The 72089-nt window shown below is 40.2% G+C and overlaps 5 protein-coding genes across 54 annotated transcripts; 2 read left to right on the top strand and 3 right to left on the bottom strand.

Moving 5' to 3' along the window:
* Positions 1-20485: 20485 nt before the first annotated feature.
* Positions 20486-21667, bottom strand: LOC147867079 (uncharacterized). 50 transcript variants are annotated; one of them, XM_087314821.1, is made up of 4 exons: positions 21389-21667; positions 21335-21355; positions 21224-21247; positions 20486-21160 (listed from the first exon to the last, which is right to left on the bottom strand). In XM_087314821.1, the coding sequence occupies exons 1-4, from the start codon at positions 21657-21659 to the stop codon at positions 20682-20684; spliced, it is 795 nt and encodes a 264-aa protein (XP_087170947.1). In that variant the 5' UTR covers positions 21660-21667; the 3' UTR covers positions 20486-20681. The 50 variants fall into 50 exon arrangements, with proteins under 50 accessions (XP_087170947.1, XP_087170948.1, XP_087170946.1 ...); XM_087314822.1 differs by lacking the exon at positions 21335-21355 and having other exon boundaries at positions 20486-21085; positions 21119-21139; positions 21182-21244; positions 21356-21667; XM_087314820.1 differs by having other exon boundaries at positions 20486-21085; positions 21119-21139; positions 21182-21244; positions 21335-21667.
* A 3088-nt stretch (positions 21668-24755) lies between these two features.
* Positions 24756-30800, bottom strand: LOC147867080 (uncharacterized). The gene is made up of 7 exons (XM_087314824.1): positions 30678-30800; positions 29463-30524; positions 27707-28528; positions 26791-27088; positions 26141-26385; positions 25825-26000; positions 24756-25194 (listed from the first exon to the last, which is right to left on the bottom strand). The coding sequence occupies exons 2-7, from the start codon at positions 30327-30329 to the stop codon at positions 24957-24959; spliced, it is 2646 nt and encodes an 881-aa protein (XP_087170950.1). The 5' UTR covers positions 30330-30524; positions 30678-30800; the 3' UTR covers positions 24756-24956.
* A 4349-nt stretch (positions 30801-35149) lies between these two features.
* LOC147867081 (serine/arginine-rich splicing factor) lies at positions 35150-38426 on the top strand. The gene is made up of 6 exons (XM_087314825.1): positions 35150-35954; positions 36068-36119; positions 36321-36422; positions 36507-36580; positions 36674-36859; positions 38078-38426. Exons 1-6 carry the CDS (start codon positions 35205-35207, stop codon positions 38156-38158), a joined length of 1245 nt encoding a protein of 414 aa, XP_087170951.1. The 5' UTR covers positions 35150-35204; the 3' UTR covers positions 38159-38426.
* A 3183-nt stretch (positions 38427-41609) lies between these two features.
* Positions 41610-45623, bottom strand: LOC147867082 (cyclin-dependent kinase C-2-like). The gene is made up of 14 exons (XM_087314827.1): positions 45475-45623; positions 45079-45160; positions 44611-44701; positions 44497-44526; positions 44302-44411; positions 44129-44201; positions 43781-43901; positions 43561-43678; positions 43331-43470; positions 43154-43211; positions 42972-43042; positions 42311-42844; positions 42167-42236; positions 41610-42089 (listed from the first exon to the last, which is right to left on the bottom strand). Exons 1-14 carry the CDS (start codon positions 45582-45584, stop codon positions 41979-41981), a joined length of 1719 nt encoding a protein of 572 aa, XP_087170953.1. The 5' UTR covers positions 45585-45623; the 3' UTR covers positions 41610-41978.
* Positions 45624-49596: 3973 nt separating this feature from the next.
* LOC147867083 (DUF2921 family protein, putative (DUF2921)) lies at positions 49597-52578 on the top strand. The gene has a single exon (XM_087339660.1). The coding sequence runs from the start codon at positions 49597-49599 to the stop codon at positions 52435-52437; it is 2841 nt and encodes a 946-aa protein (XP_087195786.1). The 3' UTR covers positions 52438-52578.
* The last annotated feature ends 19511 nt before the right edge of the window (positions 52579-72089 follow it).

Genomic DNA, 72089 nt, shown 5'->3' on the forward strand with positions numbered 1-72089 from the left:
TTAGAGACGAGTATTCGACACTCCCCCATAATGGGCGTATACAACAGAGAATCTATAATAAATAAAAAAGAATACACATTTATACAAGGTTGTCGAACAAGTCGGCTTTGTTCGGGTCAACGAAATCCGAGAGCAGAAGGACGAATCGTCTAGAGTCAGAAAAACTAAAGCCGAACCTCGAAATGTCAATAATGATTGTCTGATACTAGTTTAAGTGTCCGACTCAATTGGACCGATTCTTCTCTACACCCATCTGGTGCTGAAGGGATCGGAATCGATCCGCCAAAAGGCACTTGGTCATCCCATCTGCAACATTATTGTTGTAGGTATTTTCTCGAGGCCGATTTTCCTTGAAATGACGCAGTCCCGAACAAAGTGATATCGAATGTCGATATGCTTGGAGGCATTGTGATGAACCGGATTTTTCGATAGAGCAACAACACCCTAATTGTCGTTGTAGACAACTGGCGCCAAACCGAATTTGGCTTGTCGAAACATGCAAGCTAGCCGGCCGAGCCATAATGCATCTTTTTGTCACGTCAAACGCGACCATGTATTCGGCTTCGGTCGTTGATGTAGTAGTGCACTCCTGAAGTTTCAATTTACACGAGATTGCTCCATTCCCAAACTTGAAGCGGTATCCGGTTGTCGACTTTCGATTGTCCACACAAATGGCGAAGTCCGAGTCGATACAACCGACTACACCTAAAGTATCGTTCGGACCAAACAGGATGCCATAGTCTTTTGTGCCCAATAGATATCTGAACACATGCATTACTACATTCCAATGTGATCGACCGAGATTGTGCATGAATCTGCTAACGACTCTGACAACGTGAGCAATAGCAGGTTGTGTCACGACCATCGCATACATCAAGGAGCCGATTGTTGGTGCATACGGTACCGACTCCATAATTTCCCCCTCCAGACCGGATGTTAGGCAGTCTCGTCGAGATAGCCAAAGACTAATTAGGAGCGCGGTCGAAGCAGATTTGGAGCGGGAGTGGGAGTCGGGAGACCCAACTCGAGTTGTTTTGGTGAAGAGGCAGTGGTCCTCATCGCTCTTGGAGAAGCTGACTGATTGGATGAAGTCGTCGAACTTCTTATACCATTGTCTCAGTGCCTGCTTTAGGCCGTATAGACTCTTCCTAAGTCAACAAACTAGATGTTCCTAGCCGGATGCCACAAAGCCTTTCAGTTGCTCCATATAAATTTCCTCCTCTAAGTCACCATGGAGGAATCTCGTTTTTACATCTAATTGGATCAGCTCTAGGTCCTCATCTCCCACGATGCCAAGCATGAAACGAAGAGTCATCATTTTCACCACTTGTGAAAAGATCTCGTTGAAGTCGACGCCATATTCCTGTCGGAAACCCTTTGCTACTAATATGGCCTTGACTTTGGGGTGGCCGAATCAAACATCTCTTTTAATCTATAGACCCATGTAAAGAATCAAGAGATGGATTCTTGTGAAACGGAAGAGATGTGAGTTATGTGTGTGTGTAAGAGAGAGAGAGTGTGTGTGAGTGAGTGAAACACAGAGAATACGCAAGGTAAAAGTATATTGACAAAGGAGAAAGACTCAACATTATACAAGGTGGGAGGAGGGTGCTTTATGTAGTCACCCTCTCTCTTCATTAACTACAAGACTCATGGAGCATGGGGAATGTGAAAGCTCATAAGTTATGTGTCATAGAATATGATTCTATGACTCATACTAAATGCTAGAATACAAAGTGGTGACATAATGGTGACTCTTGACCGTTGGAGTGTCTCTTCACTCTCAAGGTGAGTTCACACACTAGACCAAGTTGAGCTTGATTCTCAACACGCCCCCTCAAGCTCAAGTCGGGTCGGTTTCAGACGGTATCCGAAATCCGCTTCAACTCACGTTCCAGATTTCGCATTGATTCGCTTTATGCGGAGTTGCGGAATCCGTGCTCCAGCTTGCGTTGTGCGTAGTTACGAAGTTTGTGCTTCGGCTTGCGTCTTTCTTTGCGGCTTTGCGCGGTAGATCGGCTCTTCGCTGCTTCGTTGCGTGGTTGCGGAATCCACGCGTTACTGTGTAATGTCTTCAGTACTCCCCCTCAAGCTTGGTAGGTCAGGGATTGTCAATCCGAGATTGGTCATGAATTGCCATAGCTTGTCGGCTCCTAAGGCTTTAGTGAAGATGTCGGCCGTTTGAAGATTGGTGCTAATGTGTTGTAGGTCGACATCGCCAGCCATAACGCGCTCTTGGATGAAGTGATAGTGCACTTCGATGTGCTTTGTCCGCGCGTGGAACATCGGGTTCCGAGCCAGATAGATACTACTCATGTTGTCGCAGTACAGGGAAGTTGGATCCTTGATGGGTACACCCCGACCCTTCAAAATCCTCTTGAGCCATATGGCTTCACACGCAGCTACGGTTGCGCCCCTGTATTCCGCCTCCGTACTCGAAAGAGCGACGGTAGGCTGCTTCTTGCTACTCCAAGATATTGCTCCGTTGCCGAGGGAGAAAACAAATCCGGAGGTTGATCTTCTATCGGCTTTGTAGCCGGCCCAATCGGCGTCTGTGTACCCCTCGAGTCGTATTGGCATCGCGGTCTTGTAGAGGATGCCGCAATCCATTGTGCCGCTCACGAAGCGTAGAACTCGCTTAGCGCAATCCAAGTGAGTATCACGCGGTGTTTGCATGAATTGGCTTAGGAGACCGACCGGATAACTGAGATCGGGTCGTGTGATCGTGAGGTAGATGAGACTCCCGATGAGTTGTCGATACTGAGTCAGCTCACACGCTTTGGTGCCGGAGTTCGCATCTAGTTTGAGATTGCGATCGAGCGGGGTTGCCACAGATTTGCACTCAGCCATCCCGAACTTGTATAACAAGTTGAGGATGTAGTGCCGTTGAGAGATCATGATTCCGGCCGGAGTCCGAATTACCTCGATGCCGAGGAAGTAGTGGAGCTCCTTCATGTTCGTCATCTCGAACTTGTCGGAAAGGAGGGATTTGACCTTATTGATTTCGACGAGATGCTCACCTCCAATGATTAGGTCATCCACATATAAGATGATGACGATCGGACTTGCGGAATCGCTTCATATGTAGAGGGAGTTGTCCGATTTTAACATACGGAAGCCGATTTGATGAAGATATTGCGTTATCTTCAAATGCCAAGCACGCGGTGCTTGCTTGAGGCCGTACAGTGGCTTCTTGAGTCGGCATACGGCTTTTGGATGAGTGCTCGAGTTGAAGCCAGGTGGTTGGTGTCGAATACAAGTGTATAATGGACGTATTCACACTATCCCTTTGTATAGCCCAAGTTTGGGGCATTTGTGTAATTAGCATAAAGGGTAGTTGCCCTAAGTCGGTCACTATATATAGTGACCTTGTAACCTTTTTGTAAGGTTGGGTGTTGTATTCTTTTTCTATTGAATAAAGAGTCTTTTGTGTGTCTCTCTCTCTCTCTCCCTCTCTCCATCTCTGTGCAACGACCTAGAATCTGTTATACGCAGGTACAGAAGAGAAAAGAACGCTTCTTGATCTTCCGCATAGACGACCTCGTCCCCAACATCTGGTATCAGAGCCTGCACAGTAGTCGGTCCTTCAATCCGCTGTCGGCCGTCGTCTCAGCCTGCACAACATTCGGTTTCCTGCGTCATTCGAAGAAGAGAGAAGAAGAAGAGAAACGAGGTTTGCATCTCATCGCGTTAGATCATCTTCGCTTGGAGTAAGCCAGCAGGTTGTACTCTGTCCCTTGTGATCGTAACCGCTCGAGGTGAAATCCCCTTGTGCAACATTGACACGATCGTGCTCCATTCGGTTAAACGGCATCCGAAGAGGTAATCAAACGCCGCTCACTGTAACCACTCGGTGCAGATCGGTCTCAAGACAACAACCCCAAATTCGTGCTTCATCCGGCTGATCGACATTCGAGAGGATCAGTTGGATCTGTCTCTCTCGTCGCTGCAGCCACCCGAAGCAGAATCGGTCCAGACAATCGGTTTCAATAATCGGTATTCGGCATATATATCCGAAGCGAACCGGGCTCACTCCGACTCGGCAACATTCGGGAAGACCAGTCGGTTCTGTCCCTCAAGTTACCGGAGTCAATTCGAGCAAGTTCAACAATACATATATCCGAAGCCGAACCGACTCGGGTTCAAATCCGACTAGAACGATATCGGGTGAGCCAACCGGCTGCACCTCAACAAGGTTCGTAGTCAACTCCGAACCGAGCTCCGTCAACCGAAACCAAATTTGATGGCATCAACATCCGGCTCGTCAGAAATGAGTCTACGAAAGTTCGATGGATCGAACTTCAACTTCTGGAAGGAGCAAATGCAGGACTATCTCATAGTCAAGGGGCAAATCGATCCCATCGAAAATGAAGAACCTCCAGAAGGATACAAACCAATTGAGTGGCAGAAGCTGGACAGAATCGTCCGCGCCACGATTCGGATGCACCTATCGGAATCGGTATATTTTACGGTGCAATCGTGTACGACAGCATTCGAACTGTGGAAAACACTGTCGGACACTTACGAAAAGAAGGTCGCCGCAACGAAGATGTTTCTGATCCGGCGCCTCTACAACTTGCGGATGAAAGAATCCGATTCGGTTCAAGCACACCTTAATGAGTACGAAAGCATAAGCTCCCAAATCTCATCTCAGGGGACGGCAATCGAGGATGAACTCAGAGCAATGATACTCATGAGTAGCCTTCCCTCATCATGGGAAACTTTCGTCACAACCGTGTGCAACGCGTCAACCACAGCTGTTAAATACTCCGAAGTCACGAGCGCAATCCTGACCGAAGCAGCTCGGAGAAAGTCTTTCGCCAAAGACTCAACAGACGACGCTTACGTAGTACAAGGTTCGACAGACCGATCGAACATACGAGGAAGAGATTCCTCACGGCCGCCGAACAATCAGCGAAGACGGAGCCAGTCACGGGATAACCGAACCTGCAACTATTGCAAGAAACCCGGACACATCAAAGCCGACTGCCGCGCACTCAAGAACAAGAACAACAAGAAGAGTGGCCGGCATGAGGAGATCAATTATGTCAGCTTCTCAGCTGATGTGCTCCCAGACGACCCGAATATACTATCAATCGAAAATCCAGTCGGATCAGAAGTCCTACTCACGACTGAAGAGTCGAGCACATGGCTCTTAGATTCGGGCGCGTCATTTCACGTGACTCCTCATCGATCCCAATTTCGGCAATATACGATCCGTCACTCCGACTCAGTTCGAGTCGGCAACTCACAACACTGTGACATCATCGGAATCGGCACAGTAGAGCTCAACCTTGCAGGTGGCTCTACACTTGTACTCCACAATGTCCGACATGTACCCGAGCTCTCAAGACCATTGATCTCAGTCGGACAACTAGATGAAGACGGCATTCGTGCCGGTTTTTCTTCGGGAGGGTGGACACTCCACAGGGGGAACCTCCTGCTTGCTAGAGGACCCAAGATACACTCACTGTATCCGTTACATGTTACGCTCAGAGAGGGTAACCTGTTTTTGGTGGATATTCCTGTGTCATCACTATGGCACAGAAGACTAGGACACCTCAGCAAGGCCGGCATCACGCATCTATCTAGAGCTGGATACATCCCCAAACTCTCCTTTTCCGACCATCAATTCTGCGAGCATTGCCAGTATGGCAAACAAGCAGCCGCATCACACCCGACATCAGCACCAAGAGAAACGAGACCTCTCGATTTAGTCCATTCGGACGTCTGTGGCCCAATGCCGCATCAGTCTCTAGGCGGTGCCTCTTACTTCGTCACTTTTATTGACGATTCGACTCGAAAGGTGTGGGCTTATCCGATTCGCACCAAAGATCGGGTCTTCTCGATCTTCTCAGATTGGCTCGCTGTGGTAGAAAATCAAACCGACCGAAAACTGAAATGCTTTTGGACCGACAATGGGGGAGAGTTCAAATCAGAAGAATTCGTCAAATTCTGCCGACAACGCGGCATCCGACGTGAATTTACGGCACCACACAGCCCGGAGCAAAACGGGATTGCCGAACGCAGGAATCGGACAATCCAAGAACGGATAGTTTCCATGCTCCAACACTCCGGACTGTCGGATGGCTTCTGGGCAGAGGCTCTACTCACGGCAGTACACATGATCAATATGTCGCCAAGTAGACCTCTAGGACTTCAAATTCCTCAGGAACTATGGATCGGCAGTAAGCCGAATTACGACAAGCTGAGGATCTTCGGATGCGAGGCGTACGCCCTTATTCCGAAAGATGATCGCCGAAAACTTGCACCTCGGTCCAGGAAATGCATTTTCCTTGGATATGGATCCGACGGCGAAATGGGATACCGACTCTGGGATCCCGAACGCAGACAAATCGTCCGAAGTTCGGACGTTGTGTTCAACGAGTCGGCTATGAATCCATCAGTCGAAAAACCGATCGAAGTCCGAAGGGTAACATTTTCCGATGTGCCGACCCTTCAAGAAGGCCCCGCTCTTAACACACGGTCAGCTTCACGGGTAGCTGAACCTTACACTACCGACTCGGACAACCCCGACTCGGCACAGCAGAACAATCCGCTTTCGGACCATCCGACCTTGATACCCGATGCGACCAATCCAATCATACCTCGACGATCCGAGAGACTGTCGCAACCTCCGGAGAGGTACTCTCCTGGAATTTTCTTCACCGACGCCGGCGAACCGACGTCTTACGAAGAAGCATCGACATCTGTCGATTCAGCCACCTGGCATCTGGCGATGGAGTCGGAAATGCACTCCATTCGGGCAAACAAGACTTGGGATCTGGTCGAATTACCTAGGAACCGACGTGCTCTTCCTTGCAAGTGGGTTTATCGACTAAAAGAGACGTCTGATTCGACCACCCCAAAGTACAAGGCCAGATTAGTTGCGAAGGGCTTTCGACAAGAATATGGCGTCGACTTCGACGAGATTTTTTCACCAGTGGTGAAAATGACAACCCTTCGTTTTCTACTCGGCGTAGTGGCAGCCGACAACTTGGAGCTGATTCAGCTAGATGTCAAAACAGCCTTCCTCCATGGTGATCTCGAGGAGGAAATTTATATGGAGCAGCCAAAAGGCTTCGTGGCAACTGGCCAAGAACATCTAGTCTGCCGACTCAGGAAGAGTCTATACGGCCTCAAACAGGCACCGCGACAATGGTACAAGAAGTTCGACGACTTCATCCAATCGATCGGCTTCTCAAAAAGCGATGAGGACCATTGTCTCTTCACCAACACAGCTCAAGATGGATCACCCATCTTCCTCATCATCTACGTGGACGACATGCTAATTTCTGGACGCCACGCGGGCGAACTTGCCGATCTCATTCGGCAACTGCGGTTGAAGTTTGCAATGAAGGACCTCGGTCCGGCACGACACATACTCGGCATGAAGATTAGTCGGCATCGCGATAAACGACATCTTTTTTTGTCTCAGACCGACTATATCCGACGTGTCTTGGAACGCTTCAACATGCAATCAGCCAAATCTGCTTCAACCCCGCTCCCAATGAATCTTCGGCTCTCTCAGCGAGACTGCCCGACATCCGGCCCGGAGGGGGAAGATATGAAGTTGGTACCGTATGCACCGGCAGTCGGCTCCCTTATGTACCTGATGGTCGCGACACGGCCTGATATTTCTCATGCCGTAGGAGTCGTTAGCAGATTTATGCACAATCCTGGCCGATCGCATTGGAACGCAGTCAAGCATGTGTTCAGATATCTGGCTGGCACAAAAGACCATGGCATTCTTTTCGGTCCGAACCGAACCTCAGGCGTAGTCGGTTACACCGACTCGGATTTTGCCGGCTGTATAGACAGTCGGAAATCAACAACCGGATACTGCTTCAAATTCGGCAATGGAGCAATCTCGTGGAAGTCGAAACTTCAGGAGTGCACAGCGACCTCAATGACCGAAGCAGAATATGTAGCTGCGTCCGACGCAGCAAAAGAAGCTTTGTGGCTCGGTCGGCTGGCGCACACGTTTCGACAAGTCGACCATGACTCGGCTCCAGTTGTCTACAGCGACAGTCAAGGTGTTGTTGCCTTGTCGAAAAATCCGGTTCACCACAACGCCTCCAAACATATCGACGTTCGATATCACTTCGTTCGGGACTGCGTCATTTCAGGGAAAATCGGTCTAGAGAAAATATCCACAACCGACAATGTCGCAGATGGAATGACCAAGTGTCTTTCGGCAGACCGTTTTCGGTCTCTTCGGCATCAGATGGGCGTAACGACAAACCAGTCCGGTTAGAGCCGGACACAGAGCAGGATGGTTCCCGACAACCGACATCAGTTCCTTAATGATCGGCTTCAACTGTTCCGACCCGACCAGTTCGGTCTTCTGCCTTCGGACCCTGCCGACTCGAACAAAAACTGATATGTCCGAGAACCTAGGTTTATACCTGTAATCTTAGATAGCCCATGTATACGCCCATTACGGGGGAGTGTCGAATACAAGTGTATAATGGACGTATTCACACTATCCCTTTGTATAGCCCAAGTTTGGGGCATTTGTGTAATTAGCATAAAGGGTAGTTGCCCTAAGTCGGTCACTATATATAGTGACCTTGTAACCTTTTTGTAAGGTTGGGTGTTGTATTCTTTTTCTATTGAATAAAGAGTCTTTTGTGTCTCTCTCTCTCTCTCTCCCTCTCTCCATCTCTGTGCAACGACCTAGAATCTGTTATACGCAGGTACAGAAGAGAAAAGAACGCTTCTTGATCTTCCGCATAGACGACCTCGTCCCCAACAGTTGGATCATGTACACCTCCTCTTCTAATTCTCCTTGTAGAAAGGCGTTCTTGACGTCCATTTGATGGAGGTGCCGCCCTTTCGCCGCGGCAATCGCAATTACGGTCCGCACCATCGTCATCTTTGCCGCCATGGCAAAGGTCTCTTCGTAGTCGACGCCATGTGTCTGAGCGTATCCTTTCGCTACGAGTAGAGCTTTGTAGCGGTTTACGGAGCCATCGGCATTATACTTCACCTTGTAGATCCATCTGCATCCGATCGCCTTTTTGTGTGGTGAGGTGGAAACGAGATCCCACGTCTCGTTCTTCCGTAGTGCCTGCATCTCCTCGTTCATTGCTTCGATCCATCGCGGGTCCTTCGCAGCTTCCAAAAAGGTTTCCGGCTCCCGTACTATCGCTACCTTCATCATAAAGGCGTAATGGTACGCCATATAATCGTTGTAGTCGAATCGGCTTACGGGGTTCTTTTCACGGGTGGATCAGCAGAGTTTTTCATTTGCAGAGATGAGGGCTTTCTTAGCTCCGATTGGTACCTCGAAACCGCCGAACTCACTATTGAGTGAGTGAGTCGATTCATCGTCGTCGAAGCGATCGTCTTCATATTCCGCCATTTTCGCCTTGCCTTTGTCCATCTTCGGGCTAGGCCGTGATGTGCTTTGATCACTCAAAGGCTCTTTTGGTCCGCTCAGTCAGGTCGTGATCAGACTTTCTTCGAACATGCGCGTAAGGTGATCTTCATCCTTTATCTCTTGTTCGGTGGATTCCGGGTCGAACGGGGTCGGAGTCGAAGTTGTCTCTGGCGCGTACCAGGATGCGGACTCGTCAAAGACGACGTCTCGACTTACCCGAGATTTTCGAGTTGAGGGGTTGTAGCACTTGTACCCCTTTTGCTCCAGTGAGTATCCTACGAGGATACATTTCTCCGACTTTGGGTCGAGCTTTTGACGCTTCTCATCGAGGATGTGCACGTACGCAATGGAGCCGAATATCCGAACATGTGATAGGTTCGGCTTCTTTCCGAAGAATCTTTCGTGCAGAGTGACCTCGTGCACGCCGGATGTTGTGCACCGGTTCATTAGGTAGACGGCCCTATTTGTCACTTCAGCCCAATATGACTTGGGCATATGCTTCTCGCTCATCATGGCCCACGCACGCTACTTCGAGGATGTGCCGATTTTTGCGCTCGGCTACTTCGTTTTGTTGCGGAGTGTGTCGGCAAGTGAATTCTCGCCGAATTCCTTCCTTTCGGAGATACGTCGTGAAATCGTCCGAGAAGTACTCCTTGCCACCATCCGATCGAAGGCATCGTACATGTCGGCCCGTGGCTTTCTCGACTTCATTCTTGAAAATTTTGGAAGTGTCCGAACACTTCGCTCTTTTGCCGCATCGGGTAGATCCAAGTGTGCCTAGAGAAGTCGTCGATGAAGAGCACGTAATATCGGCATCCGCCGAATGTAGTCGTCTGCGCCGGTCCCCATACGTCGGAATGGACTACGTCGAGTAGACCTTTGCTCACGTTCCGCTCTTTTGGGAATGGGTGTCGGTGTTGCTTGCCGAATTGGCACCCTTCGCATACACCTTCAATCTCTTTCTCTTTGAATGTCGGGAGTCCGATGATGACTCCTTTCAATTTCATTGCTTTGAGTTTGTTGAGATTTATGTGGCCGATTCGCTTGTGCCATAGCTCTATGTCAGAGTTGGCTTTCGTGTTTTTCGCGAACATGGCGGATTTCATCTTGCGTGAATCGAGAATGAACATCCGGCCCTCTCTTTGTCCGCATGCGATAAGTCGGCCCTCTTTTTCGATGAAGCAACCGCCTTGATTAAATCGAACTTGCATCCCTTGCTCTACAATTTGGCCGACGGAGACCAAATTCTTCGTAATGGTCGGTACATGCAAGACATTTTTAATGTAATTTTGCTTACCTTCTTTTCCGAACGGAACATTGCCAATGTGCCGAATCAGGTGCGTAGTGTCGTCTCCGGTTTCGACATAGCCGGGTCGGTCCGGCTCTCGAAGTTCTCGGAACCATTCTTCATGTGATGTCATATGGTTCGAGGCACCGGAATCGACGAACCATACGTCTTCCGGACCGGAGGCACTAGTTGAGGTAGCGGCGGACATAGAGTTTGCTCTATGTTTCATCATGAACATTCCGCCACGGTCAGAGTTGTGCGCATACATTCCGCCATGATCTTCGTAGTCGGAGTTGTGTGCGTAATTCGTGAGTTGTCGACTTGTGGAAGCCGATTCACGCATCTTCTTTTGGCACTCTTCTTCGTGGTGGCCGAGCTTTCCGCAATAAACGCATTCGGTTGCGTTTTGACGGCTCGGGCCGGAGTGGAAGCTCCCCCTTCTTGCGAAGGTTCCTCGTTGGCCTCCGTTTTGCGGCCGAAATTGGGAGTTGTTGTCGTAGGTCGGACCTCGTCCGCCTTGTCCTTGGCCGAATCGGCCTCTCGCTCGTCCGCGTCCTCTTCCTCCATTAGAGTGCGTGTAGAGCATGTGGCCTTCCGACTCATTGCTCCTTGTACGCACGTGGTTTTCTTCGACCAATAGCATTGATTGGAGCTCAAAGAAGGAGGGAGATTTCTCCCGTGCTAGAATGGCGGTTCGCATCGCGCCGAACCGAGGTGCGAGGCCGCCGAGGCATATTTGCACCATCTCATCATCATCTATACTTACGCTTATTGAGCCGAGCGAGTCGCAAAGCTCCTTGATCTTCAAGGTGTATGTCGTGATGGACATGTCCCTTTGTTGAATGTTGTTCAACTCTTGGCCGAGTTGAAGCTTCCTCGCGGTCGTGTTGGCAGCAAAAATCTTTCGTAGATTTTCCCACGCTTCCTTCGGCGTCGTGGCTTCTCGAATGTAACCGAGCATGTGGTCGTGAACACATGTCGCCAAACAATACATCACACGGCTTACGGCTTGCTCCCATGTCGCGTATCCGGGAACCGCTTCGGCGGGTCGGTCTTCATGCGCTCCTTTGATGTAGCTCCAATAGCCTTGTCCGACAAGGTATTGGTGCATCTTGTACTCCCAAGATGCAAAGTTGTTTCGATCCAACTTCTCGGTAGGGAGAGTGCTCCCCATTTGAGTATTCATTAAGTCGATTCTTCTTCTTCTTCTTCTCTCTTCAAATGCGAGCTATGTAGCGAAGCTACGATAGCTATGAGCCGGTTCTTGGTTGTCGGCATAGAACACAACACACGATCACGATGAGGCGAATGGGCTAGATTGAGCTACCAAATCGCTCTGATACCATGTAAAGAATCAAGAGATGGATTCTTGTGAAGCGGAAGAGATGTGAGTTATGTGTGTGTGTAAGAGAGAGAGAGAGAGAGAGTGAAACACAGAGAATACGCAAGGTAAAAGTATATTGACAAAGGAGAAAGACTCAACATCCTACAAGGTGGGAGGAGGGTGCTTTATGTAGTCACCCTCTCTCTTCATTAACTACAAGACTCATGGAGCATGGGGAATGTGAAAGCTCATAAGTTATGTGTCATAGAATATGATTCTATGACTCATACTAAATACTAGAATACAAAGTGGTGACATAATGGTGACTCTTGACTGTTGGAGTGTCTCTTCACTCTCAAGGTGAGTTCACACACTAGACCAAGTTGAGCTTGATTCTCAACAACCCATTTGCATGGAAGCGCACATCGATTTTTCGGTAATTCACCCAAGTACCAAGTTTTGTTTGCCCGAATGGAGTTCATTTCCAACTCCATCATCAAATGCCATGTGGCCGAATCAACTGATGTTGATGATTCTTCTTATGACGTCGTTTCACTAGCACCCGTGAAGAAGATTCTAGGAGAGTACCTCTCCGGGGATTCGACAGTCTCTCAGATCTTCGAGGTCGCATCGGGTGTCTAGGTCAGATGATTTAAAGCCGTGTCATTCAATTGTGCTGAATCGGACGTTGTTGAGTCAATGCTAGAGGATTTGGCTACCCGTTGTCGGGGTAGTTGTGGTTCGTGCGGCGAAGTCACAGGAACTAAGGTTAAGGGGAGTTGAAGGAACTTTTATAAGGCTTGCACGCAAATGTTAGGAGGATTAAGGATAAGAAGAATAATAGTTTAAAGTAATATGTGTGAGAGAGAGACTAGTATAGATAAAAGATAGAGACAATGTATGATTCAAGAAGCAAGATAGAGACAAAGTATAATTTAAGACAAAAAAGTATATGATATGAACATGATGTATATTACGAATACAAGATTTTACCAACTTTACAATGCTTGATAGCAAGATGAACTCTTTCTCTACCAACTCTTGATTCGAACCCTTGGCCCCAACTTGGAAACACAAGCCTCTTCACCAACAAGCTAATTTATTTGTTTGATTATATTATTCTCTAACTTTCTCTTCTTGATTGATTCCCTCCCTTCCTTGATTCCCTCCCTCTCTTTATAGGTTCTCTCATGCATGTGATGATATGAGGGTGCATGTGATGCATGATTGCCATTTGGCCCACATGTGTTACATGTGATGCATGATAGCCATCATGCTTATCTAAGATCTAATGTATGAAGATAGACATGTCATAAGTACTTGATGAAAATATAATTATATACAATAACTTATCCTAATGATATATAGTTTAGACTTGGTGTGTGAGGTTATGGGTTCAAGTCTCTAAAATTTTACGCAATACAATATTTAAGTTTATTTGTATTATGAAGTATATTATTTATAATATTTTAAAAAAATAACCTAAGCTAGTGGTATGTACTTTGTATTTGGTATGTAAGGTTGTGCATTCAAGTCTCTCAAATATTACCAAATACAATATTCAAGTTTATTTCTATATCGTGAAGCACATCCTTCACGACACCGTGAAGCTGACCTCGTGTTGTGCGTTGGGCCTTTATGAAGGGTTAGCACGTTTGAGAAGACTACCCTTCGAACTTCAATTGGCCTTTTGGCCATCTTGTGCGTAGCCGACTCATTGAACACTACGTCCAAACTTCGGACGATCTATTTGTGCTCGGGGTCCCATAGTCAAAATCTGATCTCATCGTCTAGTCCATAGCCAAGGAAAATACATTTCCTGAACCTTGGTTCAAGCCTACATGGAAATTCAAAATGACAAATTTCCTGATGGGAAAGGGATATTGGGATTACATTGAAGGAGACATAGGAGAGGCTCTAGAGATCCCTGAAGAAAATGCAACGGCTACACAAATCAAGGCATTTAAGGATTGGAATCAAGGGGCAAGAAGGGTATTGCATTGGCTATCACTTAGCATCTCAGATTCAATGCTTGGACACATACAAGATGCTTTGCTTCCTAAAGAAGCTTGGGACAGTTTAGTGAAACTGTTTGAAGTAAATACAAAGGCAAGAAAACTTGAATTGAAGACTGAACTAAATACCTTGGAAAAAGTTAAGATGTCAATCAATGAGTATGCTCTAAAAATAAAGAGCATATGTGAATCACTTGCTTCTATTAATGTGAAGGTAGAAGATGATGATAAGGTAGAAGTATGCTTCAGGGGTTTAGGACCTCAATACAAAAGCTTCAAAACATCCATTCTCACAAGGGAGAGTATATCAAGTTTTGCAGACCTGGTTTCAATGCTTGTAGCGGAAGAAAGAAATCAGATTGAAGATACAAACAAAGGAAACTCTGAGACTAAGGGGCAAGCTCCCTACAATAGTGTTGGAAGAGGCCGAGGAAGAGGCCATTGAAGATTTGGTTCAACTAGAACCAATACTAATTATCAAGGAAGAGGAAAACAAGCTATAAGTGGAAGAAACAACATCAGAGGCAGGGGGAGCAATCAAGGCAGAGGTAAGCAAACTTTTTTGAGTGATGATGGTTGTTGGTATTGTAGGAAACTAGGCCATACACAGGCTGAATGCTATAAAAAGTAAAATGATGAAAAAAGAGGGAATAGACAACAGAATAACTATGCTTCAACTAGTGAAAACGGTGACAAAGAAGATGCTTTTGTGATGCAACATGAAATAGCAACAATGGCTGAATGTTCACAGAAATGTAATGAAGATTATATGGTACGTAGATTCAAGGGCATCTAATCATATGACCGGACATGCAAACTGGTCCGAGAGAACCAGAGATTCCTGGTTATGTACAGACAGATGATAATACTACTCATACAATCGAGCATGTTGGAGATATTCCATTGTGGGAAGAAAAGGGAAAAACAAAGTATATGTTGAATGTTATGCATGTTCCAAAACTTGCAAAAAATCTAATTTCTATTGGACATATAGTAGAGCAAGGAATGCAAGTAAAGTTTAAGCAAAGTGAGTGCTTTATAGAGAAACATGGAAATCTTATTGCAAAAGGAAAACGTCAAGGAAGAATCTTTGTTTTAGATGTGGATATGCCTAAAAAGATTACAGTCATGTTTGTAGGAGGAATGAATGTAATCTCAGATGTAGAAATGTGGCATAAACAAATCAGACATATAAGTATGCAAACTTTGCAAAATATGTTGAGGAAAAATGCAGTGGTTGGATTGCCTAAGTTGAAAAACTATGAGATGAGAAAAATATGTGTGAAGCATGTCAATATGGAAAGCAAAACAAGTTTCCTTTTCCTCATGAAGGACATATAAGCAAAACAAGTTTCCTTTTCCTCATGAAGGACATATAAGCAAAAACTTGTTGGATTTGGTACATACAGATATATGGGGACCAACAAAAAATGTCTCAATTGGTGGCTGCAAGTTTTATGTAACATTCATTGATGATTGCTCAAGGAAAACATGGGTTTACTTCATGAAAGAGAAGAGTGAAGTATTTGATTGCTTTCGTTTATTTATCTTCATATGCATGGTTCTAAGGATATTATGATTTTATCACCTTTGATGTACATAATTTTAGGAAGGGTATTTGTTTGAATGAGTTTGTTTTTAGTACTAGTACGAGTAATAAGTAGGCCTTATTGTAATGAAATCTTATTATGGTTTATATTCATCGGAGGACTTACATCACATACATTAGGTCTATGTAAGAAGGTTGTTTAATTGGCATTTCTCTTTAATAGTAATATTAAGAATATGAATCGTAATATTTGTTGTTTTGGTTAATCAGAATAAATTGTGTTTATTTAGGCAAAACGCTCTCAAGCAAAATTAAAACAAAACAAACATAATCATACACCGTGATGTACTTTTTTGGCTCATAACGAAGCACTATACGAAAATATTGTTGTTATCATTATTCAACAAAGTCAATGATTGACATGATCGTTGAACCCAATGGTTTGGAAATTATTTGCTTATATAATCCTTTTTACCTCCAGTAAATGATCTATTTTGTACCCAAAGGCCTTCCACTTGGGCCACGTCAAAAAAGTGAGGATGGTTTCTTTTGTTTACAAAAAATAAATCTACTCACCATTTTACAATTATGGTAGCTTATGATAATCAAGGTAAAATGGTCCAAGATCTTCCTTGATGGAAATAAGAAATGTTTAAATACAACACCCAATCGTTGACCTATAATTTATCTTACCAACTATGAATAGATTTGTGCAATATCATGCCTAGAGAAATTTCATACCACTTCATGTGTTACAGAAATACTATGACATGCTTGGACACAGAACCATTTCATCTCTTGCTTTTCATGTTATTTCTTAGGAAATAGTCTACTACTTCCCAATGAAAAAGATAAGCTCCCAAGGTGGAGCTAAAATCCAAATTAACACCAAAAAATAATAAACACTACGAAGACAGAAAGGCTCATTTTTGCTAAATCAACATTTGAGTATTCTCAGATAATCATACATGACAGTATTTGTCGTTTAAACTTATACTTCCCTCAACTCAATGTTGATGGTTTTTGAAACTTGAGGCAAACAAAGACACCATAGCAAATGCATCCAATCACTATAGTGAGGATGCTGCAACATGATCCATATCGACTAGGGCTCGCCAGGTCTTGGTAGCACCTCAGCCAAAACCGTAACAATCGGCAACGGTTTGGTTTGAATGGTTCAGTTTAGGTTTCAACGGTTCGGTTTAGGTTTATGTTTAGGTTTTTTAAAACGGTTCAGTTCGGTTCAACAATCAGAAACCGTTGTTTAAACGGTTTAATGAATCTTTTTTGTTTTTTTTTTATTTTAAACAATTTTAAATATTTGTTTTTAAACAATATTTTCATTTTTAGACCTTATTCTCACATTTTAGGAACATCTTTAAATTTAAAAAAATATAAAATAATGAAATATTATAAATTTAAAATTTAAAATTTGACCTAAGTGGAAAACCGAAACTGAACCAAGAAACCGCGGTTTTAATGGTTTAACGGTTTTCATGGTTTGGTTCGGTTCAAGTTTCAAAAAATTTTAACGGTTCGGTTTTGACCCTCTCAAACCGAACCGAACCGTTGCCGATTGTTAGCCAAAGGAATCCTCAGAATGTTGATTGTGTTAAAGGATCCATGGTGATTGCAACCTTCTTACCTAAAAGGGTTTGCAATTGGTTCCTTAAAAAAACTTGTTTCCTTACATATCAAGGTAAGTGTCCAAGCATTTGAAAGTTTACGCCCAACAAAAAGGGCAATTTATCAATGATGCAGCTAGTATACAAGAATTTAAATCAAAGAGTCAATATTTTTGGCAAATGCAATAGATGTTGGGCAAAAAACTAGTAACATGCACACAAGTTTAAGTAAAAGAGAGGAAGACTTTTAATGTAGAAAAATTTTATGGACCACATGTAGACAAGGTATGGATCACAGTTCTTGCAAGGTCATGCCACAACCCTGGGTGGATCACTAAAGGTGTATTACATTATCTATTATTATCTGGTAGTTGGACAATGCGATAACATTGTGACCATACTCATAAGAGACTCATAAGAGAAATACCCACATGGAAATTAGAGATCCCCAACCACATCGTAGTTGTGGCAAGCTTTGTAAAAGGCATAAAGCCACAATTCCTAGGTTGTTCAATAAAGGAACATTTCATATTTGCTAGAAATGTTGAATGATCACATTGTAATTTTTAGGACTATCTCACATACATTAAGGTTTAAACAAGGTACATTTCACATGTGTTAGAAATGTTCAATGATGGAGTCGTAATTTTTACAACTGACTCACATTTATTGAGGTTTAAAAAAGCTACATTTCATATTTGTTAGAAATGTTCGATGACCACGTCATAATTTTCAAGACTGCCTCACATATTGAGATTTAAAAAATGTACATTCACATTTGCTAGAAATGTTCAATGATCACATCGTAATTTTTATGTGGCCTTACATTAATGAGATATTAAGAGACATGTCCTCTCATATAAGTACGCTTGTATGCCTAAATCTAATTGTAACATTAATCCTAAAGTAACAATTGAACTTTGTTTCTTTGTTTCAAGTCAATCATCCTGCTACCCCCTATAGATGCGAAAAACATGCATGAGAACGGCATAAGTTACTGTTACCCGTATGCGTATATAGTGAAGAGAAGTCGAAGGTCGGCTAGAGTATGAAAGGGCCAAATGGCCGTAAGAAGTTTGAAAGCCGAATCCGGCTATATAAGGTGTGAAACTGGCTACAAGTGTGAATGCCAAAAATATTAATATGCAGAAAATATTATTACCGGAAATATGTATAAAGTACAAAATGTAAATAGTAGGAGGTTATAATTGTTAGTTAGGAACGGTTTGTTGAACGACAATGTAACCGCTCTATGCTTTCCTATATAAAGATGGCATGTATTAATGGAGATATGTACTAATGTAAGCAAAGGATAAGACAAACGATAGATCTAAATAGAGAGGAAAGAGAGAAAGAAGGGTGCTAATCCACTTGACCACCCTCGAGCGAAGGGATCGAGACGGACTCGAGCCTCGATCAACATCCCACACCACCGTCGTGGCGTCGAGTTGTACCTGGTGCTGGCGCACTCGTTACAAGAGTTGACCCACCACAAGAACAGAGTCTCGACGTAGTCAAAAGATGATGAAATGAGGGTAGCTAGGCCTCTTATTTATAGCGATACCCAACGCCCCCAGGCAAGTTCACACTTGGCCTAATGGGTTGTCTCAATCCCGAGGATTAAAAGTAATCCTCCCCTTCTTTACACTCTCGTTTAACCCTCACACTTATCCACGTGTATAGAATACTACGGTAAATTCTCACCATAGGATATTATATGGTCATGCCTGTAACATGTATATTGTACAAGAGAGAGAGGTTTTAATATAGAAATATCTTTTGAGTATATTGTGTCTACTGTATCTGTGTAATTTCATTTTTCGTTCAAAGTTTTAAGGTACTAAGTACAAAGCCGATCAAACATAAGCAAATCAGACAAAGTTAGTGAATAACTTCTTTGTTTATCAATCTTTTGTTGTAAATTTCCATACCTCCAACCACAATCTTTGGTGAAGGATATATAGTGATTAAGTATCCGACCCGGGATTTACCAAGAGGGTAGAACAGTTACTTACATGGAGTGGAGTCTTGACCTTTTGAGTGGCTAAATTATCAGTACATAAGTGCAAGCAATATTCAAGGTCGACATGAATAACCTAAATAAGGAGCTATATTATGCTACTTCTGGTTAGAAATGTTCAATATAATTATGTGTTTCCACCACACACATAGTACAATCAATGTTTTATCGTCCATGATGAGGCCAAATTTGACTTATGGACCAAATCAACATATCATCTTGCCACATTGAAAGATTTAAAGATAGGGCAAAAGTACATCAAAAGGGGCTTGAGACAAGATGAGGCTCACAAGAGGAAAATCATCAAATTCAAGATATATGAAAAGTTAAAAGATAGAGCAAAACTTAAAAGTACGACAAAAGGGACACAAGACAAGATGAGGCTCACAAGAGGAAAATCATCATATTCAAGATATATGAATGGTTTTTTCCCTACAAGAATAGGGATATCCTCACAAGACATAGCTCAATCAAGAGCTTACTCTCAAAACGATAAGGTTGAGGTCTGAGGGTTTGAATCTTATTTAGACGATGAGAGGCATTTTGTGAACCTCAATGGGTCACACAATCTATAAGCAGCCACAATCAACAAAAAAAGCTCTAGACCATTGCCTGAACAATCCAGTGTGCCAACACTACAACCATGTAAATTTGAATTCAAGCAACAATAGAGCTTGGCATCCACCACATGAGCAAAATCAATGGCGGACACAACTATCTCTACCCAAGCTATCAAGAGAGAATATTGATGAATTGTCTTTGTTATTTTGACATCAATAAGTTATCTTTCATAATTAACATTTTTTATGTTAGGATCAAAATATTACAATAATAATTTGTTCACATTTAGTTGCTTTCACAAAACTAATATTTCTTGTTACTTGACCAAAAGTATCACCCCTCATCTGTCATCCACTAAAATTTGTTGATTCCAGGAATTTAAAAAAGGAAAAGAAAAAATTTAGCTTTTTTGGGAAAAAAAAAACAAGAAATATAAGTATGATATATTTCCTCATCATTTCCAATTATATCTCTCATGTTGGCAAAGGAAACTTTCTATAGTGCCTACTTTGTAATTCCTATGATCATCAAATTGTAAGATTCTTAAAGCTTTTAACATTTCAAGCATAAGTATGCATTTCATTCTGCATCTTCATAAGCTCATTTGCAATTATCCCAACTTCATAAAAAGTAAAGGAAAAATCAAGATTGGTAGACAAGCCCAACACCAATGAGGAACACCTTAGTTAATAACATGAGCACAAAATCAAATTGGAAGAAACAACATTTTAATCAATTCCATGTTGCCAACCGATGATACAAACTATAAAAGTGTCGATAAGATGTGAGAATGTGAAAGTGCTAGGAAGGCTTGAGAAGTCGGATGATACAAACTACAAAAGCAATAGGTGTGGATAAGGTTTGAGAATGCCGAAGAACACGACAACTACAACTAGTGAGTCATACAAAACATGTTATGGTGCATGATGTCTATCATTTGCATTGGAGTGATGGTGATGATAGATGGGGACTCCACTAGGACGATCAAGAGACCCATGGGAGTTATGATGATAGTGATAGTTAAGGCCATTATAGCTACTAGGGTGGTGGCCACCATACATGACTTCCTTCTTAGAACCATGAATAGAGCTTTTATAGCCAACACCACCCCCATCTCCAACACCACCTCCACCTCTTCCACTTGAACAACTACAACTCCCTCCTTTACCAAAGCTAGAACCCCCTCTTCCATACCCATTGCCTCCGCGACCGAATCCAGAGCCATGCCCACCTCCCCCACAACTTGCCCCTCCACCTTCCCCATACCCTACACCACCTTCTCCATAACCTCTACCACCTTGGCCATAGCCATTACCACCTTCACCATATCCACTCCCACTTCTACCTTGACCATAGCCACTACCACTTCCACCTTGACCATAACCACTACCACCTTCTCCATAACCTCTACCACCTTGACCATATCCACTACCACCTTCTCCATAACCTCTACCACCTTGACCATATCCACTACCACCTTCTCCATAACCTCTACCACCTTGACCATAACCACTACCACCTTCTCCATAACCTCTACCACCTTGGCCATAGCCATTACCACCTTCACCATATCCACTCCCACTTCCACCTTGACCATATCCACTCCCACTACCACTTCCACCTTGACCATGACCACTACCACCTTCTCCATAACCTCTACCACCTTGGTCATAGCCACTACCACCATGGCCGTAATAGTCCCTACCATCTTGGCCATAATCCAATGTCTCAACTGCTTCCTTGGTTACATTAGAACTAGTTCCATGAGTGGTTGTATTGGGCACAACACCAGCACCATGAATCCCCACTACCCTACCAACAACATACTGCAATACCAATGCATTGGAGCTTAGCAATATGAGTAGAATTTGCATGTGTAAAAGCTTACTCATTGCTTCTTATCTAATATGTCTTCCTTGTAGATGGGTGGGTTTTATATAGAGCATTCAAAGAAAAAAAAAAGCTACGAAATTATTGATCATCATTCTAAGCATTAACAAAAAGAGATTAATTATTACATTTGCTTGCAACTTGAGATGTCTTTCTTTTTCCCTTTTTTAACTTTAGTTTTCCTATCCCCTAAGGTTGAATCATTATATAATCATAACTGTCATTATAATGTGCCTACATCCCCCCTGAAAAAGAAAATCATCCATCACTAATATTCTAACGTTAACATTGTAAGTGTAGGTATCCAATATTTGGTATGTGACAACTGATTCAACAACAATATGTCCATGAGGCAATACCTATGGAGCCAACTCTATATCTATACCCCAAACCAACTTCGATCATATGACCAATATATAGACCACAAAGATGTCCCCCACTAATATATAGACCATTTCATAAGCTTATCAAAGGATGAATCATACAAATTAGACTATCCTACACGGATGTATAAATGCCCCATTGTGCTCAGGGAGCAATAGAATAGGCCAATCCAGGGTTTTCTCCACCAACCAAAGATTGTATCAAGGTGAGCATACCTAGACCCAACTGATGTTGCAAGTTATGTGAAGGAGAGGTTGAAAACTTGTAAGCACATGTTATAGAAGTATATGTTATTCACCCAATATGGATACATGCCCCCTTCACCACCACTCACCATTACACATACATCTAGATTATGATGGGTCTTTTAGGAAACTGAGATCATATGGATATAATCATGATTTCTATCGTGGGCTAGAATTGAATAGTCAAGAAAGGTAAGATACTTTGTAAATTTGAATTGGGAAGCTAGAAGAAGTCTGAGTTTCAAGATGGATACACGATATAAAGAGAATGGTTTGGAAGATGGGATGCATTACACTTCTGAAGGCACCAAATACCAAGGATTAGGGATAAGGTAGAGCCATATATTTCAAACATAGCATTACATAAATTGCACCATACTACAAAACCATCTCCCCTCTTGCTATGTGCACACCATTCACCCATCCATGGTACATCACATCCCTTGGTTTGCAATCCACACCATTTCTGCCATTCCACCTGGCTCTCATTCTCGTTGATATGAGACATTGTATTGTACACACAACCACGAGACTTGTCAATTATGCATAGTTTTCTGTAAACAAGATTGTCATATATATAACTTCTTTTATTTTTTCATAAAATTAGTGGGTATACATATTAAAACATGGCAATACACAAGACCCTTGCAACCCTTGCTAGAATAATGAGGATCTTATGGAACGGTAAACAGGTTGAAGGAATCGCTAAGAGTAAATGATAGTAAGTCGACTCCTGAAAAATGACATTGTTGGAGAACAACATGGTGATAACGATGGTGGTGCAAGATGGCAAGAAGAATAGATAATATAGCAAAAATGATAAGAGGATGTTCAAATTCCCTACTTTCTAAGAACTTGCTCGGGCATTACATCGTTCATTTGAATATGGTCCAATCATGCATTTTAGTACACCATTAAATTTAAGGCATATTACCAAGTGTGTGACACCAACTTTCATTGAAATTAAGACAGCTTTGAAAAATAAAACCTCACCTACTAACATGATATATGTCTTGTAATGATACACATGTATTACATATGATAACATGATGTGCTTTTTGCAGTGATACACTAATACATATCTTTTATATATGGTAATTTTTACCATAAGCTAGCAATATCTTTTCCAATCAATATATTAGTTACGTAGCTAGGCAAGGTGCATGGAATGCATTGGTGCAACATGAATTACAGCAAAGAAAGATCATTGAATGGAAAGATAACATGGAGAAATGTATCAAAAACGAAAAGACCCCACATGCATGGAAGAACGCATTGATTTTCTTAGATTTCCAGAATTTTCTTGTTTTAACTCAATTGGGATTGTCACAAGTTGATTAATAGATGTAAAAGCTTCATTTAGGTTGTTCAAAGATTTATTGCACCAAACATCTAACATTACCCTACTAAAGTAAACAACACTTAATATTACAAGCAATATTAATATTGGTATCATAGTCAGCATTGCGACTATTTATTGACAGAATTAATATTGCAACCAGAGGAAAACCAAACAGAGCTTGTTTTGTGCAATCAAGATGGTGAGGTTAATGGCCACTCCAAACTATTTAGACGACTATTTATTGACAGAACTAACATTACAACCAGAGGAAAACCAAATAGAGCTTGTTTTGTGCAATCAAGATGGTGAGGTTAATGGCCACAATATTTAGACAAGGCATCATCAAAGAACTACAAAAAGAGAGCCAATTACATTATTGGGAACTAAAAAAATCACTAGGAAGTAGTTTTGCATTAGGTATAAGCACCAACCATGATGTACTCATACTAGAAAAACTTTACACATGCAAATGAGATGCTGAAGCTTGGGAAACCTTACAAATAGTTGCAGCTCCTAAGAAGTTCAATCAGGTAATTCCATTTATTGTGAGGTGACAATCACAAGATGGGCTATAAAGAAACCCCAAGACCAGCTCATGCAGCAGAGTTGCAAGAAATACAAATAGAACCAGGCCCAAGGTTCCGGTGACTCTTATAGTCCAAGTAAAACAATAATATGTTCCTTTGCTTATTAAATAGACTAAGCAAGAGGGATTCAAACCCTTGGTAAACAAGAGTGTATATAGCATTTCCAGAGCTACCTTTTAAACTGCTCGCTAACCCTTACTCAGTGGCACTTTTTGAATCAAATTGAATTGAATGAAAGCTGGTGAAGTGGCGCACATCAATTAAGTAACAGCATAAAGACTTTAAGCAGCAGTACAGGGGCAAAGCAGAGCTCCTCTTAAGACAGATGAACCACATATCACGTTTTTTCATACGATTGTGACAGTACAAAAGTATGTACATCAGGATGTGCAAGGAATTTAGGGACTTACAAACCTTGGAACACTTACTAAATTCTGAGGATAAAAGGAATGCTTACTGCATGTCAATAATTAACAGGACAAGCTCAACATCTACCAGATCTTGACATTCACAGGATATTCACCTACTTCCAATATAAAATAAAGAGAACCAAAACATTTTTAGTTAATTACTGTAAGCACGATGGTAACAAAAGACTAACTTCAGTAGAGAGTTTGGCATCTACATAAAATCCAGGCCCTCGTTACCATACCATATAGCTCCTATTTTCCTTGAACACACTCATCACTACATTATAAGGTTTCTATTTGCTCGGGTTATTCTCTCTATACACTTACTCGATTAGTTGGCCTTTGGAGTTGCTTCATCCCGTAGCCTTTTGAATTCTTCCATTAATTTTGCCATATCATTCTCAAACTTTCTCTCAATATTAAGTAGTTGTTCATATCCATTTCGTGCGCATTCCATTTTCTTAAGATGATATTGTGCCTTAAGCTCTCTTTTCTTAAGCTCGCAGGCTTCACGGTGACGCAGATTCAACTCAAGCATATCTATTTGCTCTTCTATTGCCTCCTTCATCCTATAAAAACAAATATCATTATCAGCTAAGCAATTATAAATCAATGCATAAACATAGGACTTTAAAATATATCCAGACACAAAAAGGTTAAAACCTAAATAATTGAACCATCATAAATCACTATGGCATACAATTACACAAGTCTCAACTTGAGTTATGTATCATGTATGTTTATGAAGGATGATGAAGGACGATGACTAACATTGATAAAATATTATCAATCATTAATCAATGATTATATATACATGCGTGAATGACTGCTGACCTAGCAAAACTCAAGATGACAACACAACTCTTGCTACTACACCAGACTTTCAATTGTACCAGATTAACCAAAACAACAAATATTACAATTCATATTCTTAGTATTACTATTAAAGAGCAATGCCAATCATACAGCCTTCTTACATAGACCTAATGTGCGTGATGTAAGTCCTCCGATGAATATAAACCATAATAAAATTTCATTACAATAAGGCCTATTTATTACTCATACTAGTACTCAAACAAACTCATCCAAACAAATACCCTTCCTTATATTACATCGAAGGTGATAAAATCATAACATCCTTCGAACTATGCATATAAAGATAAATAAGAATGCAATGGGTTCGAATAATTATGCAATACTTCGCCTGTTTTGGCTCTTGCTTTTCATCCTCCAGAATTTTATTTAATTGTTCACAGTGCTCCATCCGCCCGAGCTTGAACTCTTCTTGCTCTTCTTGCTCTTCTTGTTCACTCCTAGCAACCTTGGTTTGCAATTGCTTTATCCTTTCTCGGTATGTCTGCTCCATGTCATCCATCTGCAGAAAAACAAATAGTTTTGTTTCATAAAACAAACATTCATATAATTTCAATTATATAGAGGATAGAAGAATTAAGCATATCATTGTACATCATAATGAAATAGATAGTTAAAAGGTGGAAGAATAAGCAATCTTACCTCTCTCTCCTTTTGTTCATCTTGCTCCTTGTACTTTTTCCTTAACTCAGCAATTTCAATCTCCCTCATTTCCAATACCTTAGTAAATTTACTTACAGATCTTTCCAATGTTCTGCTAAGCTGCTGCTGCTTCTCTGTCTTAGCTTTGTAATAGTGAAGACGTTGATTTTGCTCATTCATTTTGTTCATTGGCTCTACAACAGCTGCTTGATATTTCTTGATTTCCCATTTCAGCTTGAGTTTACCTTAAACAATAGCTCAACCAATGAGTTTCAATATCAACAAACTACGCAGTACCAAATTAATCCCCACAAGTTAACAACCATATGTAGTTTGATTCTTTACGTACACCAGCTATAGACAATAACAATAAAAAATAGTAGTGGCCTGTTTATGAGAAAATGGCAATTTCTCAAGAACTTTTGTTGTTTACCAAGTTTTTGAAAGGTCTGGTCAGTTTTACAACAAAAGAAGTGAGCTGTAATATTTACCAAAGCATAAGCTACTTTCTATGAAGAATTTGATTTAATCAGACATTTATTATATACTTAAGTTGCTCCAGACCTCCAAACTTTTATAATTTCTTATAATCCATAGTCCTTCTCTTCAACCCTGATGACAACCTTCATCACAGACTACAGATTATTCACCTGAACAATGTCTGTTGAACATCTCCATATCTTCAGCAGTTGCCATATATCCATACAAGATCCTATCACCACCTGGTTCAAATACTTTCTTCCCAGGGTTTTCCCAGTTGCGTTTTCCTCTTTGCGAGTTCCAAAATTTTTTGGCAAGCCGGTCAGCATTGAAATATCCAGTCGGTGACTCTGCAAATATCACCAAACTCATTCCACGATGGCCCTGTGGACCATATGAGTGCTTCGCCTTCAGTGGACTATAGTCCTGGAACAAGTCTAGCAGCTCCTTGTTCCCCATTCCAATCCACTACATTTCGAAATCAACTTATTAGTAAAAGCCAATAATAGTGAACTGATTCTTGATCGTACTTGCATCAACTGACAATGAATCCCTTAAAATATCATGTTACAAACTGCATAATGCAAAGCATTTTCTTACACGTCAGAAATCATTTGTGGTTCATGCTCATACAAATAATGGCAAGGCACCGTTAAATCAATGTCCATAGAAGTTATTACAGAAACACTATGAGCACCATGCCATCTCCATAGATGAGGCATTAATAATCTCACTCCAGTTACGCCAATAGTTATGGGCAATACATATCAAACATGTGCCCACATCAAACCAACATATACTAATGTTTCAATTGTGTCACAACTCATACCTTAAAGAGAATTACACAAAAGATTACATCTCAACCTAAACGGAACTTTAAAATAACTAGATACAGAACCCTATTGCTAGCTTACAACTAGCTTCTTGCTATACTAACGAGATGCCAGGACTGCAGCTCTGATACTGCTTTCCTTATATGTTAAATCAGTAGAAGAATATTTAAGATTTATATGGTTTTTAATCAGTCAAACTACAGTTAGATAGCTAATAAAATAATGCCTAAAATAAATATCTAGGAATATGCACCTTCTCTTGATCATCCTTATGAAGTTGAGTATTTTGTATAACCACCATCGGAGGCCAGACAACATTCTGATCTTGCAATGCATCATCATGTTGCAAACCTCGCCATTTTCCAAATATCGTTTCAGAACCCCTAGTTCCCATTTTGCGCACTTCCAATTCTTCTTCCAAAATTTCCGCAAATTTTCTATGGAGGGTAGCCCGTGTTTGACGTGTTTTTGCATGATTAATTAGAGGCTGTAAGCCCCTATAAAATTGAATGGCCCCCACACCACTTTGGCAAGCAGGACAATGCCACTCACGTTCGTGCTCTAAAATCTGCTCATTACTGAATTCATCTAATGTTTGGAAAAAACTGCGAAAACACTTCTTCTGTTTTCTAGTATCAAGACTTTTGACACTTGCATCAGAATCAGATAGGTCACTTCCTATGTAGTCACTGTCATCCTCCAAATCCCTGACTGAACATTCACTATCAGAATCAGCAGGAAAAGGAATCTCAGCAATGTCTATGGGTGGATAAGACTTCACTAGCTCTGTCCTTGAGGTGCCTGTTGTCATATTTCTTCCAACTTCTGCAACTCTTAGATGTGATGCAGTTTCAGAGGGCAAAAGCTTTGAAAGGATGTTTGACCCACTACATTGAATGTTGTTTTCCGCTGCCCTTGGCCATGATGGTGTCATGTGATTGGTTTCACAGAGCTTATCGTGATTTCCTGCTGTATTCACTCTTGCTACCTGAGCTGGTACCCGGAGTTGAACCTGGTTTTCTGCTATGTTTCCTCTTACTACATGAGCTGGTGGGTTCCACTGCCTTCCATTAACCTGGTAAACGTTGAATTCTAGAAGTATTAGCATCATACGCCTAGATAAAGAATAACAAAAGAATCCTTAAAAGAGTTTCATTACAAATGAAAAAAACCCACCAAGTCCACTTTCATAACAAATATATGTCAAAAATAATTAAAAATCCATGGAGACCTAATATTCTCCTTGTGTACTAGTACTGAAAAGGTTGAAAGTTGTGGACAAGTCCCTTACCCAACCTAGCTTGTAAACAACCAGATAGAGGCAGGAGCAATATGTATATTCTATTTTAAGGTTCATATGTATGGCTATTTATGACAAAGAACCAATTTATTAATAGAAATTTTGCTGTGACAAAATCCTGACATGAAAGAGGCAATACACAATACGCAGAGTGCGGTATTATAAATTTGTATGGGATACTTGAGTGCTACTCTGCCAAAGAAACATGCTAATTAGTGACACTATGAGACACTATGAACGTCTCAGCACAATAATTGAAAAAATGATAGATCTGTCCTGAAATCGCTTAATGAAACCAGAAAGATGGAATTAATTGATATCAATCAAATTCTGCAATACGTTGGCTACACTTACCTATTTCCAATTACTTGATGTCAATTGGCTACATTATCTATTTCCAAACCATGATACTATGGATTTTGCGATTAAAAATGCAAACAAGAAGCCATCATCCAGGGACTACCTGAGAACGAAAAACTTACATGATGTGAACCATGAAAGAAGAAGAGAAAATAAGGGTATGCTCTGTACGAAATTGATATATGAAGATAATTTTGGAATGGGAGAAAAAGAAAGCTAACATTTTATGGATCAACAGGGAAGACGGGAACAAAAGCTTACATTTTGCAGATAATCATGGCAGGAGAAAAGCTGAACTAGTCAAAGAAATCAGAGAGGAAATCAGAATTGTTTAAAAATAAAAACTTACGTTTTCTGAACCATCAAGATGGTATGTATAGCTTCTTGGCTTCAGAGGAAGAAATGTTTGTCTGTTTCCATCATGCCCAGGGGCAGGCTGTGCAGAGATCATACCAGCACCAGATCTAGAAGCTGAACCATTGTTCACTGGAGGCAACAATTCGTTTGATTGATGATTTCTCGATTTACGAGAGCTTGACATCCGCCATCCATCATCATTAACATCATTATTCTGATGTCCATTACTCACATATAAGCTCTGAGAATTCATTGTTTTTACAGAAACCAAAGTAGGACCGGTTCTAGAAGCTGAATTATTGTTAAGTGGAGGCAAGGATTGGTTTGATTGATGATTCCTCAATTTACGAGAGCTTGACATCTGCCCTTCATCATCATTCTGATATGCATTATTCACAAGAACGCTCTGAGAACTCACTGATTCCACTGAAACATAAAGACTTTCAGAGCCAGTTTTAATGTCATCAGACATCTGCTGAACATCTATCATCTCTCTTTCATTTTTAAATGTGTGAAGGTGGCCGTTTGAAGCCAGGTGAGACATCCCAAGAGCATTACCACTAGTCACAGCTGCTCCTATCCTCTCTCTTTCATATTTCACATTAGATTCAACTGCAATCTCGGGCTTACTTCCGCCTTTGTTGTTGCGTTTCTTCTTCTTTTTCTTGTTCTTCCTTGGCTTCAAAGGTCCACCTGGATACACAGGAATACCTAATGTAGTATTCTCAACCGTAGCAATCTCTTCTTCTGCTGCTGCTTCTTCTTCTTCTTCTTCTTCTACTTCACTGGCCCAAGAATGCTTCTTATCATCAATAGCAAGTGCTGATCCATCACCGTTTGATAATGATCTATCAGCCATTGCTTTTCTCTTGTTCGAAATATCGTAGAATCTTTCGATCAGAAATGCCTTACTCAGGTCAAATCTCTCGGAAATGTAGATGGGAATGGAAATGTAAATGGAGATGGAAATGAAGAAACAGAATAAATTTATCTCAGACACCTCGGAAACAAACTTTAGAAGAAGAAGAACCTCTAACCACTGGACTTATAACACCTAGCAAAAGCAGAATAAACTGTTTAGTCAGGATAAACGCTCTCAAGCAAAACTAAAAAACAGAAAAAACTACCTACGAAAAGCAGAATGAGACGGTTCACTCAAGAGAAACGCTTGCAGGAATGGATACAGCAAACAGGAGAGGAAATGCACCTAGTCAGATGAATTTTGCAATCATAAAAGAAGCGGTGTTTACACGGTCTGATTTCGGAGATGGAAACCGCAAGAACAGCAACATAATGCACCTATTCAGCTGGGTTTTAGGAAACACGAAAGACACTCCAGAAGGGACTCTATCAGATATGCGATCTGAAAGAAGAGAAAAAGATGTGTACCTGAGCAGCTAAATCCCGAGGAAGCCATGGAAGCTCGAATCCTGAGAGACAGACAGAGACAGAGACAGAGACAGAGAGAGGCAAAACCCGCCAATGGCTCAGTGGCGACGGAGGAAGGAGGAAGCGGTGTGTCTGTCCGGTTTCACACCTGGGCGGACACTTGCCTCCCAAACCAATGTCTCGGTGATACTGTATACATATGTAGTTGTCTGCTCAGCTTCTCGAATCAATGACACGTGTGTATCACTTCGATCATGATGGCAAACAAACAGACAAGAGAAGTCGAAGATCAATTCGATGACACGTGTGTATCGATTTTATCACAATCGCAAACAAACTGAGAGAAGTCGAAGATCAATTCGATGACACATGTGTATCAATTTGATCACAATGGCATGTGTATGTCTATGTGTTTGTCCCTGTCTATGGTGTTTGTGTCCGTGTCTCTTTGTGTATGTGTCTGTGTCTATGTGTGCACCATTTCGTGGCATAGTTGGTAATGTCATAGAATGCACTGTGTCGATGCAACCCATGCGCCTGAAGTTAGTTACAAATGTAACTCAATCTCATCTATCTTTCATTCGTCATGTACCAATGGAAGTGAGAGCTATGACATCATGCTTGTTGCGAAGTGGCGTGTGCAGATGGACCAAAAGAAACATGGGAATTCAAGTTTACGATAGGTTAAGGGTTTGCGTAGTGACGAGTTCGAAGGATGTACATAAAACTCAAGCCAACCGTAGAAGTAGCAATGGGCACGGTTCAGTTCGGTTTCTTTGCCTTCAACCCAAACCGAACTAAACCAAACCAATTGAATAAAACAAAAACCAAACCAAACCTTTTATGAACTCTCAAGCAATTTAAATCCAACCCATTTAGGGAAAAGTTGAAACCAAATTGAGCCATTTAATAAAAAATTTAAACCTAACCATTTAAGTCAAATTAATTAAAAATCTAAATAAACAAAATTACACTAAATTAAATAAGCATTTAAGTTAAATTGATTAAATCAATAAAAAACCATTAAATTAATAAGCTATTAAGATGGAAACAAAAGTTAACCAAAAACCAATAAACTTGTAAACCAAACCATTTAAACCTATAAATCGATAAACTCAAGTTTTAGAACCAAACCGAACCGACACCCATTTATAAAATATCCAAACCATTAAACCATCGCTTAACGGTTCAATTCGATTTGAGCCAAAATTGTGCCCATTGCTACATTGAAGGTAACTCAAGTGACAAGAGTTTACCACTTGAATTATAAGGTTAAGGATTCAAATCTAGCTAGGGGGACATGGTACTATGCATATTGCTAGCATCATCCTTCCTTGCTAAAACAAGGATAGGTGCATCTAAAAGAAAAGGTGATATCGCACATTAAAAGAAGCATCATTATCCTTATCCAACAAAGGAGCTCCAAAATGCTTGAAAGTGAGGAATAACTCTCATTGTTGGTTTCATAGAATCTGGAGTGCTCCTTAGCTCTCTAAAATGCTAGAAATAGAGGAATAGAAGTTGTTGGGTTTGTAGAATATGGGATCGGAGCACCCATGTTTTTGTCAATGCACAAATTACCATAGGATAGCAAATGGCGCACGTGAGAGATTTACGACGACAAAAGACATCGCGGTCATTGATCACAAACTAAAATACATAATCGCTTCATGAAATTAAATCATTATATATTTCCAAAGACATTTGTAACGCATAATCATACACTGTGATGTACTTTTGGACGCATGAATCCAAGCACCATGAGAAAACTTACTAGTTCTTATCATTATTCGACAAAGTCAATGATTGACATCATCATTAACCCGCATCTGAACACCAAGCTTAGGCCTCAATCATGAAAACATTGGGTACATCCTCTTCAGAAATAGGTATTTGATGATACTGACTTTTAAAGTCAATCTCACTATATAGTTTAGTATTACCAATTGCATCAAGTTAATTATCAACATGAGCCATAACACAGATATGTTTTACCGTAAATAGCCTAGATTCAGCAACTGGCTTAGGGATTATGAGAGATTAATTTTGATGTTTGGTTTATATAATGCACCCACAACAATCATGCAAATGCTAATGAAGTGTTTCGTCTGGTGTAAGGATAATTTTTTGTTTATATCATGGATGATATATTAGGGTTCAACAAAACCCTAGATGAGAATTGTAAATATTTACATATAGTGTTTGGAAATTTAAAGACCATGCATTATATGTCAATAATAAGAAAAAATTCTTGTGAGTGGAGATTGTTGAATATCCAAGAGCATAACATTCATCGAGGAGGTGTGGATGGATCCTTCAAATGTCTCCTTAATCCTAGCTTAGTGTGCACCGAGTAATATGTCATAGTTGATATATTATTTAGTGCTTTGAATGTTTTATTTTAAATTCATCCAAATACATGTTTCTCTAGTTGTCCTTTTGATAAATTTGTTGAAATCTAATGTAGTATATCATTGAAGTCTTAGTCATGACATATGCACTTGTGTTGAGAATGCTCAACCCATAATCATCGTACATCTTAGAGACTAATGTTAACGATGTAGTTGTAGGGGGGCGTCCATACTCGATGTGGCACATTGGTAGCTTTCGAGAGTAAGAAGCACTCTACATTGAGAAATAAGTGGCCCATGCATGTGATAATATTATATGCAATCATTCATGCATTGGACACATAGTGTCACTACCTACATGGAGTTGATTCAAGGTCACGACAAATCAAGCCACTTTGAAGTAATTCTACACTTAACCGAAACTCTAGTGTCGCCGAGGTTAATGGGGCAACTTGTCCAAGAGTTCTATATGGATGTTGAGTATTATAGAGGCAATGATAATGTTGTGGTGGATGCTTTGTCTAGACTTATGTGCCAAAAGAGACGTCACAAGCTATGTGGGAAGCCCAAAAAGCAAACACCTTTGTTCAAAACATGTGATATTGGGCTATTCGAGAGGATTGAGTATTCATAATCCAAGTAAGTCACAAAATTTGAAGGCTATGAGAGATGTTTATGCCTAAGAAAAACATTTGATCTATTATGGACAAACATAATATCTAGTATATAGAGTTTCAAGCAAACCAATGGAATATTTGATAAGGTGAATGAGGTCCCCATATGGTGAGTGAATGCTCAACTAAACATGAGTGACCTCACTCCCAAACCAACCCTCTTTGCCTAAGAACCAAGTCCAGGACATCATGGCTAGTGTACTCTTACTCTCGTTAGAAGTAATGAAAATGAGAGAAGCCAAGTTCCCATAGATCTTATTAGACATGATCACTTTACAAGTCATAAAATCGAGAGAATCCCGACCAACTCAAAATTGGCCACAAATAGGGATTGGCAACGATTTGGTTTAGGCTTAGCCGGTTTGGCCTTATCCAAGCCAAACCGGCTAAGCCTAAACCGTTTAGGGGTTTCCAAACCTGAACCAAATCGATCCCTAAACCGGTTTATGAACCAGTTTGGGAGAAAACAACAATACTCTTACACTGAATATTGAACTTCATAACACAATTCTATTACAATTTATCATTGAACTTCATAACACAATTCCGTTACAATTTATCATTGAACAACCCCCCCCCCAATATGCTCCAAATGTAGAATGGTTAGAAGGCTTAGAGAAAAACAACAAGAAAACATAAAATGAGAAATGCACTGTTTGTGTCGATGGAGTGGTCACTGTTTGTGTCGAGAGTCCTATTACCTAAGTCATCACGCTAGAGTCTATGTGTAGACAATAGACTTGTGACTCGTGACTAGTTAGAAGTTAAAACTTAGACTTGAGTCACCACTACTTAGACTTGAGTTAGAACTTAGATTCGTGACTAGTTAGAAGTTAGAAGTTAGACTTTAGTAATAAACTACAGTAATTACTAATTAAATCACTTAAACGACTTAGACAGCTTAGACGGCTTGAGCCGGTTTGGCGAGGCTCAAGCCAAGTCGAGCCGCAAAGCCGATTTAAGCCAGTTAAGCCAAACGGTTTAGGCTTGAGCCGAGCCGTTGCCGATCCCTAGCTACAAACAAAGACCCATCCAATAGATAGTATTTGGTCTATTGAAGGTATTTGGCCTTGTTAAGAATTAGGTAATTAAGCAAGGGTTAATTAGTACCTAATTGGAGGCTCTTAGAATCAGAAAAAAAGAAAGCTGTAATCCCCCCCTCCTCTGTTTCTGCTGTTACTCCTACTCTGTTTCTGTTCTTTTTTTGTGTGTGCATGTGTTCTGTAATCTGTATATGTGAGTGTTGTGGCCTGCATATAAGAGAGAGAGAGAGAGAGAGAGAGAGAGAGAGAGAGAGAGAGATCTGGTAGTAGCTTGTCAATGGAGGAAGAGAAGGCCGCAGCTTACTACCATGAGATGCTGAGAAAAGGGGGAGGCGCAGCACGGCTGAAGCAAGGCCTTGGGTTCTCCGATGCCGGCCCATCCTCCTCCTCGAACCCCAATTATGCCCTCAGTTTTGTGAAGGCAGACCCTGCGCTTAATTCGCAGGCGGAGAACGAGTCCGTACTAGCTTCAATTCGCAACAAGTTGAAGAAACACAATCATGACGATGCTGATGATGGTGACACAGATAGGTCCTCACAGAGAGGAAGAGAAAGACATTGTAGTCCTGAACTGGACAGAGATATGGATAGATACCATGGAAATCGTCACCCACGAATCAGTCGAAGTCGAAGTCGAAGTCCTCATTGTCATCGAGGCAGAGATACAAGTATAGATGATGATGATTGTTATGGGAGATTCAGCAAGAAGAGCAGCAGGAGACGGCAGCATCGAAATACAAGGAGCAGATCACCAGAATCAGACCGAAGTATATGTCCGACTGCAGCATCAAGGAATGATGAACATAAGGTATCAAAGAGGTCGAGTGTAAGGGGTTCATCACCTGAATCGTGTTCGAGAAGGTACAAAAGCAGAGATCATCATCATTCTCGGTCACGAGAAGGTAGAGATGGATCTCCATTCTTAGACAATAAAGAAAAGGTCGACTCCAGAAAAGAGAATTCAAAAAGTGCAAAGAAGGAAAAGTTACATACTTACTCCAACTTAATTCCGGGATACGATGGCATGGTTAGTATTTGAAATTTTCAGTTTTGAAGGATCGTGTGAGATGGCGATTTGTGATTCTTTCTTTATTGTATTGCCAATTATGATCTTTCACATGGAGTACAAATTTTCTGCAGACGGCTGCAGAAAAAGTCAAAGCAAGAATGAAATTCCAGCTTTCTGAGACTGGTATGTTTTGAAGTTTTTTGACAATTTATAACATTTCAATCAGATAGGCACAGTATTATCTTTCAATGCATGATTAATCTCCTTGCGTCTAGGGAGTGTGTGACAAAAGTTATCTATCTAGTCGATGGTATATTGAGTTGTTTTACAGATATAATAAATAACAATGTGATAAAGGACACGATGACAATTTAAACTTCGCAGTTGCTAAAGATACGTTGAAGGGAACGAGGACTGAGTGGGAACGGTTTGATTTCAACAGAGATGCTCCTCTAGATGATGATGCTAAGCTTGACTACTTTGGAGGTTGATTTTTCCACTGTATCATCTTGGCATCAAAATCTTTGTCCAACTCTTGTTTATCTTGTCAGTGTGATGTTATATTTCCAGATGGTACAGGAGCCCTTGACGATACTGGATTTCTTCAGAATACAGGGAGCACTCTCTTGTCGTCTGCAAGTCAAGTATATTCTTCATAGTGATTTGTTGCGTTGATCTCCTTGAGAAGCTGTTGATTTAATTGATCCTTACATGGATTTGATTCATGATTTGTGAAGGCAAGAAGAGAAGCACAAATACAAGCAGCTCATGATGCTGCCATTTTTGGTCCACCTCCAAGTATGTCTGGAATACAAAATGATCACCATGATCATACGAGGTTTTCTTTAAAAGAGCTAGATGAGGATATCAACAAACATAAGGAAGAGCAGACTCCGCCAATTACTAATCTAGTCAGTGAACAGGTAGAATTCCTTCCATGTTTAATGTACTATGTAGGCATACATGCTTTAGGTTTCCAGGGGAAATGCCATGAAGTAAATGCAGTGGATTGAGTTTCCTCTTATTTATTGTGCATTTTGGTTTTGCTTTGTCTGGGATCTAGGCTACTTTAGTATCTGAAGTCAATGTTTGATTCTTGATATTATTAAATTAAGCCAAATGTTTGAAGGTTTGAGGAAGACAAAGGTATATCTTGCAATTTTGCTGTGCTTTTACCTATTGTGAATCTCCAGTTATAATCTGCTAAACCAGGCTGCCTGAAATGTTCAGTGTGTTTTTAACTTCTGGTCAATATCTGTACGTAGTAAGTGTAGACTTCTAGAATTCTCATCTTCATGCATCTTAATAGACCTAAGGCTCTATATAGTTTTAGAATCTGTATGTGAATCTTGAAGATTCTCTGCTCCTTGAAAATAATTGACAAAGTTAATGCACACATTGACATGCTCTAATTGTGCTGTATTATGTGTATCCTCTCCCAACATTAGCCATGAGGTTCCAAAAAAGCTGTGGATATTCATCCCTATGATCAACAACAGTAGTTTGCAAGCCGAGAATAGCAGAGATCATCTCCACCAAAGAGTAGTGCACTCTATATCAGGAATTCATGATGCTACCTCTGGAAGTCCCAGCTAACAAATACCATATTTGTAGAATGTACTTATTCTTGATGCACCTAGTGGAATTGCAATCTATAGTCTACCATGGTCAATTGTTATCAGCAGGTGCAACACTTTGGGAGGTTGAACCTAACAAATGTGTGGAAGTATGTAAAGATGCGTCCTGATGTGCATGATCTAAAATACGCCAGGAAAATTAATGGAGACTTTCTTTTTCTGTTGAAAAATCTGTATTACTATAGATGAAAGCATAGAAAGTGCCATAGGTCGCAATAAATGTGCCTGACAATGGGGAAATGCATGAGAAGTATTACAAAGGTTATAAAACAGTATATGCATGGTATTTACAAGATTGTTGCATTGGAGAAATATTTTCCACCAAGAATTTGGGAGGAATGGGGATTCCAAGTGCATTATGAAGTGATATAAAATCCCTCAAAAATACATAGTGTAATATTATACATCCTACTTCTTGTTCCCCCATAGGTGGCAACATGTCTTCTTTTATGTGCTTCAATTTATGCATATTCTGATTTTTGTTTGTTTTTGTCTTCCAAACAGGTTTTGAGTATGCAACAAGGATCATGGCGACAACGAGCTACAAAGCTAAAGCAAGAGAGAGCTGCAAGTACCATCACTTAGACATCCTTATTTTGATTTTTGACGAACCTTATCATCCATCGTAATAGTCACCTATTTTCTTACTGGTATGATAATGACACATCCATTGGTTTATGGAAAATCCCATTGAGAATCTGCTGCCTAATACAGTCGCTTGCAAACAATGCATCCTTGGGCATTGAAAGTGGTGGCATGTGAAAATATAGTCTTGTCCATCTATGCATAATGTTGTACATTGACATAAATGTTCATGAGCGTTAGCTTTCGATGACTGGAAGATTGTGTACCAGAGCTGGTGTCATAAGTATTCCAATGCATTTGAAGTCTGATATAGGCATGGGATGGTATATCTGTCATTTCCATAGATAATAATAACCAACAAAAGCATCATCAAAATAGTCATTATCTATATACACTCTCCACCCGTTGTTACCAAAGATGCATGTGCTCATTATCACAATCTTGTTTAAGCCCATGAAATCCCATACATAAATGCTCATGATCAGATTATTGTGTAAGGTCATAATAAATCATCATTCTGCCAAACATGCATTCATATTGACATCTTAAAACATGGAGATTAGGGTGAGGATATAGTAAGCCCTAAACAACTTAATAGAGCTCAAGAAGGAACCTAGGCCTAGTGGGCAAATCAGCTCCTTGACACTATCAAGATGGCTGGCTAAAGCTCATGGAGAACATTGGAGAAGTTCAATGAGGTTATTCTTGAAGATGATTAGAGCCTCATTCAATGGAATTGAAGATCATACGTGGAAAAAGTTATGGAATCTCAGGTGAAAAGTAGTAAACGTGATTGGAGCAAGACTTAGGTGATAAATTAGGGAATAATGTAATCAAGATGATGTGGGGAGTGGAGAATTGGTATGATGTTGATGACTTTGTGGTTAAGTGCAAAGCAAGACTAATACCAAGGGGTATGTGTAGATGAAGGGAGTAGATTTTGAGGTATCATTTGCTTCAATTGCAAATAAATGACGAGTAACAGGTTGATGGATGTGTGGATGGATACTAATGGACAATAAGATTAGTGATCAATTGGTGTGTGCAAAAGAGAATTGCGTTTTGAGGAATTCTTTCTCTTACCAGAGCTCAATTTCTATAAATTTAATATAGATAGTTCTTGAACCGTGCTTGATTCAATATGAATTAAATACAGTAATTTGGGAGCATCCCAAGTAACATAGACATTGTATGATTGATTTTAATGGTGCTGAACTCAAGATACATCTGAGGGACAAAGAAGTGCTTATTACCTTCACCAACTATTGTCTCCTTAATCCTTAAAAGTGTCCAAAATGGAGCGTCTGTACAAGGTTCATGGATGTGTGGATACTAATGAACTATACTATTAGAGATGAATTGGTGTGTGCAAAAGAGAGTTGCGTTTTGAGGAATCCTTTGCTCTTACCAGAGAGCACGATTTCCATATTTTTAATATAGATAGTTCTTGAACCATGCTTTGATTGAATATGAATTAAATACAGTAATGTGGGAGCATCCCAAGTAACATAGACATTGAATGATTGATTTTAATGATGGTGAATTCATTCTACATTAGAGGGACAAGGAAGTGCTTATTACTATCACCTACAATTGTCTCCTTAATCCTTGAAGTGTTCAAAATGGAGCTTGCAAGGGAAGTTCCATAACAATGTAGGTCTATATGAAATTGATGACATTTGGAACTTTGGTTAGCAATCTTCTATAAGTGCAAACTTTACCCTGTTAGATGGAAGTATTTAAACGTTCACAGTGGATTTGGAGAAGATTTAACATGCTGGGATGAATGTTCTAAGATAGTTGAAGAGTATAAATAGATTTGCCAAGGGACAAGTTTTTCCATTGAATATTATTTCCCTCTAGGGTTTCAGATATTCTTTTGGAAAAGCATTAAGACAATCAATGTGTTATTGTCCTCACTGGAATAGGAATATAAGTGGGTTCACCATGCAAGCCCTATGGCTAAGGAAAATCTTATCATATGCATAATCTTAGTTGAGGGGGCGTTATAGTAGCTCATGCAGATGATAAGGTGAAGATGACAATTATCCATTGGTTATCAATTTTGCAAATCTCTTGATGAAGTTTCTGGACTATTGAACTGATGACAAAATTGCCATAGAGCATTCAATTAGGAGACTAACAATAAGACGAAGAAGAAGATGTGGATGATGTAGGCATATGGGAAACCAAATGATGTAATGAGTTCGTAGAACTTAAGAAGATGATGTTGAAGTTCAAGAGACAATGTGATGTAGTGGTGTAAATAAAGCATTTTAATTAATGTTGTTAATGCTCTAGCACCAACGAACCTCTTCATTTAGGTCAATTGAGTGCATGATTGAGAATTAAGCGGATGTAATTTTTTTAGTAAGCCTAATACATGGCGAGTAAACTAAGATTGTTGGCACTTCCAAGCATTTGTTGCATATGTATCCGAGGATTTAGGATTATATGAGCTTACATTTTTATTCTGTCATCACTTTGTTGTAATTGGAGTTTGAATGTATTATTAGAGGAATACACTGTGTTTGTGTGAGTAAAAAAGCCACCAAATGCCAATGAACCTTGGATGAGTAAGAACGCTTAAGATAAAGAAAGGTGCATCAAGGAAGGAATAGCCTATTGTTGTAATAAATTGGTCAAATTAAAAAATAACGTAGACAATGGTGTAAGCATAAGAAAGGTAGGAGGCTATGCTAAATCTGGACAAGTGCAGCTATGCTAAAGATTTGTGCACAAAATTTGCAGGCCTTAAAACATCCCCCTGGGACATGAAAAGGATCTGCCACAAAAGGCATATAAAGTCATTAACCCAAACCGTCTTAAGATATCCTCAAATCTAAACCAAGCTGCCTACATGACCCACAACTGTTTCAAACCAAATCAATAGGTTGTTAATGCCATGGTTTCATGGTTCAATTTTAGCTCACAATTAAACTGTTGCCAACTGCTTGTTATAACTTACAGTTTCGAGCTTCTAGATTATAAATTTAATGTTATAAAAATGCTCCATAAACCATTAAAGCCAATAAAACCATGGTATCAAGCTGGATAAACTGTTAAGTCATTAAATCAAAATATAATTTGAAACCTGGTTAAACAAAACTTTAAATAGTGTTCATTAAGAAGACAAATCCAAGAAGCTGATGTGTTATACAAACAGTTCTCTTCAGAAACAGCCATGTTGTAATTCTCATCATAACCACCATCCTGTATGTACTGCCACTGTCCAAGACAATGCAAAACCATATTGTTGAAACATTACCGTTCTTGTGCAGAGTAAGCTAGTCTTATACCAGAACTTATTATGGATTACAGTTTTTCCAGGCACTGAATATGATAAAAGAAGCAGTACCAATGAGCATTATTACATTCCAATGAGTACATCTTTCAATATTCAAGAAACAAATTTGGCCTCAGTATATAATATGATTTGACAGAGCATATATACATAACATAGTTCCATTGCATTATAATCAATCTGCCCTTTCTTTACAATGTTCCTCAAGTCCATTCTACTTATTGATTGTTTTCTCAAAAACGATATGGGCATCATCACCTTCATGCCAACAGAAAGACGTATTTTGCATAAACATGAGCCTCACCTCATGTTAAAACAAAGGCATCTTACAAACATGAGATTTCATGAGACAGATGTCTAGCCATGATTTTTGGTAATAAAGTAAATACATCCCTAGCCATGACACTGATATGGCCATGGTAGATGATGATGATCCTCATAACAACTAGAATACAAGGTAAATTTATGAGGATTCACCTCAAATGAGCGGATGGTAGAAAATCATTGGTTATATTATCATCGCTGCTGTTGACGGTAATCTTGTCGATGAGGGGGGGAACCAGGAGGCATTTGATAAGTATGAGCGCCTGGGCCTCCTCGTGCATAAGCGTTATCCAGCTCATTGTACTGGCAAGCAAGAACTTCCATTTAGGCACCCACCCAGAGTTTTACCAAAAGCAGCTGTGGTGTTCATGGAAACTTACCTGGTCTGTCACATATGTCTGACCACTGTATGCACCTGAAGTTTGGGATAAGCCTTGAGGATTTGTGTTCCTGAACCAAACACAAGGAATATTTAAGGGGCAAATAAACGAAGTCATTTTGACATAAAAAACCATCTGCCTTACCCATACTGTTGTCCACGTCCAGTTCCAGCAGTGTTCGGACCCCTACCTCCACTGACAGAGGAGTAGGACGATCCTTGAGCATAGCTTGCACTTCCACCTGCATAGCCACCTCGAACTCCTTGAGCAACACCACCTGCAGGAGGATAGCCTCCACCACCTTGATATGAATTAGCTCCACCTTGGCCACCTCCTCGGTTCTGGTTCTGGTTATAGCTCCCTCGTGGCCCTGCATTAGGGGGGCGGCCAGCCTGCGGGTATCTTGCAGCCTGCGGACCCCCTGGGGCCCTTTGCCCTGCATATGAAGCCACAGAAGGTGCAACTGCTGCTGCTGGGTTGTGTACAGAGGTCTGATTTGGACCAGTCCGTAGTGGCATATGCCCTGGAATATTCTGCTGTGGTGGTGGCAGCCGACCGCCATGTGGAGGCTGAGCATGTTGTGTCTTCTGCCGCTTAGCCATGTCATCTTGCTGTTGTCTCTGCTGCTGACGCTTCCTTTTTGTTTGAAACTCATGAGAGGCTTCATATTTGGGTAAACTGTAAATCACAAGGAATATGGTTAAGCCCCTCCCACGACCCTCTTCAATCACACATTACCAAAACCAAAAGACATAAACAAATGCTGTCATATGTACAGAAAAGCGTAAACTCAGCTTACACATACCTGTTGGGCTGACAGGGTAGAGGATCAGTCCAAAAGTATTCTGCATCCAAAGCATCTTTTGCTGATATTCTCTACAAGCAGTGATAAACACGTATTTAGCATTTCGTATTAGTTTCAATGTCCAATACTGAAAAACAATTATACTAAGTGATATGATTTGTGCAATAGGCTGAAAGGACAACCTGGGTAGGATCCAAAGTAAGCATGCGCTCCACTAAATCAAGGGCATGCCGGTCAAAACTGCCCAAAGGATATAAACAATAGAAGTTGAATGTAGAAAATGGGGAGGAATAGTAAGTAGTTTATTAAGGTCACTTTGATTTGAGCCATTGAATACAACGGATATTACTAGGCCATACTGCTTAAAAACTTCTCTAACTCGTCGCCTCATATGTTGAGGTGGTTTGAACTCTTGATACCATCGCAGTCTAGAAACGCCAGGCCAATTGCTCTCATCTGGAGATCCGCAAAGTTCAAATATCTTGCTTGCTTGTTCAAGCTGAAAATCATACGACATTCATCAGTACATACGCACAGATACACGAGATCCAGTCTACTCGTACAAAAGTACCCTCTTACTGAAAATCACCTCATTTTTCCCTGGTAGAATAGGTTTTCCATAAAGAAGCTCAGCGAATATACAGCCAACTGACCACATATCAACAGCCGGCCCATACTTGGTAGAGCCCAATAGAAGCTCTGGAGGCCTATTATGAAAAAATGAATCAGACGGTGACACGTTAAAATTGCTGACAAGATTTGGGTATATCAGAGGATAATGTTTATGATATATCAATGTGTGTTCATACCTGTACCACAAAGTAATGACTCTATTGGTCAAATTGGCATTTTGATCATTGGAGAATGACCTTGCTAACCCAAAATCAGCAAGTTTTAATATCCCATTGTTATCAATGAGTAGATTGGATCCTGAATTCATTCAATTCATATGAATTTAAGGAGAGAACAAATTTGCAAAGCATGCTTACTTTATGCAAGCCAAGATATGTTAGTTAACTGTTAGGTGCTGGAATGTACAGGTGGAGAAAAACTTGAATCCAAACACATAAAACTCTCAAAATAAAGAATATACAAAATGTATGCCTTTGAAGAATACTGCCACGACATTGACTACCCATGTTCAAGGAAAACAATACCTTTTATGTCCCGATGTAATACTTGATTAACATGACAATAATGGAGACCAATTAACAACTGCTTCATATAGCACTGCAGACAGAGCAATAGCAGTAGTTTATGTATTTGGCAAACCACATAAAGAACCAAGTAAACTCATGAAAGCAGACCAAAACAAAGTAATCTGGAATACCTTCACTTGTGGTACTGTGAACCTCATCCCTGGACGGTCAGATAATCCTGTTAAATCGTGATCCATATATTCAAAGACCATATATATGCTGCCTTTGTACTTGTTTCCATCTGCAATGGACAGCATGCACCAATTACATTACAAATATAAAAATATAAAAATGAAACTGAGAGTGCAGAGGGAATCGGGTGTTACCTATTTTCCCATGGTCATCTCTCTCAGGGCCTGCAAGAGATACTTCTGGCTCAATAAACCATACTGTAAAATAAAAAACCAAGGATAATAATATCTTTACCAGTCAAGTATTACCTGGGGAAGTCACTATCTCCTTCAGCTTTATCACGTTTTCATGCTGCAATTTCTTTAGCAGTTTGATTTCCCGAATCGCAGTAATAGGAAACTAGATATAAAAGATCACTCAATCAAAGCTCATATCATGTATTGTATCGAATTTACCACATTCCCCTAAACAACTTGTGATATTTTCTGATGAGAAGTTCCCAAGAAAACATTGAGCGTGAAATGGGTACTTATATGAACATAGCATATCAATCACCATGCTGCATAGTGCACGTTATAGATGAAAAGATCCATGTTCGCAAGCAATGGTACAGCCTTACAAACAGATGCAATTCAGTTCAAGGGCACAGGCCCTCGTCATCTTCATTTTCAGTAATGCATCACATCAATGATGCATCTAATGCATACCAAATCTGAAAGAAAACAGTCTTGAGAACAGTTATACAAACGCTGTTCAAAAGAAGTTGAGAGACATACCCCTTCTCTTTCATTATCCATCCTCACTTTTTTCAAGGCTACAATATCTCCCGTCGCGATCTCTTTCGCCATATAAACTTGCCTGAAAAACAATTCTCACCATCACCACCACCACCACCATCATCATCACACGAAAAAGAAGAAGAAGAAGAAGAAGAAGAAGAAGCACTGATCCAACTATAAATCATACGATCAAACCCCGAGCCTCAGCATACACACAGTACCAGAGAAAACAAGTCCACTTAAACATAAACAGCATACAATGTGCAAAGAAAATATTCGATGAGATTAACACTATAGTACAAAGAAAAAAAGAGGAACGCAAAGAGAACAGGAAAACCCAAGAATTAAATCGTTACACAAAGAGAACCGGAAGGCAAAAAGATGGTCCGTTACCCATAGGTTCCCTCTCCGATCTGCTCCAGCTTCTCGAACACATCGACGCTACGAGAGCCCCAGGAGGGAGACTCCTCCAGGTTGAGCTGACCAGGAGCAGCCACCGCCATGGCTCCTCTGTCTGTCTGTCTCGGAGCCTCTCCTCTGTCTCTGTCTCTGTCGCTGTCTCTGTCTCTGTGTCTGCGTCTGGTCTCTCAGAGCCCCTGCTCTGTCTCTCCGAACCAAAAACAGAGCAGGAAAAAAAGAACGCAAATCGGTTTATTATACTCCTGCCCCCCACTCCATTTTCCTTATTTCCCGAAATGCCCTTGTCCACGACTTTTCCTTATTTCCCCCCAAAATACCCTTTGTCCACGATCTTCTTTATTTCTCCAAATGCCCTTGTCCATGACTTTCCTTATTTTTCCCCAAAAATAATGCCCTTGTCCACAATCATTCCTTATATTCCCGAAATGCCCTTGTCCACGATCTTTCCTTATTTCCCGAAATCTGAACTTCCCCACTTCGCTCCATTCATCCCTCCCATTTTCTCCATTCTACGCATTGCTTCCATATACAGGTTCCTAAGGCATGGCCAAGAGATCTTTGTTGTGCCATACCACTACCAATGGTCCTAAGGCATTCATTCACCGCTCCCATTTTCTTCGTTCTACATATTGCTTCCATATATAGGTTCCTAAGGCATGGCCAAGAGGTATTTGTTGTGCCATACCACTACCAATGGTCATAAGGCATTCATTCACCGCTCCCATTTTCTTCATTCTACATATTGCTTCCATATATAGGTTCCTATGGCATGGCCAAGAGGTATTGTTGTGTCATACCAATACCAAAGGGATGTCGAAGTGGATGTATCTTGTGTAGGGAGTGATGGTCGGCAAATAGATGTTTTGTTTCCGTGTATCTCACAAAACATATCTATAGGTTGATGGAGGGTCATCAGCCTTGTGTCCACACCGACATATACCGTTTTGATGTGTTGCCTCCCATTGATGTCATTAACCTTGTGTCCAGACCGACATATACCCTTTTGATGGTGAATCGAGTGAAAGTGGTTGTCAGCATTTACCCTTTCAAGTTAATAGCTTACTCAACATTTACCTATTAGTAGTTAATCTCTCTCTCTCTCTCTCACTCTCGCTCTCTCTCTCTAAAATGGATCACCCCACGAGAGCCACTCCCATCTAAAATGTTGTAGTATAAGGAACATTTCATGCACCTTCTCTAAGTTAGGTTTTATTACGCGGCCAAAATATCTAGATGTATTCTTACCACATACACTAAGGGTTGCCATTGGACAACTTAGAATATCATCTCACCAGCTTGAGATTGAAAATGATCGTACTAATGGAGTCCCTAGGGAGGAAAGGATATGTAGGTTATGCCACATAGAGATAGAGGATGAATACCACTTTACATGCAAGTGTCCCACCTACGCCGAGATAAGGGCAAAATACCAAGACATACTTTGTTCCTGTCCTACCCTCCCCAAACTATTAGATGCTCTAGATATAAAGGAATTAGGTAGATACATCCTAGAGCTAAAACAACACATAGAGAATAAGTTACAAAAGGTTGACAATAATGTTGCTAATGTTCACCAACATGTAAGAAATGAAGTTTTTCAGGAACAGGGGGAGACAACGAATGTCGACGCACTTGCACCACTCGGCCTTTTCCTTGATGAAGCAGAAAACCAAAGAAGAACCAAACGCCCTTGGATGCCGGGTTTCAAAGCAACTCGACGTGGTGTAGAAGCATAAAGAAAATAAGGGAACGTGAGCTACACCGCCTAGAAGCCATGGCTGGGGTACTCTATACACTGAGACCAGGGGTCGCACCCACACCAAAACCCTTTGACCTCCCACTTCTTTTCGAGAGGCTTGGGTGGAAATGAAAACATGCTTAGTGCATAAGTCACTTCCTTTTATCGAGTATACCACGTTTTGTACACTATTAGAACTCTTTTAGTTTAAGTTCTATTTTTACTTTATTTTATTTTAGTTTTGATGATTGGATAAATACCCATTTTGTTGTAAATCAACTGTCTCATGGGCCAATTTTGGCCTTAAGAAGACGTTAATATATCTTTATTTATTTATTTCTCTCTCTCTCTCTCTCACACACACACACACACACTTTTTACTCTCTTACACAAAGAAGATATGTTATTATTGACACCATTTCTTAACACAAAGATATTTAGCACCATACAAGAGGAGGAGATTAGGTTTGGCTTACATAGCTCTTAACCCTAATCTCTCTTAGCTCTAATGAAGGATTAAGAAGATAGAAGATGAGCTCTTAGTGCACTAATAGAAAAGGAGAAACCCTAAGAATCAAGAAGAAGCTCAAAAGTTACGAAAAGGTGGCTTTTATAGCTTTTTAGAAGGCAAGTATCTCCCTTGCCCACATGACGTTATTTCCTCTTTGGTTTGTTATGTCCCCTTTCTTCCAAAGGTTGGTTGAGCTCGGTGTCTCTTGTTGGTGCCACAATCTCCACAATCAATGTGCCGAGTGCTAGATACTTAACAATGTCTTATGTCATTCGCACTAATTAGATTATTTAAAAGTACAAACTTACCTTTAGTTAGCGCTCGGCATAGGACAAGATTCAAACCCTATACCTTCATGTTAATAAATTGAAGCCTTATCATTAAACTAACACATCATGGGTGTTAAAAAAGTAGATGTCCCACATACAAAAGGTTATTCATGCATATTTTCTAAGAAAAAACTTTAGTTAGAAGAAAATGCATGATCGAAAAACTATTCATGCACATCTCACGTGTGCATGAACACTATTATTAGAAGAAAAAGCACAATAGATAAAGTGATTCATGCACATATAGTGTGCATGAACACTTTAGAAAAAGCATGATGCTTACCCTGTGGTAGACTATACTTAGTCTCTCCCATAACTATATAATGGTGGGGAACAAATTGTAATAGGTTGTTGATTCTTGGGTTTTATTAATATTTCTAAATATTGATCTAATTGATTATATTCGTGTGATTTACGATTTTCAATCTATCTTTTCTAATCGATTCCAATTTACTATTAGGATTCTAAGGGTTGATTAATCTAATACAATACACTCGTGGCACATAGTTAATTACACACCAATAGTTTTAAGTGGGGGGGGGGGGGGGGGGAGAAGAAGAAGTGCCAACTAGATTTATCAATGGTTTATGGACTTTGCACTATTAATTGCTGAGTATTATAATGATAACATTCCTTAGTCTTATAAGTTATAACCTTCCACTTTTGTTCTATTACTTCTACCTTAAAAATGGGTGATTGCTAGTGCTTTTATAATTGTGGGTGACAAAGTTAGACAGTGCCTCCACCGTGTTGTTCAAACATAATGTTTTTAATGTCTATTAAGCTCTTTACTCCTTTCGTGTTTTATGAGGTTGATGACATATTGTCCTTTGCCTAAAATTTACATAATTTAGCTAATTGGAACTATACAAGGCCCTTTTGTATTTCTAAGTGGTTGATTAAATATTGAGGTAATTTACATTAGTTCGCCACATGACCAAAAAGCAATATGTCATTCTTCTATGAGAAATAACCACCAAGAGAGAACTAACACCCATTCAAACATCGTTCAATGACAATGATGATTAAAGAGAGAGAAGGAAGTGTGGTAACATTTTTAAAGATTCGAACACGATCAATGGGTGAGACCGAAACAATGTACATCTTTATAGCTTGGTTCGTTCGTTTGAGAAATGAAAATTTAGCAGCACCCTAATTAAAGGAAGCCAGATTGGTTACGTTGCCCATTCGGAAATCTACACAGGCTCTAGCAATCGGCAACGGTTCGGTTTGGTTCGGTTCGGTTCGGTTTGAGGGTGTCAAACTCAAAACCGTTTAAAAAAATTGAAACTTAAACCGAACCGAACTCGCAGATGCAGATGCAGAGGCAGAGGCGGAGACAGAGAGACAGAGAGAGAGAGACAGAGACAGAGACAGAGAACTGACGAGAAAATCTAAGCATTCGAGCTCGCAGCCTGCAGATCTGACGGCATTCCGAGGCCCTCTCTCCCTTACCATGACTCCAATCCTTCACCCCTGAGAGATCGATCCAAGATTGGGGCCCTCCCTCCCTCGTGATGGACCTTCTCTACCATCTTCACCTCCTCATCTCCATCTCCATCGGGATCCTGCTCATCGTTCTTTGTGATGCAGACCCTGATTCTCCTCGGTACGAAGAATATTGCAGCCATGAGATGATTCTGGTAGATGCTGATGATGCCGCCTCCCCCCACTCTGCGGCTGCTCCTCCGGAGAAATTAGGAGCACCTCCAGAAGATCATGAGCATGGGCAGGGTTTCAACTTTGCCTTCCATAACGGATATTTCAGTGGTGGTTCTCCTTTGATTAGTTATGGAACCGCCACACCTGACATCTCTCTCCGTCTCCTTAGGCGTGGGAACAATGCTTTTTTCGCTCCTCGCAATGTGAGCGTAATAGCACGTGTGCAGGGCCTTGAATTTCCTATTGAGGTGGAAGGAAACCTCTCCCTGCAAAGCCGGAGTGGCTCGATGCGGAACACCACCACCACCACCAGAATTTTCCGCAGTGGATTTGGAGGTGGGAGACGCACGCAGCCCTTGTTGCTACAATCATCAGGTTCGATCAGGATCCTACTGAGAGGTATATGGCTTGTGAATTCAAGGACTCTTTGCATGGCGGGATGTTTTCGAGAAGATCATATTCATCATAGGAAAGATTGCAAGGTTAAGGCGATCATTCAGTATCCTTCGGAGGGGAATACAATGAAGCAACCTTTTGTCACAGGGAAGTTGGAAAGCAAGAGAGAGGTTCATGATCCTCTCTTTTTCCAACCCATTCTTATTGTAGCCACACCTGAGAACCCTTATGTTTTCACCACGAGCAACAGTGAGGGCAAGTGCTTGTATGGTGCAGATGTAGGTGAAGGCATCAATGTATGGAAGGATGCTGGTGCCATGTGTGACTTCCCCTGGTACAAGCAACCCTTGGATGTTATTTGGAACCACGGGCAAGGCAGCTCCAATGCCTTTAGCTGGGGTCCCTTTGAAGGCATGGCTGCATCACATGAAGGCACCGTGTCAGTCCAGAATATGATTTGTGAAGAGGGAAAAGTTCATGGTTTGTTTATTTTTAGTTACAAAGAAAATGGAGCAATTGTTGCCTCTGAAGTGTTGTCTGTTGAGGGTATCTGGAATGTTGCTATGGGGCAGTTATGTGCATCTGCTTGCTATCTGAGGGGAATTAGTAATGGTTCTTTGGAATATGATTCCAAGGATTGTGATATTATCATCACCCTGCAGTTCCCGACAACATTAGACCTTCTTTTTAGGTACAGTGTCATCGGGCATGTAAAGAGGAAAGAAAATTCAGAGTTTCCATTCTTCAACCCATTTCAGTTCACTGGGCACATGGATATCACATATGGAGTGCTTGGTTGGATGATATCTCCTCCTCAGCTGGAGTATTCATACAGTGTAGATAGGATTAAGCAAGCACAAAGTATGTGTCAACAAGAGAACAACGGGGGGTGGTTGACAAGAAGTATGAAAAAGAAAAGCAAGCTAAAATACCCAAATGGTCGTATTTTTTCAGATCTTGGCTTTTCAGCAACTGTTATGGATCCTTCAGGAGGAATGACAGGCTTATACTTCTCCCCAATCGCAATAAACGAGCGAACAAGTAGGAATTTTTATCGAGGTATGGCGACGATACTCACTTCATCTGTCACTTTAGGGATTGGGCAGAGCATGAATATAAGCTTTGAACTGAGTTTGGAGCTAAATCAGAGGAGCAACAAGTTGTTTCCAAACACATCATCTATGAGATTTTCAGCTGAAGGCTTGTACAATCGGAAGACTGGGATTCTTTGTCTAATTGCATGCCGGAGAGTTGAAGATTTGATTCATGGTATGTCAAAATTCGATGATGGTAATAAGGATTGTCAGATACACATTACAGTTCAGTATCCTCCTACAAATCCTGGGTATTTTGGAAAGCGAAGGATTACTGGGAAGATCATCAGCTTAAGACAGCAGAATGATCAGCTCTATTTTAGTCCCAAAAGTTTGACATCAGATTTGATACTTTATCAGGAGCAAGCTGCAAATGCTCTAATACAAATAGATGTTGAAATAATCATGCGAGTGGTTTCTCTTACAATGGCAGCTCTATTTGTAGTGCTTCAACTCCGTCATGTCAAGAAGAGCCCAAAAGTTCTCCCTCATGTGTCCTTACTGATGCTATCACTTCTCACACTGGGGTATCTTATCCCTCTCATATTGAATTTTGAGGCAATATTCTCAAGTAGGTCAAAGCAAAACATCCTCCAATCAAGTGGTGGATGGTTAGAGATGAATGAGGTGATAGTGAGGCTCATGACCATGCTGGCATTTCTATTGCTTCTACGACTTCTCCATCTGGCATGGGTTGGCAAATGTGAAATCTATAGTGAACGGCCTTGGTATTCAGAGAGGAGTGCCTGCTGGATCTGTGGTGTGTGCTATGCGATTGTTGGCTTGATTGCTTCCATTGTCTATGGAGTCAGGGGCAGCAAGATTTTAGATGTGATCAAGGCATTTGCGGGATTGACTGTCGACTTCTTTCTCTTTCCACAAATAATTGGGAATTATGTATGGGATGTTCGGGATGCAGCTCTTTCTCCTCCTTTCTATTGTGGAATGACATTTGTAAGGTTGTTGCCGCATTTATATGATATTGTGAGGAAGTTTGAGTTTTTCTCACTGAAAAGCAGGCAATATTACTATGCAAGCCCCAGTTGGAACTTCTATTCCATTTCTTGGGATGCTGTCATACCATGTGGAAGCCTATTATGTGCTCTTCTTATTTTTCTTCAACAGCGTTACGGAGGGGCATTCCTATGGATTCCTTTTCGGAGAAAAAGAATCTCATATGAAATAGTTTCTCCTGATTCGTCATAAGTGCATTTACATAGTATGAACAAAAATTGGCACTAGAAGAATATGCTGAGAATCACATGGCTGGAATGTGATTACCTTAAAACTATGTACAGCTCATGTTTTTTTGTACATCTTTCTGAAAGGTCTCTTGTTTATTCTTTACATGTTCTAGCAAACATTGTCAATGGTTCGATTCAAAGCATTTCTTACTTCTGATGCAGCATTACTTAGAACTTTGGGTGACAGTTATATAAGGAGACTAAATATGCAGAAGCAGAAGTTGAGTTGTTTAGCATCAAGATATGCAGCTCATTACAGATACTGCCACAATTTCAGGGAGATGCATTGGTTTAACCAACGTTTAATTACCAACAAATTTGTAGCTGTCATCATCTTCTCTTGATCATTTGAAACCATTGAAACCATTTGTGTCAGTGCTCTAGCATCGAATGTTATGATGGCATGATGCACTGGATGTATTCCACTTAAGCCTATATAGGGTAAAGCCGCCAAACCATGATATATATTTCGATAAAGTGTTTAATCAAAAGCATTTGTTTCTTGACATGTTCCCATGTATGACAAGACAGCGTAAATGCTTTCATATGCGCAAAGGAATGAGCTTTAAAAGTTATCAAGAGAAGGAAAGATTCTTCGTAATGCATCATAAACAGAAAGCGGCAGCAAAACAAAACTCTTTGTGGAGGAAGCAAACAACTTTTGCAGATCTGTTTAGATGTCTCATTTGGGAGCTATTAGTGAGTGTCACTCATCGTGATATCTACTATCTAGCATGTAATTTTAGCTACTTCTAAGTACTACTCGTGTTCTCACTTCTTTGGTAATAATAATGGCCTTAATGGGGACATTTCTCTTTTGTTACCATGTTAGGCTTAGAGGTAACAGAGAAAGTGTGAAAGCTTCTCTAAGGGAAAGAAGAGTTAAAATATGCCATCTAAAGAATCGTAAGAATCTGAACCCCAGTGTTTGAAAGAGGAAAAGTTGCACACACCAACCGAATGACCTGAAATTTCAACTACTACACAAATTTCAAGACATTCGATCTTCATCTTGGCCCTTATCAAGAGGACCTTTATCACAGCCCCTATCCTCTTCCATCTTGAGGCGACAAACCTTTTGTCATGGAAACAAATTCCTTCCCCTTTGCCCTTGGTGCCTTCCTATCCTAGCTAGATGATGGTGATATGCTTTCACCTAGTTGCGTTCTTCTTGTGAGAGTTCACACCTTGGGACATCAATTATTGGTATATGATAAGAGTTATAACCACCATCATCTCTACTTTCAAAGAATAAAGTGCTTTTAGGACACTAAAACATAACATTCAATTGTTATGGTTTTAAGCATTGAAAAGAAAACACTGTATGCCTAAGATTACTATGCTTTTGATGCTAGTTGTCATATTGATCTCATTTCCATATAAGATTTACACCATGGTAACGAATAAAGTAACATATCTATTCCGTAACCCACTTATATTGGCATAATGATCCCAACTTAACTTTTGCAATTAGTCTGTCATTAATAAGGTTGTTGACCCTTTGGAAGGAGTTTTGTCACATGTTTTATATTTAGAAAATTGACAATGCCATTAGGTACAACAAGAAATCTCACCATTTTTCCTATGGTTAGTCTCACTCATGATCATGAATTTCTCCAAGAAGCTAGCTAGGCGCGATGCATTTATGATGAAATCGCGTGTGAAAATTGTAAATCCAAAATATTCTCCTTGCTTGGTGGTTCACCATCTCAAATAAATGTATTGATGTCTAAATGTATATTCTTATTTGAAGAACATAAATAACACAATATTTTATAACGGTTGAATGGAATGCAATGTTGTTCGCTAAACAATCCTCTACAAAAACCAAATGGGGGTCACAATTGGTGTCGTACTTTGAATTACATCCTAAGAATAACCTTTGGAGGATCATTAGTCAGGAAAGCATAAGATAATATTAGTCTACTACGGAGGTGGATAATGGGCATCAATACATCTCAAAAACTTCTAATGGATAAGGCCAAGTAGTTTGTAGTGAACAAGATGCAACATGGTGGGATATTTTCTTTGAAGAGAAATCAACCATAACAACTGGATATATTGTTTATGGTCATTTATAGTAGACCAAAATCCAACAAATGTAATGCACTTTTCGGACCCAATCAAAGTAAAACCAATGATGAGACTCTAAGCAAAAAGATATGTTGAGAGGTCCTTGATACTCACATGTTGATGCTAGACTGAAGGAAATATGATTCTCAAGGATTAGGCAAGGATTTCTTCACTTAGACAAGGACAATGTTGTGGTCAACGTTTGAGGGGAGGATGAAAGCTATGATTCTCAACGCTTAGGACGTGAAAACAATGGTACTAATTGAAATTATATAATTGCTTTTACTTGTTGGTGCTCTTTTGAAATTCCAAGACTTTAATCTCGTTTCTATGAATGCGTAATACATGCGCATGGGGAATTTCTGATGTTTTTTTATATAATTTGGGAGAATATTCCATTATTAACTTTTATGATTATATGTGAAACCTTACTAACTATTAACATAATTGAGTTTAATGAGGAAAGTTTTTCTTGTATCTTTTGATTTTATTTAAGTGTATTTTTCAATATGCCTCATGGATAAAGATTGGTGACTTGGTGATGTAGTTACAACGCCATGGATATTTTGGATGGAGTAATTCATGTGTGACTTGAAGAGATTTGTGGGTGAAAGATCAAGACAACATGGAGTCAATGGTGGAGGGATGACTACACATAAAGAATGAATGTGTTCTATTTCTTAGAGCATTTTGCTTAACTTTTACGAAGACATACGATGAGGTGAATATCATGTTAGGTAACATCCTTTGTAGAAAAGAGAATGTGCCCACACTTATTCTTATATGAATGCATGGCTCCTTTATTGAGCAATGAGGAATACAAAGATATTTAGAATGACACATCTATAGAAGGAAAAAGATAGAAAAAACCATCAAAGATAGATTTTGAGCAAAGCAAGCAAAATTGACCGTCCAAAAAATTATTAGAGTACAATTTGAGCTTAGCATTGAATGTGACTACAAGGTATATATATAGTATGTTATGTAAAGTTTTCGAATAGACAAACTATATTTAGTTACATTTTGTATTTGTCATTTGGCGTATGTTTATAGTAGCATGTTGGCATATTTAGCAACATCTAGGAATATAAAAAAGCATGCTGTATCATAATCATTTGGGGAACAATCACGTGGACGTGTTGTATTGAGAGGTGTTATTGGTTGTATTCATTTACGTTGTACATTTGTCATTATATATAAGTTAGTGCTTGTAATAACATGTAAAGCTTGGGAGTATAAAAATAAATCCACCTAAAAAACATTAAAAATGAGAGTTTAGAATCTTACTTCGGACGATCAACTTTAGAATCTTCCTTTGCAAGATCATGTCTAGTTGAAGGAAATCCACTATTCCTTGAATATGTTTTTGTTATACCATATTTTGTTGAATTCGTGTTAAACTCCTCCACATTTCTTGAGGGCAATGCTTATATAACATTAGAAAGCCACTTAACTAATACATAAATTTGAAACAAAATCCCATCGAGTCTTTTATTTCCAGTGTGTCTTGACTGTAGATAGATAAATCTCAAGACACAATAATTGATTTCATTAACAAAACTTTAATATTTAATAACATTTTGATGCTCATTCTAAATCATTTATTTATATCTCAATTGATTTCTAGTTGAATTCTTATATCCGAAAGATTTGAGTTAATAGCTAAAATACATGAAGAGAACCATGTTTAAATGTTGAATGATACGACGAATTGGTTAATATTGTGTTCTGTCAAGTGCTCTACATCATGACAAATCCTTGTATATTGATGGAAATATTCCCAACCTTGGACTTATCCCAAGCTTACTTAGCTGAAATTTATATTCTTGTAACAATAATTCTTCTCTATATAGAATATGGATACATAATAATACATATACAACTACGAGATGGTTGATGTGGAAAGAGGAAGTATACTTATTGAGTTTACAGTCACAAATGTGAAATGAGGTTCTCTTGAAAAAGCACATAACATATTTGATTGCCTTCAAATCCGAGATGTACAGGCATGGAATACACTATTTTCTACCTTGAAAGCTTGTGGTAGATTATGTTGAACAAGAGCAGGTTGAAGAAGCATTGAAATGGTTCATAACTATGAGATGTGAGGGTGTGTTTCCGAATATAGTGACTTTTGTTGTTATCTATGGATATGGAATACCTTGGAATGTGTCTATGGAACAACCTGCAAATTAGTGGACTGTTTTCTCTACTTTGGAGTACATAGATTTGTTTCCTCAACCATTGTCTTACACAAGACAAACTTGGGGAAAAAATACTTTGTATGTTGTAGCTGTTATGACCTTTTTATACAACTAATGGAAGGATATTTTGTTTTGAAAAAAATAAATACATATACAACTAAAATTTAAATTATGAGAACTTGTATCATATATATTATATAATGTGTACGCATACAACTAGCATTTTACTAATAATGCTTGATTAAAAGTGAATACACTGTTTTTTAACTACTATTTTGTTCCTTCCATCCTACTAGATAAACACAAGCAATTCATTTGATTGAGCTCAATCAAACTCCAATAAAACATTAAATACAATTGTAGATCTTAGGTTAGAACCTTACTTTTGAAACTTGCTTTTTTCTTGGACCTTTGTGTTATTGATTTTGATGCGATTTTGGTAAACATTTGAATGAGAATCTTTTGTGAGGAAAGGCTCAAAATGGATGGGGTACTAATAATAAAGTAGTGTAGTGATATTCAATGTAAACTTGAATGTCTTGCAAGTTGTGGTGCACATATTAAAACAAGCATAGTTATAACAATGACGATGATAACGACGATGGAGCAATGCTTCCAACAAGGATGTTATCAATTGTATAATATGTCTTACATTGACCCTCCTTGACTCATCCATATTCACATGCAAACATTGAATTATTTTCTTATCTTAACCTCCATTTCGTTACATGTCATAAAGGTTGTTGAAGGCTTGGATTTTGTTATGGGTTTGATTGAAGGCGAATGATTTTGGGTACAATGAACACTTTTATTAAAGTCATCAAGCACAAGAATACTCTTATAACTTTGAAATTCTGTGAACATTAAATTTGTTTGGCATATGTATATGGAAATAAAGTGACATTACAAATCTTGATATATCCATGTTGGATAAAACACTTGTTTCTTTCGTCGCATTCATGTGCTCCCCCATGTTTTGTTTTTCTATTAAGAAAAATGTTTTATTTATTTGAGATATGGTAATGTCACATTTCACTTAGGTAAGGATAAGGTGTATCAACACTTATAATTATATATAAAAACCCCATGACTTACAATGCCATATATCACGATTCACAATATTGTTTAATCTCTATCTTATGTTTTAGCATATTGTACAAGTTCATTGAGCTTCTACAAGGTACCTCATATATGAGTAGGTACAAAATGAAGGGAAGAGGCTCAAGAAGGGCGATGCCAGTTGCAAATGAAGCTTTATTATTCACTTGGCTCATGCATTATCCTAGTAATCATGGATTGTGCTTAAGTAAGTTGGTTTCACCAAATTGTGATTGGGAACCCTTGTGAACATTTGGATGGTTTTTTTTTTTGAAAACAAATGGGGTTCAAGTTATATTATTAGCGAGATGTTGGGCCTCGTCCTAGATGTAGATGGATATGCAATGCCTTAGTTATTGAAGGATTTACTCATGGTGTTATCATGAGCTACATTGTGTGAAGTAAAGGGAAAACATGCCAAATAATGTATCTTTAATAATTCGAAAGTCGAACACAACTTTCGTTGTTTGGACACCCAAAGTTTGTGTAGAATTCATAGACTTGATCTACCAAAGTTTTAAATATATGGAACTAGTTGCCCCGTTTTTAAAAGTTCATATGGAACTCATCTTTGTTACTCTATGAGTTGCGATGGGCATCTTCACCAATGGTGTTCAAATGGTGAATAACGACTAACAATGCTAGGAATACGAGGCCATTTCAGTCTATAACATGACACTCAAGAGGGTGATAGAAGGGTTAACAACACAAATACTTAATTACTCACTTTAATTAAGGAGAAAGGATGGAAATTTAGTTTGATATCGTAACAACTTTCTCAAATGATCTCTACTTCTTCAAGCTATTGCAAGGGTATGCAAATAGACATGATAGTACGTCTAAAACAACAAGCAATTATTTTTTATCCTTCACAAAGACATAGGTTGTCTATTTAATTTTTCATGGCTCAATAATGAGCGGCCCTTACATTGAGAGATTGCTACTTAAAGAAGAGAGATTAGTAATTAAAGGGAAGTGGCACATGGCTTTAGGTCTAACATTGACAACCACATGACAAGGAAATAAAACAAATGATGATTGTGGCACCTTCAAAGCCTGATGGTTATATATGGAAATACATGCCATAAGCCGGGGTGTCAAATATGATGGTAGTGGTACCATTACCACATGACGACATGGAGAGTGTGAAGATTAGTGTGCGGAAGCTAAAACATACACAACTGGCTCAACCGAATAGCAACAGAAAACACAAAGAATCAATGGAGAACACAGAGAATACAGAGTAATCGGGAGAGACAGACAGAGAGAGAAACACAGAAAACTCGATTTCAAAATAACACACTGTACAACCAAATGTGCTCAAAGAGCATTTTTTATAGAAGTCCATAAACGGACTAACCGAAGTAATGACAAGTACTTCAATGCTCAAAATTGAGCTACTGACACTAACTCCTAGGAATATAACTTCCTAGTAATCTAGGATCGTAGGGCTCTAACGGCCTACTAGCTCCACGTGGATTCGCCTCACCGATCCGGGCCTAACCGATCGGTCTTCTCCCGATCCGACTCTTCGCTTGTTCAACCGATCTGGCCCATGTTGAGCTTGCTCGCTCAACACTCCTGCTCAAGCTCAACTTGAGGTCGGTCTGTCGTGTCAGCATTCGCCAGTCCTTGTCTTCGGCTTCTCCTGGTGTCTTCACACCTTGCTCTTGCTCCTCGACTCATTTGGTCCCGCACATTCGACCACCCTGATCGGCTTGTCTACACATCAGAACCATCTCTGCTCCCTTGTTGTTGTGACATTGGCGCTTCTCGACCTTGTCGGTTCCTCCGTGTCGGCGTCAACTTCAGTTGCCCCCTTGTCTGTTTGGCCTTCATGTGATTTGGCTCATCCGAATCGAACTGCTCGACTAAATCGGCTATCTCCGATTCGTTCCCTCTCTTGTCCGAATTGGCTGTCTCCAACTCGTCTTCCTTTTTCAGGCCCTTAACCACGTCCAACCATGTCTTGGTCTTGGCCTTTTTCCTTCAATCGGCTATGTCCTTCTTGACTCTGCCGCCTTTGCTGCCTGCTTTGATTCTATCGGATATAGCGACTTCTTCAGTCGATTTGACATCTACTTCGACTTCCTCTTGTTGCTCCCCCCCTAATTTTTCACTTGTTCTCCCCCTCAATTGCGGCACGTTGTCATGAAGATTTTCGTCCATAGGGGGAAACCGGGGTGGAATGGGCAAGTTGGTGGTGTGCAACATGTGCACACATATACTAGGAAATGGTGTATAGAAATAAGGGGGGAAAATTTATCCCACATTGTAAGGTCCCTCCCTCCTTGGGCTATAAAAGGAAGGGAGGGGTCACTTATGAAGGGGTTGCCTATTTTGCGTATGAAAGGTATACCACTTAGTCTAGAGTTCTTACCGTTTTAGGGTTAGGGTTTCGTTTAGGGTTTCCTTGTTCATCCCCAGTTAGGGTTTTCTCATAGTCGTTTGGTGCGGCCCATGCGGACACCAATGTTGTAATCATTCGTTTATTTTAATATAACTTGTTGAGCATCTTGCCTCCGCCGATCTCTCCTTCTATGTCATGGTCTTATTCTTTCCTCTTCTCCTCTTGAGCTAAGCTTCCATTTTTTGTCTTACTCTTTCTCTTCTACTCCCTAGTCCATGACCCCGGTGGTCCCGCCTTGGATCCTACATGCAAAGAGCGTAACAACTCGACAACGTCGAGATGTTGTAACCCAAGCATCTCCGAAAACTATTGCAACTTGTCCATCCCAAGCGCCTTGGTGAAGATGTCGACCACTTGCTGATCGGTTCGAACATATTTGAGTTCGACTTCACCGCTTAGAACTCGCTCGCGCATAAAGTGATAATGCCCTTCTATGTGCTACGTGCGAGCATGGAAGATGGGGTTCTTGGCTAGCTGCATGCTACTGATATTGTCGCAGTAGATTGGAATCGGAGTGGGAACTTTGACCCGTAAGTTTGGCAACAACCACTTAAGTCATAATGCCTTCACCTTGGAGGTAGGAAATGAATTCGTTGGAGAAGTACTCCTTACCTCCATCCAATCTAGGCATCGAATGTGGTGACCGATTTCTTTTTCGACTTGGCTCTTGAGCTTTTGGAAGTGGGAGAGCACTTCACTCTTCTTCTTCATCGGAAAGATCCACGTGTAGCGGTAGTAGTGGTCAATCAAGGTGACATAGTTTCGGCATCCGCCAATCGTCGGTTTGAGCCGGTCCCCATACATCTGAGAGTATGAGGTCGAGGAGTCCTTTGCTTGCGTAGCTCTCCTTAGGGAATGGGAGTCGATGTTGTTTGCCGAGTTGACATGCTTCGCACACTTGGTCGACTCATTTCATGTCAGAAGTTTGATGATGACTCCCTTTGATTGCCTCGCTCGAAGCTGTTGGAGGTTTATGTGGACGATTCTCTTGTGCTACAACTCGATGCTTGTCTCGGTTTTAAGAACTTTGGCATACATGGCCGATTTCACCTCGTTCGAATCGAGAATGAACATTCGACTGTCTCTCCGTCCCTTAGCTATTAGTCGACCATCTTTCTCGATGAAGCATCCTTCGTTGTTGAAACAAACTTGCATGCCTTACTCCACGATTTGGCCGACCGAGACCAAATTCTTCTTTATTATGGGCATGTACAAGACATTCTTGATGCAATTGTTTTGGCCGTCGTTGCCGAATGGTACATTGCTGATGTGCCGAATTGGATGTGTGGTGTCGTCTCCCGTCTCTATGTAGCCAGGTCGATCGGGTGTGCGCAAATCACTGAACCACTCTTCGTGGGATGTCATGTGATGTGAGGCACCAAAATCGACGAACCACACGTCTTCCGACGAAGTTGGAGGTGCTTGTGGAGTCGGAGGCTGACATAGAGTTCGCTCTATGTCGTGTCACGACACAATGACATGAAATATATAGTTGGTGGGAATGGAACCTACAACCTCACATCAACAACATGGCATGCTCAACCATTTTGATATGAGCATGCATTTGTATATAATAGTTTAGTATTCTATAGTCTAGCATATAATACATTTTAGAATTAGAATATTCTAGTTGTCAGTATATTCTTGAAATATTGTACGATATTATTCTACACGGGTATATTCTAGACATATTTCTCGAGTATATTCTAGAGATATTCAATCTCGGAACTTGTAATAATAGATACTTGTAACCTCCTTGGTCCCTTTCAAGGGATGCAACACCAGTCATTGGCACATCAATCTAGTATTCTCGTTTCGCCTCATCTTTGTCTCCTTCATCTTTATTTCTGTCTTCATGCCCTCATGTCGCTCACAACATCTAGATTTCCTAGCCTCGTCACATCTAGCTCCAAGTTCATCCGTCGCTCTTAGCCCCATCATTTGTGCTCCATCCTAGTCCGCGCTTGGTTTGTCCGTGATAGTTTGAAGCACCACCCATCTTCGTCATCGCCTTTGCTTCTAGAGTTACCATCATCACCGTCCTTGCTTCCGGAGTTACCGTCATCAACATCCTTGTCTTCGACGTCATCATTTCCAGCACCTCTTCGCCCAACCATCATCGTCATCAACACTACTTGTCATCATTTTTAGGTATCATTTTGCATCATGGTTTTGGTGAGGAGTGCTTTCGATCGCTCACCTTCCCAGCTCCGTTGGGGGTCACAACCGCTCACTTTCTTGGTGGGGATCGGATCACTGTTCGCTTGCATTGCATTTTCGTTATAGTTCAAGTCTTGTGCCACTTTCTATTGGCAAGGATCTATTTCGATCGCTCACCTTCTAGTTTTGGTGGGGGTCCCAATTGCTCACTTTCCTAGTGGGGATCACGTGGGTTTCTCGCTAGTGCTACCGTTTGTGCCATGTCTTGGGTCAACCTTGACTATTTACCCTCTCATAATAGAAGAGGTCGAGTCAACCGGTTCACTTGCACTCCTTCGCCCGTTCGCGTTCCAGTTCTCGGTGATGGCTGCATGGTCGCTCACGCTTGTTCGTGTTCCAGTTCTCGGTGATGGCCGCATGGTCGCTCACGCCCGTTCATGTTAGTTCTCAGTGAGGGCCGCATGGTCTCTCACATCCGTTCATGTTCTAGTTTTCGGTGACGTTCACATGGTCTCCCACATCCGTTCGTGTTCTAGTTTTCGGTGATGACCACATGGTCTCTCACACCCATTCGTGTTTTCGATGAGGACCGCACATGGTCACTCACGTTCCAATTCCCAGAGGGCCATACATGGTTGCTCATGATCGTTTGTGTTCTAGTTCTCGGTGAGGACCGCACGGTCGCTCATTCTCGTTCTTGTTCTAGTTCCCGGTGAGGATCACATGGTCACTCACGTCGTTTGGTGTTCCACTTCCCGGTGAGGACCATACATGGTCGCTCATGTCCGTTGGTGTTCATGTCTCCAGTGAGGACCTCACATGGTCACTCACGTATGTTGGTGCTCCACTTCCCTCTCACCCCTACACCAAGCTTTCGAAAAGGCGGCCATAAAGGGGATGATAATGTCACGACACAGTGACATGAAATATATAGTTGGTGGGGATTGAACCTACAACCTCACATCAACAATATGGCATGTATAAATACTTGTAACCTCCTCGGTTCCTTTCAGGGGATGCAACACTAGTCATTGACCCATCAATCTAGTATTCTCATTTCGCCTCATCTTTGTCTCCTTGATCTTTATTTCTGTCTTCATGCCCTCATGTCGCTCACAACATCTAGAGTTCCTAGCCTGGTCACATCTAGCTCCAAGTTCATTCGTCGCTTGTAGCCCCATCATCTATGCTCCGTCCTAGTCTGCACTTGGTGTGTCTGTGACATGTCTCATCACAAATAACCCACCATAGTCATCGTATTCGGAGTTGGTGGCATAATTTGTGAGTTGTCGACTTGTCGAAGCTGACTCACTTCTCTTCTTCCGACACTCCTCTTCGCAGTGGCTGATTTTGTCGCAATAATTGCAAGTAATGGGCCATGTTTGCCGACATTGTTCGGCATGGAAGCTCCCCTTTGTTCTGAAGGTTCCTCGATGGCTTCCGTCTTGTTGTCGAAGGTTTGAGTTCCCTTCGTTCGATGGATCGAATCGAGCTCTTCTACGGCCTCGACCTCATCCTCGGCCACCATCCGAATTAGAGAAGAACATTTGTCCTTCCGACATCTTGGTCTTGATTCGGACGTGGTTCTCTTCGACCAATACCAAGGTCAAAGAATAAAGGAGGGTTTTCTCTCACCAAGATTGCCTTCCTCAATGAGTCGAATCCTTGTGTGAGGCTGCCCAAGCATACTTGAACCATCTCATCTTGTCTTCTCCGATGATTATGTTGATGGAACCAAGCGAGTTGCAAATGCTCTTGATCTTGGCGGTGTAGTCCGACACAAACATATCTTTTTGCCGAATTTTGTTCAACTCTTGTCGAAGTTGAAGCTTTCGGGCGGTCGTGTTGGCGGCGAACATTTTCTTCAAGTTTTCCCACGGCTCTTTAGGCGTCTTGATGTCTCGAATGTGGCTAAGCATGTGGTCGTGGACACATGTTGCCAAGCAATACATTACCCGACTCGCTCCTTGCTCCCACGTTGGGTAGTTGGCGTTTGTGATGTTGGGTTTCGATTTGAGTGCATGTAGCTCCAATACCCTTGGCTGACTAGGTATTGGTTTATCTTGTACTCCCAAGATGAATAATTGCTCCGGTCTAGCTTTTCACTAGGGAGTGAGCTACCCATTTGTGTGTTCAGGTTGTTGTAATGTCTTCCCTTTTGTCTTTTCTTCCTTCGGTCACGTACATGTGCTATGTAGCGGCACTACGGTAGTAGATAACCGGATTTTGTAGTTGACGTCTCGAACACACAATCATAGAGTCGGGTGGGATTAGTGGATTTTCTAAACCACACGCTCTATTACCATGTTAATAATTAGGTAATTAAGCAAGGGTTAATTAGTACCTAATTATTGATTAAGCTAAGTGAAAGATTTTAAGTGATATGTGTGTGTATGTGTGTGAGAGGAAGAGAGAGGGGAAGTTAACACTATGAACAACGAGACAAGATGGGTGAGGATTAACTATATTAAAAGCATCATCAAATAAAAAAATACCCACAATGAGGTATAAATACATCTCATGTGCAAACATGCACATGTGTGAGTAGAATATAGGTACAATCGTGTAAGTCCTATATTAAATGAACATGGGAGTGGAGGATCTACAATGTATCCCACTCAAGTACAAAATCTTATTTAAGGCTTTAAGGTCAACACACTAACTAGATTCTATCGAGGTAACTACTAAGTTACGCGTGTTGACTAAATGACTAAACTAAGTTGAGCTTGATATCTCAACATAGTTGAATTGGCCGGAAAAGTATTCTTTCCTGCCATCCGACCACAAGCACTTGAACTTTCTTTCTGTTTAACTTTCCACCAAGCTTTTTAGGTTCCGGAAACAGTTGAAAACTTCACTCTTCTTTTGGATGAGGTAGATCCATGTGTGCCGACTATAGTCGTCGATGAAGGAGATGAAGTATCAACCCCCGCCTAAGGTCACATTTTGTGCCGGTCCCAATACATCTGAATGTAACAAGTCGAGCTTGTTCTGGCTCCAGTTTCTCTCGTTGGGGAATGGAAGTCAATGTCGCTTCCTTAGCTGGCAGGCTTCACAGATTTTGGCCTTCCGGTCACTGAAATTCAACAAACCGAACACAACTTGTTTTGTTTGCAATTCTTAAAGCCTTTTGGAAGTTGACGTGGCCGATCCGTTTATGCCATAAATCGATGTTTGAATCGACTTTTTGTCCTTTGGTGAACAAAGTGGTGCTGGTGCCATTCGTGTCAAGGATGAACATCCTCCCTTCTTGGTGCCCTTGTGCAATGATTTGGCCTTCCTCTTTGATGAAGCAACAAAGATGGTGAACCAGACTTGCATCCCTTGGTCGACGATATGTCCGACCAACACCAAGTTCTTGGTGATCGTCGGGACGTGCAAGACGTTCATCAGTCTCCCCTTTTGTCCTACATGACTCAGGGGGACTTCGCCAACATGTTCAATCGGATGCCCGATATCATCACTGGTTTTGATGACTTCCGGTTTTTCCAAATATGAGAACCACTCTTTGTGGCTCGTCATATGATTCGACACTCCGAAGTCGACGTACCACACCTTGTTGGTTTCGAGGTGCTCTTCTTCATTGAATTTGCCTTGTGCTTCATCACAAAGGTTGGGCCCTTTTCGGTGTATAGTGCAATGCTGCCGATTCCCTTGTTTAGCTTAGTCAGATCCGGATTTGTTTGAATCAGACTTCTTTTTCTACCATTCGCTTTCTCGGCGACCCTTTAGGCCACATTACTAATATTCTGTCTTGGCTTTCCCTTGCCGATTTCTGGCATTGCCTTGACTCCCCCTGCTCGTGGAGGGTTCGGAACGACTGTCAGTATATCGATTATGCCTTTGATTCTACTTTTGTTGGCCGCCACCATTGCGTGTTGAACCACCTCGTCCTCCACAACCACGGGGCTGATATGCCTCCATGTACAACATTTGGCTGCTAGATTGTGTGTTCTTCGATGCACCTACATGATTTTCTTTGATCATGAACATTGATTGCAGATTGAAGAATGACGATGGTTTCTCCCTTGTGCAAATAGCCATCCGAATCAGCCTGTACCTTTGTGCTAAACCACTGAGGTAGATCTGTACCATCTCATCTTCGTCCACCGTCACATTGATGGACCCCAGGGCATCATAGATCTCCGTGATTTTGGTGGTGTAGTCGATCACCGTCATATCCCTCTATCAGATATTGTTGAGCTCTTTCCGGAGCTGCAAGTTTCGGGCCGTGGTACTTGCAGCGAAAATCATGCTGAGATATTGACATTACATGAAGCAGGTCGAGGATGCCTATAGTTACAATGCTTAATCGGGCATATTGAAATTTATTGCGGTTTTATCAGCCCCTCATTACCAACAGTTATCTATGAAGATAATTATGCTTGCATTAATCAGTTCAAGAAGGGATTCATTAAAGGTGATCTAGTCAAACATATTTCTCCCAAGTTTTTCTTTACTCGTGAGCTCAATGATAATTATATCAACATTCAACCTGTTACATCAAGCAAGAACTTGGCGGATATTTTTACCAAAAGCTTACTTGCATCAAAACGTTGGTTGAATATTCCTTCTCTTGGACTCAAAAGATTATCAGAGCTAATGAGCTAAAACAATGATGATGAGATAAGGGGGAGTGTTATGAACTCATGCATGTAATGATTCATGCTATAGCTATTTTAGTCTTAAGCTTTAGTTAACAAGACTTCATGATGTAAATAGTATGCATGCATCCCATCATCTTGTGGGTCATAAACTCATGTATCTGAATCATTTTGAGAATATATAGAAGAGCATAGCCTATGAGCTCTATTTAGAGAATATATTGATATGCAATTAGTGATATGGATTAATATCTAATCACTCTTTTGATCTTTCTTAATAGTCTATAATTAGTCTATTCTATAACAATTTCCTTATATGTGCTTTTCAAATTTTGTGAAAACAATAATGTAAAAAATCAACCTCACAATTGTTCTTGATTGTGAGGACTTATATTCTTCGTACGAAGTGCTTCCAAACACATTGTATATAATTATTAGTTGAATAACCTAGAGTTATGGAATGAGTACATTTGTGCCATGTATAAGTTGATCTAGAATCTTGAGTTGGCTTAGTCGCATCCATACAAAGTGGCTACGTCAATCTACAATATCTATCAATACACACGCATACGACATTATTATAAAATATCATTAACTAAAATGGAAACACAACCTCATATAGTGACCATACCATTATTATAAGAATGCATTCAAGGAAGAGGTTATTGAACAGAGTGACTCCTTGTAAGCTTCCAAGGAAAGAAAAGAATATAGAATAGCATATACATTATTGTGTTTATGGATACGAACCAAGTATTTATGTCTTTGGAGGATTATTTCAAGATTGTTTTCCTATAGGCTAAAGGGCATTTTAAGTTTTAACAATAAGCACAAAGCTTCAAGGTGTTATTGCTTGCGTTAGTTGGCAATGAAAATACGCTTACAAATTGTGTATGTATGGGTGCCTATGTAAATCATTTTCTTCAATTTCTGAGTGACTAGCATTGTCAAAGTTGTAAGATATGTGGAAATTTAGTAGTTAATAACTTTTCGCTCTCCTTATTTATATTTGTTGGTGTTTGCACCATCGTTTCCTTCTATAAGGAGTTGACATAAATTATTTCGATTGTGACATAAGGATGACAATGTCTTAGTAGGACATCTCACTTTGTTTCTTGCAATTGTATTACCTTTTACCTATTTTGTTCCATGGATTATTGAATTTTGCAAAAGGTCTCCACATACCATTAATTTGGCAATCATAAACAAACTTATAAAAGAATGAGTGTCTTCTATTACATAGATGTATTATTCATTATGCATGCATGCATGCTTGGCACATATATGATATATTAATTGTTATGCCAAATCATACAAGAGGTACACTCATAATCATGTGAATCATTAGATCCTATATGTAACAATGGGCTATCCATCAATGTCGATTCCTTGATCATTGTCTAGTGGGCAATGTCAAATTCTTTTTTGTCAATGTAATGGCATTGGGTACCAATCCCAACCATTCTAAGCTCAATGATGGAGGTTAAGTCTTCGTCAAGTATTTCGTGTTGTGTTTGTGTCAAAAAGGAACTGTGGTACAAGGTCCATTTATGTGTGCACATTAGATGCTTGTTGGCTTGCAATGAACTTGGGACCTCATGGTACCTAACTGAGTATCTTAAGAAACAACAATGAACACATTTGTCCGTCTTTGTAAGTGTGCTTACTTCCACATGATGAGTATGTGGCCCCACATTGACTTTATGGTGTCATTTTATCATGAATTGAAAAAACAGCCTTCCTTGTAATCAATCCTAATCGCCATCATGAAGTTGAACGTAAACTTAAGTTGCAATATTCTTGTAGCACAATCCCGATTTTTATATATAAATTAATGACTATGATCCAAGCATATCAATCATTGAGCCAATCTTGGCACCTAAATACCAAAAGTCCTATAATGCATGGAACTTTTACATGTTCTATGGATATTTAATATGGGGAAATTTGTCGAAAGTTGCTTCGATATTTGCTTACTTAAAAAGTATCAATAATATGTGAAACATGGGTGAGTGGATTACGAAGAGATTTCTTGCCTTTATTAGTACCCATAAGGGTATAAATTAATAATGGGTTGATACTTTTTCAATTATTGTAAGCATATTCCTAAAACAAAATCTCTTTAATATTTTGTGCTAGATATCAAACGAGCGTGATTCGTGAATATTGTTATTTGGCATACCATTTGGTTGGGTATTGGAAAATAAAAAAGCCCCCTTTATGGTTTAATCGTCACAATGCAAACATGTACTGCCTGAACGTCAGTAAAGGTAGATTCCCAACCCCTCTTGACATAATTTGAGACCCTTGTTTGACTTGAAAAACTAAAAAAACGCTTTGATTAAAGTGATTGGAGAAGAATGGTATTTATATGTCCATGAAGTGGCTGATTTGGTGTACGACACCAAAATGCTATGCGTCGGATAGTTTGCTTGCTTGTTCATGACATAAAAATTAATAAACCCTCAAGAAAGCGAATTGACACAAGAAGGCAACACATTGTCCTGTTGACTTGTCCCTAGGTTGCACACGATGCTTCATCTCAAATGTACTATTGTGTTTGTGATTGTAAATATAGAAACAGTTAATTAAATTAATGCGATAGAAGGCATTGTTTTGATGACAATACAGAGATGAATTCCAATAAACAGTAGACCTCTAATTGGGCCAATCCGTAGCAGTATTCTTGAGACAATGTTAAAACAACAAATTCATCATAATTAATGGAGTAAAGCTAATAGTTAGATGTTAGCATTTAGTTTATCCATTTATATTTTGCATTGTTTAATACCACATGTTTATTCCCCACAAATACACATGTAACTTTCATCTTCTTTTATTAATTTGTTTACAATTATGGATTGAAGCAATTAGTATACGTATTGGAATACTCGTTAAAGTGTAAGACATTACACTCATTTAAGTATGCTTCCTCTAATCAAACAAGTATCATTTATAAGATTCGGATGAAATATTATTAGGAGCAAACAACTCCAACAAGCAACTCATTGTCATAATGGGGAAACAATTGAGACACCAAACTCAAAGAGACATTAAAACATAGTCGTATGTGTTGACTTCCCATATTTTTCTTTTTTAATCTGTAAATGTCACATCCATCGATCACCTTCAACCCATGCAAAGTCGGGCAATCTCCTATAGTAGATGGCATCTCAAAGTCCTATTTTAAACTCAATTCCATCCATCATGTGAAGGAATATTGATTGTGGTTCATTTCATTTACTTGATCTATTGATACGATACACCATTTGACCTATTCATGGATTGAATTTTCTTTTGCTACAAATCATAAGAACAATTGTACTACAGTCGAGACAACTTGGACACATCATTTGCAAGGAAGATAGAGCAATTTGCTGCATGGCCAAAAAGAAATATGATTGGGATGATATGATAATGAAGATTGGTTGTGCTTTGATATCGAATCTTGTCATTATCATGTTTAATTAGCTATACAACTAGTTTGATTAGTTTAATTGTAGATCACTAATCTTAGGGAGTATGGTAAGTCCAGGATTGATAGATCTCCCGAAGATACACTCGAACATTTTGTCACATATGTTATAAAGTAGTAAATAACAACAAATTTTGAGGGAAATAATGGTAGTGTGAGAAGCATAAAACTCACTTATACGTTATAACACCATATATGTATGAAACATGTTAGCAAAATAACAAGGTTATCATTTACTAACACATCAAATATTGATGCTTGCTTGAGTGACAATGTAATGATGTATTGGATCGGATACGGTTATGATAAGTATGTTTCTAACCATTAATTAACAACGTATTAACAATAATACTTTTCAATTGCATTTTCTAACTTCCTTTGGTGTTACAATTTTGACAAAATGCAATAATACCCTTATTGGCTAGTGGGTTCTTAATTTAACATAATTTGTGTCTATCCTTGAATTCATCAACCCGTCCTCCCCCTCCCCACCCAAACAAAAAATACTTCCCCTAAAATGTAGAGTCAACAAAGTAACATGAGACATATATGACCATTGTAACAAAGACCACTTACTACACTTATGACATTGACGTCACAAAAGAAGCCATTGTCTATGGCATGTTGAGCATCAACTATTGGTACCTCAAAAAGCGTCCATCATCACCTCATGCTCCAAGGAGTTCCCTTGTAAATAAAGGCAATATCAAAGATGCCATTGATAGTCATTATGTCCAATAAATGCAAAGCATGTCAAGCATTCAATATGAACATTGAAAAGTGTGAAAAGGGGACACTTGTGATATGCGCGCTTCTTCGTTGCTATAACCAAGTATGAAACTTCTCCCATTTGAAGAATGTAGAAACCTTTCGAATATGACCTCTTAAAAGGTGGACTAATCTTGTGGTATATTCAAACTACGTGGACAAAACTTCATAGGCACACAACTTGCCTCGCCTACACGCTGAAACAACAAAAAATGGGTATGTACATATTATTAACAAGACGGACAAAGATAATGGGTACACATACATCGGTAACAAGGTGGGCAAAATGCATGGGTATATATTCATTGCAAATAAGGTGGATATTGTTTGTTTGGCAAACTCCAAGATTCCCAAGTTAATACTATGTATGATGCGACTGATAGAATTCCAATCCTTTAACCTCTAGTTAACGAAGTAGTCCTTGTACTCCCATGGTTTTACTAGGACATTAAACATTCTACTTTTATGATTTATCATTATGTGTGCCTTGTTCAAATTTAAAAGACTAAATTCATTAGGGGCATATGAATTTAAAACTTTAGAAGAGAAGATGGGGCAGTTTTGTGTTCAAGAACCTATTACTAATATCTATTATAATTAACATTTGGATAATCATATAGACAATCTTTGGAGAACATAACGTTACATACAAAGGTGACACATCATTTAGACATTGTTTGGAGTCCATGAGGTCATTAGTATGACATATCTATGCACCATTTTGTTTAGGAGAATTGATTTTTTATTAGCAAAGATGTTGGGAGTTCATGAGTAAATTTGTTTTTGATGAACAAATGTGGCATGCAGTTTATAAAAGCTATA

Source organism: Azolla caroliniana, unplaced genomic scaffold, assembly GCF_043228905.1.
Source record: "Azolla caroliniana isolate FFs.n. ecotype wild unplaced genomic scaffold, voAzoCaro1.0.p SCAF_2, whole genome shotgun sequence".
Lineage (NCBI taxonomy): Eukaryota > Viridiplantae > Streptophyta > Polypodiopsida > Salviniales > Salviniaceae > Azolla > Azolla caroliniana.

What these genes read in the sequence shown, in the direction of transcription:
- LOC147867079 (XM_087314770.1), bottom strand. Translation starts at nt 21,659, where the DNA reads ATGAGTAAGCTTTTACACATGCAAATTCTACTCATATTGCTAAGCTCC.
- LOC147867080 (XM_087314824.1), bottom strand. Translation starts at nt 30,329, where the DNA reads ATGGCTGATAGATCATTATCAAACGGTGATGGATCAGCACTTGCTATT. An exon ending in ATAAGGATGATCAAGAGAAG is followed by an intron (nt 27,089 to 27,706) that starts GTGCATATTCCT and finishes TTCGAAATGTAG; the next exon opens with TGGATTGGAATGGGGAACAA. An exon ending in CAAGAGCCAAAACAGGCGAA is followed by an intron (nt 25,195 to 25,824) that starts GTATTGCATAAT and finishes TTGTTTTTATAG; the next exon opens with GATGAAGGAGGCAATAGAAG.
- LOC147867081 (XM_087314825.1), top strand. Translation starts at nt 35,205, where the DNA reads ATGGAGGAAGAGAAGGCCGCAGCTTACTACCATGAGATGCTGAGAAAA. An exon ending in TTCCGGGATACGATGGCATG is followed by an intron (nt 35,955 to 36,067) that starts GTTAGTATTTGA and finishes AATTTTCTGCAG; the next exon opens with ACGGCTGCAGAAAAAGTCAA. An exon ending in TCTTGTCGTCTGCAAGTCAA is followed by an intron (nt 36,581 to 36,673) that starts GTATATTCTTCA and finishes TGATTTGTGAAG; the next exon opens with GCAAGAAGAGAAGCACAAAT.
- LOC147867082 (XM_087314827.1), bottom strand. Translation starts at nt 45,584, where the DNA reads ATGGCGGTGGCTGCTCCTGGTCAGCTCAACCTGGAGGAGTCTCCCTCC. An exon ending in GTTAGAGAAGTTTTTAAGCA is followed by an intron (nt 43,212 to 43,330) that starts GTATGGCCTAGT and finishes TCCTTTGGGCAG; the next exon opens with TTTTGACCGGCATGCCCTTG. An exon ending in AGACATATGTGACAGACCAG is followed by an intron (nt 42,090 to 42,166) that starts GTAAGTTTCCAT and finishes CTTGCTTGCCAG; the next exon opens with TACAATGAGCTGGATAACGC.
- LOC147867083 (XM_087339660.1), top strand. Translation starts at nt 49,597, where the DNA reads ATGGACCTTCTCTACCATCTTCACCTCCTCATCTCCATCTCCATCGGG.